This window comes from Eucalyptus grandis, chromosome 5, assembly GCF_016545825.1.
Source record: "Eucalyptus grandis isolate ANBG69807.140 chromosome 5, ASM1654582v1, whole genome shotgun sequence".
In the NCBI taxonomy this organism is placed as follows: Eukaryota; Viridiplantae; Streptophyta; class Magnoliopsida; order Myrtales; family Myrtaceae; genus Eucalyptus; species Eucalyptus grandis.
The window spans coordinates 27830140-27902228 of record NC_052616.1 but is presented as its reverse complement, the minus strand read 5'-3'; the positions used below and the strand labels follow the sequence as shown (position 1 = coordinate 27902228).

The following is a 72089-nucleotide window of genomic DNA, read 5'->3' as shown; positions in this document are numbered from 1 at the left end:
GATGGCCTAAAAGGGTGGCTGTCATTGTCTAACAGGAACCAGCATTGTCTATGTTTTCCGAGATTGATTACAATATCTGTTTATAAAGCGACGTCAGCATCTTGTTTGATGTCTCCACGTGTCCCACGATATAGAATCCTAGAATCCTAACTTAGGGTTTGACGCATGGGGAAATCCACGAATCAACTTGCTGTACCGCCAAGCAAATCATAGCGGCTGAGTAGCCAATAGTGCATTTGCTTGTCAAATCACGTCCTTAATCAACTTCCGTATAGATTGACCAAAACGTATGGCGACCTTTTCCTAAGGTTGTTTGTGGGAAAGTCAATTTGTGTATCATGACATGGGAAATAATTCAGTTGAATCACATGAAGGGCACTATTCCATTGCCCACGTCATGAAGAGGGAGTTCTATTTACTTTAACGTTGATGATCGTTTATTTGGATTTCTTACCCTTTTATGTACTATGAATTCACGTGAACGTGGGAGGTGATCTATCCATTTCAGTATACTATTACCATGTGAGTGCGAGGAGTGAGGAAACCTCGTGACCTTTTTGGTTAATCATTCAATGCTTATATATCATTCCCATTTCTTCTGCCTGTCCAATGTTAGTTCTTCTACTCCTAAGATTGCCTACTTTTTTTATGAGTAATCGCATTATTTTTTGTTTTCATTTCAAGTAAATAAGGATGGATTATCCGAATCTTTGACAAATATAGTCTCTCCGAATGCACGCAAACTACACCATTTGTGCGTATTTAGTAAGACTTCATTCACAAGCCCTAGCGTGGGATTGTTTGTAACATTTGAACCAAATGTTTGACCACTCCGTTAACTCCTTGGAGATTACGTTAGTACTCCAGCACTCATATGAATTTCCGAAGGATGGCTTCTAGGACAGTCGATTCCAATTCTTTTCCAGGTTAAGTACACTTGCTTTATATTTCCACTTATGGATTAAGTACACGTTCAGTCTCAGTCCTCTTATCTTCTTTTCATTCATCTACATGCGAACTCCAATACCTTATATCAGCAATTCGGATGATTATGTTGCCATGATATTACAAATGCTAGGAAAATTGTAATGTGAAACTGATAGGGCACCCGCTTCCGTGATATAAAATAAGCATTAAAATGGAGGAAAGAGAGGAAGGCTGGCACTTGCAAAGGTTAACGAACCTCGCCAGAGGCCAGGCAAGGTCACTCAACCCTTGCATGTTTGTGGCTACTAACCGGACTTAGTTGCGTTTACCTAGAGCTGATGGCAGGGACATGCCACGGTCTAAGGAGGTCCGCTCTGCTCTCACCTTGCCATTGCGAGGGGTAGCAGCCGCGGCCAGGCCAGGCCCTCTTCAGCTATATGCGGGGGCCAGCCTCCCCTCTCTCATGTAAACGTTGTCACATCAGCAAGCGGAGGGCAATGAACGTGTTAGATATCCCTTGATTGAGGAACGAACGGCATGTAACACTTGGTTTCTGTATCCCTTCGTATCCTTCCAAGCTTGTCCTAGTATCAGATGGCGCATTCCAAATATCGAAATGAGGGCATTGAATCACTATGTTTAATTTTACTACATGAAGAGAGGCATGATGTCTTGCATGAAGTCACTCTACCAGTCAATTAGGAGCATACGCATGGCAACCAAGAGTCGTTGTGAGTCAACAATTATAGACAATTAAAGCGTGGGTGAAAAGATTTTATTGACTAAAGTATGCATGGATAAAATGATTTTGTTACCATATCATTAACAGCGTCCCATGTACGCTCATTAATAAGACTCGATTAAAAAACGGCAAAAGCAAGATTTGATACAAAATTTGGTAGATGGAAACAAACGCCGAAGAATATTCCCCTTTACTGTGCCAGGCTAATCTGCACGAGGGGTGGGAGTTAAAGTCCTCGATTGAGCAATAATTTGGGAAGCGGGAATGGGCTTAAGTGTTATTATAGCGGAAAGGCGTGAGAACCCCACGGGAAAGATTCACGAAAGGTCGGACGTAGGAGGACAAACTCGTGGTGGTTGGCCACGGTTGGTTGGTTGTTGAAGTCAAGACAAACCCCCCAGTAATTGTCTGGTTTCACGGACATGATTAACGTGAATAATGTGTTTTGGCAATTTGCGACTCGAGTTGGACTTTGGGAATGGCATATGGCGTTCACACATGGGCACGCATGGTGTGGAAATTCCATTGAGTTGTTGAAAAGGGTCGAGCCAAAGGAGAGAGGACAATGAGCATTTAACCGACCCGGCAAAAAAGATGTCGATGATGCATTCAAAATCTTCACGCCGAATTAAAGAATAGACGTCGATTATGACCCTCCCAATATAGTTATGATACCCTACCAACTGGCCTGGAATATTTAATTATTTTTTCCCTAATAAGCCTATCAAAGTAATTTTTTCTAGAATCTAGCTACCGGGTACCATTTACGCTTCGCTGTTAACAGTACCCCCAACCCGCCCTCCCGATCCGGTCGGAGCGCTGCTCACACTCTGGCCCCTCTCCCTCACTGTGTCACTGTTCCCTGTTACTTTACTATAGTACAAGCATAACCATGCGAGATTGGTGCTTCTTTGGCGTGATGTGAATGATATTTCACTACCAACCAAATAAATGCATTCCTAACACGTACAAAATAGATATTTGAAAAATTGTATGTAATCATTGCCAATTTTACTGTCGGCTTCTGTCACTGTTGATTAAAACCAAAATTTGGTCATTTTTTGGTGTCTAATAGATTGAAATCCCGAATCAAGAAATTCCTTCTATGTTCAAAAATCTCATTTTATCTGGATGGGGATCCTTAATCAGTATTTGATATTTCCCTGATCTACGTTTTTTGTTTATTTTTTTAACTATTTATTGTGGGCTTGATAACAAGCTATATAACATTCTTCTCTATTATTAACCTTAAAAAAAGGCTCCCACTATTGGCACCTAACACCCCTTTTCACGTTGAATTGACTACACAATTTTATACAGGTCCCACTCTTGATTTAACATTATTTCTTATACTTTTTCTTTCTTTCGTTTTACTTCAATTTTACTAAAAGATAAAACTATCAACATTCATTTCAAACACTTTTTTCATCCTGCTTCTTCTGCACCCAGTATATCACAGCATTTCCTTCATGTATGTCTTCTTCTAAAGTTATCTCCATTGCTGCAAAACTGAACAAGCACTAATTGTATATCAAAGTAATGAAATATTAGTTGTCTCTACAAATTATTACTTTATTTCCCTAAATTATCCTCGCGATTGAATAGCGACTTCGTTATTATGGTTGATGTATGCATTATACACAATTTACTCATCTTTTATTGCACTATTTTTGTAGTGCATTTGGAAGACAATATTACTTTTTGCTTACATTTATTTATTGATGATGAAACTGCAAAAGGAAAATAGGAATCAATTGCATCTATAAATTCATTTCAAACTTTACCAAGTAATTTTTTTTAATGCCACGAGATCTTTTGAATAGCGTATGGATGCATTCTCTTGCTCAAGGTTATGTTATCTCTATGAAAACGGTTAAACAAAGTCAAATATGTTCTTTTTTTTTTTTATTGCGATAGGGGAGGTGGTTGTCATGATTGACATAATGTTTCTATTGCAAGTCAGAGGAGAAAGATCGTATTTCATTTGATTGACTATCCTCTTGAAGTTTGTGAAGTTTGTTGCCATAAATAGAAGAATGTATTAGGGCCATTCAAAACATTTAATGCATCGCACAATAAATAATTGAAAATTTGACAAATAGATTCACTTAAATGAAAGTTGAGCAGTTAAAATACACTATCTATAACATAATGACACATGCTAAAGTTATAACAAAATGTGTACTAAAATTGGTAGATGATTCTTTTCACTCTTAATTGTGCTTAGGCTTTTTTTTTTTTTTTTTTTGAATAGTAGTTTCCTTGTTCAAAAAAAAAAAAAAGAAATACACAACTCATTAACAAAATAATTAGCTTTTTTTTGGTCAAATAATTATTAGCTATACACCAAATAATTTTTTGGAAAAACTAAAAAAATAAGAAAAGAAGACAATCAAAAATTTTAAATCAAGAGCGCGTTTGAATAAATGTTGTTTGAGAAAAGTATGGATAATTTCGTCTCTAGAAAGATTGAAACAAAAGGAAAAAACAAGAAACAAAACATAAGAAATAATCTTAAATCAAGAGTGGGGTCCATAATGATAATGTAGTCAATTCAATATGAAAAAGGGTGTTAGGCCATTTGGTTAGATGGAATTTTTACAGCTTCTCCCCTTGAAGTTTTAGAGGGCAAAATTTCAGACTACGTATTTCATCGCCCTAACAACTTTTTTGGACAATATTTCTTTTGATCTTGCTTAACTTTTCAAGAGAAATCTCATGAATTCCATGAAGTTTCTATAGATAGGAGAAATCGAGCTATTATAAGGTGTCTTCCATTATTTGCCCTGTAGCAAGAAATTTGCAAGGGTAAAACTTCCAAAGTGTGTATCTCATTGCTCCCGACAACTTTTTTTTGGGCAATATTTCTTCTGATTTTGCATAATTTTTTTAGAGGAATCTTATTTTTTTGAGAGGAATCTTATGAAAACACAAAATTTCTAAAAAATAGGAAAAATTGAGCCATTAGAGGGTGTCACCCGAATTTGTCCTATAGCAAGAAGTTTGAGAGGACAAATAATGGGAGTAACAGTTTGATTCCTCCTATTTTCTAAAACTTTCATGTTTTCATGAGGATCGTCTCGAAGAGTTATGCATAATCAAAAAAGTGTCACTCAAAATGATCATCATACAGATCAAATACACACTCCGTATACCCTCTCAAACTTCTTGCAACAAAACAATTAATTGGGAGACGTGTTGTATTAGCTTGATTCCTCTTATTTTCTAGAAATTTCATGTTTTCCTTGAGAATCCTTTGAGAAGTTATACAAAGAAATTTCAGCCAAAATTTATGTCGGGTAGAGAGGTGTCGGTATTTTTCTTTTGTGCTAACTTCTGATCTATATCTTGTTTGTCCACTTCATGGATACTAAAAAACAATTCAATTGTTTTTTAACAAAGAACAGGCGGCTTTTTACCAGGTAGAGTCAAGAAGGAAGGAACAGCACAAGCTGGCACTATCCCAGCTGACCACCCGTACATTTGGCCCGAGTGTCCTTATGAAACCACCCCTATTGGGAGGACGGCACAAGTAGATTTTATAAGACAACAGTTTCATGCGATGTACAGAAGAATTCTTCATTGGCAAAAACTCCCACTGCTCACGTAAGTAATTTCGTATAGGATGAAGCTTATAACAAATATATGAACATAGACCTTGCTAAAGATTTCATGACGCAGGACAACAATAATACTCGACAGGTCTCAAACTTTGAACAGACAAATCTGAAGAAAAATGGGTTTTCGTTTACCATTGTTTCGGCTAGCAATCAATTTGCAATTTGAAGGTTGTAGAAAACCTGAAACCTTTTGAAACGTGTAAATGTCACAATGTCAAAGTATTTTTTCTCAATCAGGAATGGCAAAAAACATGGTCCAAGAAAAACATCCACGTTAGATTAAACTAAATAAGTATGTTCATTTTACCTTTCTAGGGTTGGCATTGGGTGAACATGGAAAGAAAAAAATGCGAGGCATGCATTGCACCCGTATTGTTACCGTTGGACAATGTGCTCATCTATTAACGTGTTTCTTGCATGTTTTCTGCTGTTTCGATCGCTTAAGAGTGATAGGGTCTGACACTACTGGTGAATCCCAACCTTTACGGCGACAATTTCACTCATCTCTTCACTCGTTGGGCAGTAAGTCCCTATCTCATGGCAATGTCCTGACCCGATTAGAACTTCAGATACCCTTAGCTTTTGAACTATTTCTCTTTTGGATAAAAGGCCATGATAATTCGGCGTGTCGGCATGTCGACTATTTGTCTAGCACTATTACACATCCACCTTGATACGGCTAAACACTCGAGCTACTCAGGCCTCAGTTAAACCTGGTTGAGCTGAGTTCGAGTTGGCCAGTTGAACTCGAGGATCTCACAGAGTAGCTTGCCTTACTTGCATCTCAAACAAGAGGCTTCCCAGTCATGACATTTTCGAAATAGAAGCCCTAGTATTTCACTTACGTAAATACATTCATGTTTTATTTTCTCAACGTGTATAAACGATTCTAATTTCACAGGGAGCCGGTGGCGAAGCAACGGGATGCTACGACATGGCTTGTCCAAGTTTTGTGCAGATCAGTCCCCACGTTCCCATTGTATCTGTGTTGCGAAATGTCAATGCTTATGGTGTGAGTCTATACGACGTAGTGGCTCATGTTGAACGGGTAAAGCCCTTCCCTGTAGGGGTGAGCATGGTCTAGGTTGGGCCAATCCACCCCCTAACCCTAGGACCAACTCGCACAGTACTGGTTCTCAATTTTTGAGACCGAGGACCGACCCTATTGAGTTTGAGACCGAAGACTGGACCAACCCAATGGGTTTGGTTTGGTTCTAGAGTCAACCGGAACCAATCGATAATTTTTTATTTCATTTTGTGTACTTTTAAAAAAAATGATTGAGAACCGGATTGACCCAATGGGTTCGGTCCGATTTCAAGGTCAACCCACAACTAAACAATAATTTTTTATTTCATTTTTTGTACTTTTTGAAATGATAACCAAAGACCTTATTGACTCAATAGGTTTGATAATGAGCGAGGTCAGCTAAGAAAAACAAGCGGTGAGAGTCAAGTGGGGTGAGCATCGAATAGAATGAGCATCGAATAGAATGAGCATCGAATGTTAAGTGGGGAGCAACAAGCCAAGCAAACATTGAGCGGCGAGCAGCACAAGTGACCCAAAGCGAGCGAGGCGAGTGTCGAGTGGCAAGCGAAAAAGTTGTTTCTTTTGATTTTGGCAAATTGAAGACTAAGAGGACAAATAAAACAAAAGATAATGAATACTAGAGGAGGATATCATAAAGAGTTGTTTATACTTTTTTGGACGCCATGAGGACTTCTCACAAAAATATTTTCCTCTTTCGTAAATTATGACTATTGACGCCGTAAAAAACATTAAAAATTCAAGTTATTAAAAAATAATGTAAAATTACGTGAAACTCCTCACTAAAACAGCTGTTTAATATTGTTGACGCCATTTATTTTAAGATTTTCTATATAAAAATATTATAAATAATATTTGGGTTAATACTGAAAAGCCCCAAACTGGGTACACCCGTAACAAATTTACCCCAAACTATTTTTTTTACCACCAAAAACCCCAAACTGGTATACTTTTAATAAATTTACCTCAAATTGGTACATTTGTGACAAATTTACCCTGTTAGTTTTCATTAAATTTTATTGTCAATTTATTAAGTTAAATGACACGTGATGCTTAACCGGTATATCAATTTGAGATTTTACGCTCTATTTGTCATAGTCTACAATTTTTGTGATTTTTTCTGGTATTAATCCAATTTAGCGGATGGGTATATTTGTCACAAATTTTCCAGTTTTGGGTTTTTTGCGGTCGAATAAATTATTTTAGGGTAAAATTGTCATAAATGTACTAGTTTAGGGTTTTTATGATCAGTTAGAGTAAATTTGTTACAAGTATACCAGTTTGGGGTTTTTCATGGTTAAAAAAATAGTTTTAAGTAAATTTGTCACAAGTGTACCAGGTTTATGGTTTTTAGGGTATTAACCCATAATATTATATATATTCGGGGTTGGTCCAGATTGGACCAACCCGGAACTCTTCAAATCGAGGACCAACTCGCATAGTGTTGGTCCAAAAATTCTAGGACCAATGACCGACCCAGTTTCCTTAATAATCGGACTAGAACCAGTAGGGTTGGGCTAATCAAGGTCGGTCCAGGATTGACCCTGGACTGATGCTCACCCCTACTTCCCTGTAAGCAAGTAATAATCTACGGTCAGATTTCCATTCTCCTTTTTTGTACCTTACCATCAGAAATCCTATGTTGCAGTGATGTGTCATTACCTCATCTACACGACATCCACAGGGAGTATGTCAAATTTTCTAATTACTTCTTCTCAGCTGTTTGATGGTACATAACTTTTTGACCGATGACTTTCGTGACAGGGCCGCAAAGGATCTCGGGTGTTCTATTCTGGAGATAGCAGACAACTGATGGGGCTGCTGGTCTAGACATTTGTTCCAAAATTTTGGCGGCAGCGCATCGAGGATAAGCTTAGGAGGACAAGTAGGGCACGCCACTAACGGCCCGAGCCCTCCGATGGGGAGCAGTCACTTCCCGGACCACGTATTCATCCACTCTAGCTACATCCGACTCATTACCTACATGAACAGCAACAAAAAATTGGTGCCTCCAAGTCCGGACGGCACGTTGACTCGTGGACGTTCTGCTCTGTTACGATGTGCTCGATGAAGGAAATTTGGGAGGCGTTACAAGATGTGCCACGACGTTGGGTGAACCGGGTGGAAATTGCAATTGAATAAGGTATTTAATGTGGCAAAAGAAAAATCAAAGAATCGTCTTTTCATTTATCCGCGATTTTCCGACGAGGTAAATTTCTTTACTTACTCACAGAACCTCGTTCCAAGCTCCACTGTAGCTGTTGAATCTCTTCAAAGGGCAATAATCATAAAGTCAATTAGGCTTCGCAGCTTCACTTCCCTATGGTTTGATCAGAGTAATAAAATAAGTCATAAAAGAAAAAAATGAAAAACTTAGAAAATTTCATTAAAAAAATTTGCAAAAACCATCCACATTAGATAGCTAGTATCCACATCAGTAATTTCCAACCCAAATTGGTCAAGAAAACTACATTAGAAAATCATTAAAAATTAAGATTAAATTGTCAAATTAAAAAATTTAGAACTAAATTCGTTATTATACAATGGGTTTAAGATCTCTTATACAATTTTCTCAACAAAAATTTGTAGGATGTGAGGGGACCATCCTCCTCAATCTCTTTATCCTGTAAAATATTATGTTTATATTTATTTCACCACTTATCGCTTCAAAAGAGAGATGAAGTTCCCTATTCTTATTTTGTGCAAGCATGCAATGGAGATATTATAGACTGCACTGACATATACAAACCATCAGCTTTCGATCATCCTTATCCAAAAAGCCACAAGATGATTCATGTACTTGTCAATAACCGTCTATTTATTGTCGGTGTACCAAATTTCCCATTATCCGTAGATCTTGACAATGTGGTAGCATTTCCACTCATTTTCACATTTGGTGATAAAATTAGTGAGATATATGGGGGACAGTTGTCCGTGGAATGGTCGATAAGTGCACATATTCCCATAAGTCCTTGTCCTCTTCCACTTAGATATTGCTGCCTCCAATATAAGTTGACCTAGTATCTTGCTCGCCATCTGCTAGAAATTTAGGCGGTCCTTCGTTTCATCTCAATGAAACACTTGTTTTGACCAAATAAACCAGCACACACGTCTTATGAAAACCTTTTTCTTTATTGACATAGAATATTATAAACATATGTCATTCTTTCGCCAGCAACTATGAACAAAAATGGGAAAAAATAAAAGTTAATGGAGGAAAAAAAAGAAGTAGGATTTATATTCTGTTTATTTTGCGGTAAATGAATGATTTGAAAAATATTTTCCTAAAAATGATTACTTATATCACTTGAAATAATCAATCACTTAAAAATATTTTCATTATTGACAATAATTTGTATTTAAATATTTTCATGGATAGTAAAAATATTTTTCATTCATACATTTTTATAAGTAATAGAACCGATTTTTTTAGGAAATTTTTTCAGATCATTCATTATTTGTGAAATAAATGGAGTCTAATCTTATCGTAGATTCTAATTTAGATTATTGAGGTTAGGAAAGATGTAATTTATTTTGGAACCTTCAAGAGATTTATGCGTTAATATGACTGTACATACCATTTATGTCTTATGCCAACCATGAACATCATTCAAATTTTTCTTTCCTGGGATTTAAGCTGAATTTTTCTCTATAATTTATATCTGTCATGGGCTTAATTGAGATTGTCTCTACTCGACCCAAATGAAGTGATTCAATTTTTGCATTAGTTTTACTAGGCAAATTCAATCAATTTCGAGCCCAAAAATGAATTGGACCTGGTCCATCTCATGCAAGTCATTCTCATTACGCGGCCCCTAGAGTAAACTTCTTGTGCTTAGATGGCACATTGTTATCTTTTTCCTTCTTTCACTCTCTTTATTATTTCATCTGTTTATTTGTAACTCCCCATTTAGGAAATATTTTTTCCAATTTTTGTGTATGTAAAAATTATACAGAACTAAAATACTTTAAGAAGCAAATGTACTGGAGGTATACCAAACAAAACATACAACATTTCTTGAGAAAACATAAACAATATGAAATATCATCTAATGTCCATACATACATACATACATACATACATACATACATACATACATACATACATATCAGTTTATTCAAATACCACGTGTGGAAAATCTACATTTAAAAATTCAGCTATCCTTTTATTATATTTGGTAGAAAACCGATGAGTAGGCATACGCCTAGTATAATATGAAAATGGAAGCAAAGTGAGTAACTTTAGAGCACTACTCCACTTTGAGGCCATTTGGTTAGATGGCATTGTTATATATCTTCTCTCCTTTGAAGTTTGAGAGGGGAAAACTTCCTAAATGTGTATCTCATTTCTCCGATAATTTTTTTGGGTGATACTTCTTTTGATTCAACATAACTTTTGAGAAAAATCTCATGAAAAATACAAAAAAAAAAAAAAAAAAAAAAGGAGGAATTGAGCTATTACAATGTGTCCTTCGTTATTTGTCGTGTGGCAAGAAATTTGAAACAGTAAAACTTCCAAAGTGCATATCTCATCACTCCAACAACTTTTTTGGGTGATATTTCTTTTAATTTTGCATAACTTTTTGATAGAAATATCATAAAAACAAGAAATTTCTAGAAAATAGGAGGAATCGAGCTATTATAGTGTGTTACCCGATATCTGTCCTATTGCAATTTAAGAGGACAAATAATAGAAGATAAGCGTGTAATAGTTTGACTCCTCCTATTTTCCAGAAATTTCATCTTTTCATGAGGATCCTCTCAAAAAGTTATGCAGAATCAAAAGAAATGTCGCCCGAAAAGAGCATTGAAGCGATCAAATTCACACTCCATAAGTTTTTCTCTATCCAAGTTCTTGCAATAGAATAAATAATGGGAGACGCCTGTGCAATTCCCCTATATTCTAAAAATTTCATATCTTCCATGAAATTACACTTAAAAAGTTACACAAAATCAAAAGCAATGTTGCCATAAAAAAATTGTCGTAGCGATAAGATTCATATTGCGGAAGTTTTGGCCTCTCAAACTTCTTGCAACAAGACAAATAACAGGAGAAACGGTCTGATAGCTTGATTCCTCTTATTTTCTAGAAATGTCGTGTTTTCCATGAAAATTCTCTTGAAAAGTTAGATAAATATCGCCCAGAAATTTTGTCGGGGAGAGAGATGTAAGTATTTTTCTTTTTTGTTAACTTCTAATCTATTTCTTATTTGTCCACTTCATGAATACTATATGACAATTCAAATTTTTAAATAGAGAACACGGGTCTGTCCCAACTGACCGACCATACATTTGGGCCGAGTGTCTTTATGAAACCGTCCCTAATGGGAAGACAGCAAAAGTAGATTTAATAAGACAACAGTTCCATGTGATGTACAAAAGTAGAATTCTTTCATTGGCCACATCTCCCCACTGCTCATGTAAGTAATTTCGTATAGGATGAAGCTTATAACAAATATATGAACATAGACCTTGCTTGCTCTGGATTTCATGATGCAGGACAACAATAATAGGAAACAGATCTCAAACATTGAACGGACAAATCTGAAGAAAAATAGGTTTTCCTTTACCATTGTTTCAGTTAGCAATCAAATTGCAATTTGAACGGTGAAGAAAACCTGAACCTTTTGAAACGTATAAATGTTATAAAAGTTGCTAAGGCAAAGTATTTTTTTTTTAGAAAATTCTGAACAAAATAAAAAAATTCTCAAAAAAGCAACAACAAATGAGTCGAGATGAAGGCATGCCTCAATATTTAAACATTCTAATACTCCCCCCACATGTAGGACTGAATTTGACGTAATGAAAAAAATTGAAAAAAAAAAAAAGAATTAAGGAGGCAAATAAGGAGTCTAAAAACATGTGAGTACGAAACTCATGCTCTCCTGCCACAAAGTATTTTATGGAACTTTTGTCGATTGTTCTAAAAATTATTGACTAATATGTGCATGCATGATTTTATATACAAATGCTCTAACAAATATATATGCATAAATCCGTGTGTGTATGTATATCATTTGTCTTAACTTGCAAAAAAGGAAGAGAAAGTCTTTTCTAATTTGGCGTTAATTTAAAGTCCCCAAATCAAGAATTTCTTTCTATGTTCAATGATCTAAGGTTTGGTTGTTTGAATTTTAAGTCAAAATAGGATTGGATAGGAGACGATAAAAAAATTCAGGGATTCTATTATATCCTATAAATTATTTAATTATTTATAGTAAAAAAACCAAATATTTTCACATCCCATCATGTACATTGTCAAGTTTGAATGACATAGCAGTGTAAAAAGAAAATTTCAAATAAGGTTCTGAAATACCTTCATTTTCTCAAATATGGGCGCTAAATAAACATTATTTCTAATGAGGGCATGAATGGCCCAAATCATTTGAAAGTATGACTTTAGGCCGGCCCGTGACTTTTCAACCATCGAAAAAGAGTATTGTAGTAAAAAAATTCTAAGTAAATTTTAAAAAAAAAATTCCTTTCCTTTTATTTTTATTTTTCCCTCCCTTGACTATCACTGAGCATTCTCGATGGCCGGCAAAGGTCGGCCTCAAGTGAGGGCCACACTCGCCAGTGTAGAGCAAGGGCAACCCTCACCTAAGTACGTCAACCTCTGCCATGGTCAATGAAAGGAAGAGGGAAAAGAAAAAGAAAAAATAGAAAAAGGAAAATATTTTAGAAAGTGAAAGACGAAAATGCCATTCAGCTAGTGAAGTAAGGCGCTTCTTTGAAATTTATATGATCACTTAGACCCTTATTTAAAAGAAGTTCACTTTTGGCCTTTATATGAGAAAACAAAAGCACTTTGGCCCTTATTCATAATAAAGTCAACTTTAAGCCTTCATTTAAGAAAATAAGAGTATTCCGGGCCCTTCTTTGAAATTTATATGGCCACTTGAACAAAGGTGGCAAGGATCTCTCACAACACTCTAGCTTACTTAATTTTTATTTGCTTATTTTTTTATTATTTTTTTATCTTTTTTATATTTTTCTTTTCTATTTCTCTCTTTTTTCCCTTTTCATCATTCTCTAATAAAAATTCATTAAATATAGTAAACTCTACTACTATATGTAAAATACTTTAAATACATAAAATAAGTAAATGCTAAATACATATTTATATATATATTGAATATATATTATATATAGAAAGAAATCGAATATACAAATAAAAACAGTAATGAATAAAAACGAAGCGTTGCTATTTTTTGTTATTTTGATTTTCATATTGGAATTCAAATATTATTTTAGTTTTATTAATTAAGAAATTTTAGATATCTTTCTCTGGAAGGGATAAACGTTAGAAATCTTTCCCTGATCCGTGTCTTTTGTTTCCCATTTTTTAATTTATCGTGGTCTTCATTATAAATTTCCTTCCCTATATCTACAATGGTCCTTTGCTATTATTGACCTTAAATGTCCTTCCATAATCGGCAGCAAAGGTTTAAAAAGGAACGTCTGCTGTTTTTTCGCTTGAAATGAAAGCCTCTTAAAAGTGTGCTTGGACGCTATCATCACATGAACACATCCTCAGGAAATCCAGAGAGGTAGATGATGGAAATGAAAGCAATCGCACTGCTTGCAATTCACTGTCTCACCCTTTTCTACAGCGGCCGCGGACCGAAAAACCTCCCGTTCGGACATTGAAGGTACAAGATTCGCCGTCACGATCAAATGATTGTCGTTAACTTATCTGTTTGTATTGAAAAAATCGCCCAGTATGCATCTTCAGTGATGAACATTTCTCAGTTTGGACATCATGATAGGAGGTCAAAAGAGACTCGCAAAATGATAATTTCAACTGCAAATGTGTAGGATGCGAGAGTAGATTTTCAAAAATGGTGAATGTTTGGATTTCTCTTTATCCTGTATGCTATATTATGTTCGTATTCGCATCACCTCTTATCTCTTCAAAAGAGATGAAATTCTTGGTTCTTATTTGCAGGCATTTAACGGAAGACACCATAGACTGCATCGTCATATACAAGTAAATGGCTTTCGACCATCCTTTGCCTAAATAACGGCACTGTCACTAAATTGGGGGTACTTGGTTGGTCTATCGATTCAGTGACGGTGCCTTTCGATTTAGTGATAGTGCCATAAGGCATGCCAACCAAACAGTGGGCCTTTCACTCATCCTCACCCATTCCAAGCGCGGGAGGTTACTATACATGCTTATCCGGCGGTAGCCAGAACCAAAGTCCTAACATGGTGTCTACTTCATCACCGTGAAGCTCCTTAATTCTATCTATCTTTGTCTTTCCAATAGAAAAGGGAATATGGGGGTAACATTGCGAGGTCTCCCACCCCAAAGCAAATCTCTCGCCCGTTTCTTCCTCTTCAGCCTTTTAAAGATCTGCTCAGGTCCAATTACTTTTGTTTATTGCTCTTTCGAAGTGACAATGCCTGTTGGTTTAGTGACAATGCCGTAATGCATGCCAACCATGCAGTGGGCCTTTCACCCACTCTCACTCATTCCAAACGCGGGAGGTTATTATACCTGCCTACTTGACGATAGCCAGAATCGAATTCCTGACATGGTGTTTACCTTCACCACCATGAGGCTCCTTAATTCCCTATCTATTTGTGTCTTCTCGACAGAGGGAATATGGGAGTGACATAGCGGGTCTCCCACCCCTGGGCGGATCTCCTGCCTATTTCTTCCTCTTGAGCTTTTTAAAGATATGCTCAAGTCCAATCCCTTTTGTTTATTGCTCTTTTGAATCATTAGCAATTAACTTAAGATTTGAGCATCATCTCGCTTTAGTACGTAAATAGGAAATCCTATGAATTTGTTCGATGATTCGCATGTTAACGAATCTTATCGTGGAAGTTAATTGTGACATTTTGGAGAAATTGCTGTTTCCCAGTTCGTGTTCTTGTCCATGAGGGCTACAAACAAGGTCCTCTCTATGGGACGGAAGGAATCATCGATATCTATAATCCGACCGTCAAACCTGGACAATTCTGCACGAGTCAAATGTTTATTACCAACGGTCCGGAGGAACAAACAGCCAGCAGCATCGAAGTTGGATCGATGGTACTCTTCTATCTTTTTCTTTTAATCAAAGTTCATTAATTGATTGTCATCGTGCATTGAAAACAACCATCACAAAACAAAATTGTGCCAAACCCAAAAAGGGCAAAAGAAGAATCATGGCCCAGTTTGCAAAGTCAGAATTAATTTGCTCAAGAGAGAGGATCTCTCTCTCTCTCTCTCTCTCTCTCTCTCGGATTCAAAGCAATTTTGGAGAAATTAGATACTTAACCTAAACTCCTTTTTTTCAAGTTGTCAGGAAAAAAAAAAAAACTCCTTTTTCAAAATACCAACTTCGCGTGTCTCAAAGCTAGTAATTATTCGTTTATTTTCCTTCATCTCCGATTTCCTCCAATCGTTCCTTTTTTTTTCTTGGGAGAACATGAAAGAAAAATAATGCGAGGCATGCATTGCACCCGCATCGTTATCTCTGGACAATGTGCTCATCTGTTTATATGTTTTTTCATGTTTTCTTCTGTTTCGATTGCTTTAAGAGTGGTATGTTCTGACATTACAGGTGAATCCCAATCTCTACGGCGACCATCTCACTCATTTCTTCACCTCTTGGCAATGTCCTACCCCAATTGAAATTCAGGTACCACTAGCTTGAACCAAGTAAACCCTCTCTCTTTTTGGATAGAAGGCCATGATAATTAACTGTGCCGGCGTGTCGACTGTTGTCTAGCACTCTTACACTTAAGCCTCGACGCAGCTAAACACTCGAGCTGCTCGGGCTTCACTCGAACTTGATCAAGTAGCTTGCCTTCGCTTGCACCTCAAACAAGAGGCTTTCCAGTAATTAAATTTTCAAAAATAGAAGCCCTTGTATATCATTACTTACATAAAGATGTTCATTATTTTTTCATTTTTCTCGACGTGTACAAACGATTTTCATTTCACAGGGGGATGGTGGCTTAGAAGTGGGATGCTACGACATGGCTTGTCCAGGTTTCGTGCAGACCAATGCCAAGTCTTGTAGGATTCGCGTTGAAAAATGTTAGTGTTTATGGTCAAGGTCCATAGCTATATGTCCTAAAATAATCATGTAATTATTACATATTAAGGATTTAAAAGAAATTATAATTTATCGTCCCATTTATATAAATGAGTCCACAAGATTAGTTAGGACTGAACTTATTCTTAAGGGATTAAGAATATGTATAATAGGTTTACAATTATATTGAACCTTTAAACGGTTCTTGATCAATAGATCATTGAAAAAATATTAGTGATCATGTTGAAACCAGTATGTTATCAGGCTTCGCCATTGAGAATTGGATACCTCAAAGGATGATAAGTCATAAGTCATTAGATATTGTGATATCTAAGCTAGAACATAGGTACTTGTCTCAAACAAGTTCACTGAATGTGACATACATAGAATGATTTAGCAATATGGAAAACTTTTAGCAGGGTCAATGACTAATCATTCACACTTTGGTCTTGTATAAAATCTTTTAGACTTAAGGCACAATGCTGACTTGTATATTATATGGTTGTGGTTCATAAGTGCGCATATTGACATTTCGTCGAACCATCTCTTTACTTGGTAGTCATAGTTTGTTTACATATTAAGGCATATGAGTACGCAATATGGAATTTGTCTTCTTATTTTATATATATACAAGATGAAAGATTGATGTCCTATACAATATAATCATGACATTATATTAAAATCCTCAACTGAGTTTATAACCGAGAATGAATAATTCATATCTCATAGAAATACATGTCAGTTAAATTTAGCCATATGATTGAATTAGTAACTTGACAATCCTTTTTTGATCGAGACACAGTGAGATAGAAGGATTGAATTATAGGTCACTAAAGCTAATAGCTCATATATTCTTGAAATATTCACATTGTTTGATTAGCCATAACATATTGTTAGATGTCATTCATATTTTGTAAGAATTGGAGATTCATCAGAACAATCAATTATCTTGGTTATGCTAATGTGATAGTACAAGTCCTACTACCAACTCATCGATGAACCTAGAGATGTCACACCCATAACAAATTAAATGACATTTGAACGGGAGAAACAATATTGCAAATGTGTTTACAATTGAGCCGATCAGATTGAGTGTGAAAGGGTTTCAAACTTTACAGCCTAATCATGGATCTGAAGTGGGTTCAGATTTAATGACCAAATTAATAATATGAAATGAGTTTAGAATCAATAGCTAAATTAATTATTTGAAACGGTTTTGAACGTAACGGCTAAATTAAATATCTGAAACGGTTTCAGAATTAACGGTCACATTAATGATCTAAAACGGTTTCAAAATCAATGGGTAGATTAATGATCTAAAACGGTTTTAGATTCAAATGACCAACTAATATTCCGAAGTTTCAGATGTGACGGTCAAATTAAAGTTTTGTAATAATAACAAAGTTAATACTCAAAATAAAGACTTATAATGATTATAAATTAGTACCTAAAATAATGCTTTGTAAGTGTTACAAAATTAATGCCCAAATTAGTATCTCAAACGATCTTAGAACTCATGTCCTTGATCAAAGTAATTCTTTAAAATGGTTTTAGAATATTGAGCAGAATTAAATGTGATCTTGGACTTGTTATAAAAGGCAATTGAGAGATAGGATTATTAGGATGATCAACAATGGTTGAGTGATGATAGTGATCAATCAAATAGTCACACTCAAGAGAAATTGCTAGCAAAATTTTTGTTATGAGCTCTCTCAAGTTTCTCTATACCGTTCGACGTGTGTTGATGGTGTGTTTGAACTATAGGCCCGACATTTGTAAGGCTAGAACTAAAGGACATCAAAACTAGAGCACATCAGAATTTGCGCCATGAGGAGATCAAATGTTTGTGTCGGACTTTGAAAAACGTCAAAACCAACGCTATGAAGATACAAGGCCACTTTGAAAAATTCTCATCACAAATTAGAATCAATCATCAAATCATATAAATAACATGAAGCAATCAACAATTAAAAGCACTAAAATGTGTAAGGATTGACTTTGATATTGCTATTGAGATTTTGTTTCGAAAACAAGAACATGTGCATAGGTAAAAATGAATCAAAACAATTCACAACAAGAGTAAAAATGCCCATACACATATTTTTAAAGCATTGTTCGTGCATTTTAATAAAAGCATTAAGAAATGGGGAGGCCTAATCACATTACCCATAGTCCTTACTCAAAAGTTTGGTTCTAATGTTCTTCAGATTCTTACCACAAATGTTAAATGTCCTCACAACATTGGTTTTGACATTTTTCATATTCTAACTACAAACATTTGGTCTTTTCGTAACGTTGGACATTCTTATGATAAGTTTGGATCCATATTACAAACACCCAGTATTTTTATAATGTTCGTTCAAACGTTCTTCAGATCCTAACTACAGACGTTTGATCTCCTCATGATACAAGTTCTAACGTACTCCAGTTCTAGTGCTTCAATTTCAGCCTCACAAATGTCAAGCGTCTAATTCAAACACACCACCAACTTGCGTCGAATAGTAGAGAGAAACTTCAGAAAGCTCACTATGACAATTATGCTAGCAATTGCTCTCATGTATGACTATTTGATTTATCACTATAATCACTTGACTATTGTTGATCATAATCCAATCTTCTCTCTCAATTGTCTTTTTTATAACTAGTCCCAAATCATATTTAATTCAACTTATTAACTCCAAAAATGCTTCAGAGAATTAATTGGACCTTAAGTTGAAACTCCCTTCAAATGTTGAATCTAGACGTAAGTCTTGAAACCGTTTTATTCACTAATTTTGGCATTAATTCATGTAACTTTTACAGAGCATTTTACAAGTATTAATTTATAACCATTACAAGTCTTTATAGGGCATTATCTTTCTAACCGTTACAAAACTTTAATTCAACCATTACATCTAAAACCATTTCAGAACATTAGTTAGTTGTTTGAATCTGAAACTATATTAGATTATAAATTTGCCCATTGATTCTGAAACCGTTTTAGATCACTATGTGACCGTTAAATCTACAACCGTTTCAGATTATTAATTTAACCTTTAAGTCCTAAACTATTTCAAATTATTAATTTTTTTTATTGATTTCATACTCACTTCAAATCATTAATGATGTTATTGATTTTGAACTCACTTCAAATTATTAATGCAGCTATAATTTTGAACTCACTTCGAATTATTAATTTGGTCGTTGAATTTAAACCTGCTTCAAATCTTTGATTTAGCTATAAAGTCTAAAACCCCTTTCAAATCTTTTATTTTCAGCCCACTCGATCCAATTGCCTCCTCAATTGCAAACACATTTGCAATATTGTCTCTCCCGTTCAAATGTTATTCTGATTAGTTATGATATGTAACATCCCTAAATTCATATATTTGATTCTATCGTAAAGTCTAAAACCCCTTTCAAATCTTTTATTTTCAGCCCAACTCAATTTGATTGCCTTAATTGCAAATACATTTGCAATATTGTCTCTCCCATTCAAACGTTATTATGATTAGTTATAATGTGTTACATCCCTAAGTTCATCACTAAATTGGCAGTAGGACTTATACTAACACATTAGCACAACTAAATAGTTGATTGTCTCAATCAATCTTCAATTCCTACAAATCATAAATGACATCTAGCAATATGTCATGATTACTCAGATAGAGTGAATATTTTAAGAACAATATGAACTTGTCAGTTATAGTAACCGGGTAATTCAATCCTTCTGTCTCACTACATCCCGATCGCACAAAGACCATTGAATTGTTTGTCAAGCCATCAATTCAAGTATAAGCCCAGATCTAATTGAGATGTATATTCTTCGAAACATGAACTATGCATTCTCGATTATAACTCCGGTTGAGGATTTTAATACAATGTCACGATTAGACTACATAGGACATCAATCTTTTATCTTGTATATATATAACAAGAAGACGGATTTCATGTTGCGCAAGCATGTGCCATCGTATATGAACAAATTATGACCATCGAGTACATAGACGGTTTGAAGAAGCGTCTATATGCACACTTGTGAACCACCAATTTATAAGTTAGCACCGTAACACAGATCTAAGGATCTTACACAAGAACAAAGCACAAATGATTAGTCATTGATCCGGTTAAAAGCTTCCACATTTTCAATCGTTCTATGCATGTCATGTTCAATAAACTTATCCAAGATAAGCACATGTGTTCTAGCTCAGATATCACAATACCCAATGACTTGTGACTCATTATCTTTTCAGGTATCCAATACTGAATGGTACAACTTAAAAACACATCGGTCTCAACTTAAAAACACATCAGTTTCAATAGGATCATTAATATCCTATCAATGATTCATTGACCAAGAATTATTTCAAGATTCAGTATTACTGTAAACTTGTCATACATATTCTTAACACTTTAAAAATAGGTCTAGTCATAATTGATCTTATGAATTCATTCATATAAATGGGATGATGAATGAATGAATTTTTTTCTGCCGTTAAATAAATAATGCAACTTAAATCCCTAACATATAGCAATTATATAGTGCTTTGGGGAATATAGTTAACATGGCGACCCATGTGGACATCCCGCTCTGTTAAAACATGACCAATGAAGGGGATTTGGGAGGCGTTACAGGGTAAACCACAACGTTTAGTGGACTGGGTGAAAATTGCTATTGAATGATGTTTTTTATGTGGCGGATAAGAAAAAATAAAAGATCCATCTTTTATTTGTGGACAAGTTTTCGACGAAGAGGGTTATAATATGTGCTACATGAGTCGCGTTGGCATGATAATAGGATAGAAAATGATAAATGTTAGTAATAAGAACTTCAGGCAGATGCACATAGCAATCACCAGCAGCAAAACCGCAAGGAATTGGCAAAAGACATTCTCTAGCTTGAGCCGCTTCGGCAAATTTCGTGCATTTCACCTCCAAACTCTTTAACTCATCCTGACCGGCCACTGGCAGTCTCTAAAAGCTGCCGCAGCTACCACCTCGCCAGACGGAAGTGTCAAGCTCCATAGTCGTCAATGTCAAACTCCAGAGCCGCCAGCACCGATGGCTCTCAGCCACCAAAGGCCATCGTGCCTAGTCTTCCCTCACTCTGTCTTTTTCTTCAATCAAAAGAAGATCATGCCCCTGTAGCGCAGAGGGTTGATCTTCTTTTTTCAATGACTAGGTAGCCCAACAGGAAAAGCCCGCCCCTCTCTCTCCCTAAAAGGTTTTTATTTTTATTTTTGTTTTGAGTCAGTCTCTCTCTCTCTCTCTCTCTCTCTAAAAGGTTGAACACAATAGATATCATAGAACTTACATCCTAATTGCAATTGAATCTCAAAACTTCCAATTTATGCGGAAGTAATTCCGTCACTTCTATTTATTTAGGTGATGGGGTGATTCTATGAGGTTTTTCTTACCCTTTTTTTTCTCTTTACATGGCTGTTAGTCATACTAGGTTTCAAAAGCGTCAAAACGGCGTACGCACGAAAGAAAGAGGCAACGTCATCTAAACAAATGACACGAGAGTTGGGCGAGGCAACGCAGGAGGCAACTATTGCGGAGGACATGGCGGCCCCATTCTCCTCCGTCAACGTCAGCACGAGCAAAGGCACAGCATCTCCTCTCACGAGTTGCAAAGCCGTGGAATGACCAAGTTAGGCGATGCTTAGGTTCCTAAGGTAACGATGAATTGATATTAGAAAAAGGTTAAGGTCTTGCGCTGCCAATTCGCACATGATTGCTCAGGTTATATCACATCTAGATGCATGATGGATGCGTGCCCTGTGGCCGACGTTGTTGCTCTAGTACAAGGAAAAAATTCCCAGCGCTTATGGGCTCTATCTAACTCAAGGGTCAAAGACCAAAGCGAACTATTTTTACCCAAATGAGTTTAAGGGATGCATGGAACATCAGATGAAAATTTAAAGACTGGTGTAGTTAATCACCCCTATACCTATAATATTAGGCAGGGGTACATTTGTAAACGACATGTTCGTTCAAGTTGCTAAGGTAAAAGCCCTTCTTCCCTGTAGTCATGCAATAACCTGCGATCAGATTTCCATTCTTCGATTTTGCACCTTGGCATCAGAAATCCTATGTTGCAATGATGCGTAATTAGCTTATCTACACGACTTCCATAGGGTCGCCAACAATCTTGGTGGCTGTACTATGGAGATCTCAGATAGGAAGTTGGCTTCTGGCCTAGAAATTTGCTCCAAAATTTCAATGGCGGCGCGTCCAGGATAAGTTTCGGAGGACAAATAGGCCACGCCCCTAATGGCCCGAGCCCTCCGGGATGCGGTCACTTCCCGGTCCACATATTCATCCGCCCCGCCTACGTCCAATTAAATTCGCTACGTGGACAGTGAAAGGCGATCGCAAGACCCGACTCCGGACGGCATGGCGATCCATGTGGGGACGTCCTGCTCTGTTACAACATGACCAATGAAGGGGATTTGGGAGGCTTTACAGGGTACGCCACGACGTTCGGAGGACCGGGTGGAAATTGCGATTAAATGAAATGTTTTTTATGTGGCGGACAAGAAAAAGTAAAAGAACCATCTCTTTTTAATTTGTGGACAGCTTTCCGATGAAGAGGGTTATGAAAGTGCTCTCTCTCTCTCCAACCCCCCCCTTCACTGGCCACAAGGTCGCAGCTACCACCCCACCACCGCGACAGGAGTGTCAAACTCCGTGGCCACCAGCGCCCATGGCTCTCAACCACCAAAGGCCATCATGTCTAGTTTCCCTTGCTCTGTCTCTCTCTTCAATCAAAACTATATCGTGGCCCGGTCGCACGGAGGGTTGATCTTCTGTCAGAGAATAGGTAGCCCAAAGGCCCGACAGGAAAAGCCTGCCCAACTCCCCTCTCTCTCTAAAAGTTACGTGCAATAGAAATTATAAATCTTACACCCTAAATGCAATAGACTCCCAAAACTTTCAGTTAATGCGTAAGTAATCCCGTCACTTCAATCTATTTAGGCAACGGATGATTCTATGTTTTTTTGTCCCACCCTTTTTCTCCTTACGTGGCTAATTAGATCATAATTGGCTTCAAATGTTTCAAAAGGGAGCATGCACGAAAGAAAGACGCAATAACGTCTAAACAAATGACAGGAGAGTTGGGAGAGGCAAAGCAGGAGGGAACTCCCGCGGGGGACATGGCTGCTCTATTCTCCTCCTTCACCGTTGGCACGAGCAAAGGCATCATCGCCTCCCATGAAAACCTAGTCAGGCGAGGTCTTTGCAAGGCCGTGGAATGACCAAGATGGAGGATGCTTGGGGTTTCTAAGGGAAGGATGAATTGATAATAGGAAAAGGTTAAAGGGTCATGCGCTGCCAATTTGCACATGATTGCTTAGGTTACATCACATATAGATACATGATGTATGTCTGCCCTGGGGCCAACGTTGTTGCCCTAGTACAAGGAAAAAATTCCCAAGCGTTTATGGGCTATATCTAACGCAAGGGTCAAAGACCAAAGCGAACCATTTTTTTACCCCAAATAGGTTTGGGGGATGCATGGAACATCAGATGAAAATTCAAAGACTGGAGTAGTTAATCACCCCTTCAGGTAACATATAAGGCAGAGGCACGTTTGCAAACAAAGTTATAACTAATTAAAAACAATTCTTGAATAATTGCAATCACATGGGTTACACCAAACATGCAAACCAAGCCAATATCGTGCAGAAGCTCAGTGATAGACAAGACTGCATCTGGATAAATGCTGGAAACTTCCTTGTCTGAAAATGATAGGACAGAGACATATACACAGGACTCTTCACCACATTGCTGAAAGGACAAAACACAACAAGCCCGTGACGATCGGAAGCATGGATAGATAAGTTAGCGCAATATCTTACCAAGTGAATGGACAGATGAAGAAAGAATGCTTTTTAGCTTAAAATATATCTTCCCCCCCTAAACTTGCTAGATATTAATTAACAAATAACGAATGGCGTCACTGGCTTTATCTTTTTTTCTCTGCCACATACGGTGGAGGAAGTGTCCCAAAGACTCTGTCCCACAGCGTTGAAGTGATCCCGAAGCCTTTGTCTTGTACACGGAAATGATGGTTCAGGTGATACTTCTGCATAAGAAATGCCAATTACATAGCTTTGGTTAACTGAGAGAAGAATTGCCCAAAACATAAGGATTTACCACAAGAGAATTTAGCACGTGCTACGTGAGTTTTCAAATTCAATCACATCCGAAAGAATCAGATCCTGAATAACCCAAAACCAAGATTGCCTCTACCAACTTTCAAAAGAAAAAAATGGAAAAGAAATGAAAGCCAGGCCATAAAATAGAGGGAAGAAAATAGAGAAATCAATGCATTAAGGAGTGAAGCAAAAGAGCTGCATATGTGCAAGTATTACCTTAAGATTTCGTGGCACGTCAGTGGCTGGCTGTCCATGATGCAAGTAGTAATGGGTGCAGTCATATATCACATAACCCAGCAAACCACCCGCAAACAATGCTGGAGTGGTAGTAGGCGTAGAAATGAGCTTGACCAAGTTCCAGAACTGGCAAGAACAAATATCGGAAGTCACAAAATCAGCAGATTTAGCGTTTAAGAAAAAAAAAAAAAGGACAAAGCTGAAGCAGTGCCCCTTTTAACTGAAGCAGCTGCGACATCACTCCAAAACACCCAACAAAATTTCTTGAAACTACCATTGAAGCTGAATAATCCACATTATATTCACTCATTATGCGAAACAAGTCAAGGAATAGTCATAATGCATTACAGTACTGCAAATTTATACTCCATCAAGCAACACACGACAAAGATAAAGTATGTCCAATGGCCGGGAGATGTTAAATCTTCACTGTGCTGTCATTAAGTCCTGATTTTGATTATGACTTCATACCCTGTGAGAGCCATCACTGATTGCAGACTCAACTTGAAATCCCCTAATTGTAACTTGCAGCAAAACACCGACCCCAGCCTATGAATTTTATTTCCAATCATCCTCACTATCCAGCTAATCTAAGTTTTCACATGGATTTTCATCCTATTTCATGACATCCATGGCATATTCTGTAGTTCTCTACTAATGAATGTTGAAAGATCAGACTTTAAATTTGCTGGCTAAAGTAATTGATAAACATGTAAGTCTAGCTTCAAAAGTTATTTACTTAATTGCAAGTCAAATAATTGACCAGAATAAAACATCGATGAATATTTGAGCAGACGTGCAGAATGTTTTAATCGTGCTCCATCCTCAATAATTTTTAGCTATGCTCCGTGAGTACTCAGTCCAATAAAAAGTTCATATGCTGTCTCCTGAGAGTAATTAGGATAAACTTCACTATATGCTAAGAACCCTAGGCAGAACCCAATTAGCTGAAAACATAAAGCAAGGTAACAACACTGGATGGTGGTAAGGACAAAGGAAATACTCATACAGGAATGCAAAGAACAGCTGTTCCTGCTGGCGGAAAGACAAGCCGCAGGCCATCCATAGGATGTTTGTGATGGCATCCATGAATAAGATAGTGTATGGTGTTCCACCTAAATCAATCTCAGAGATGTCAAAAACTTTGTGTGGTTGAAGAGAAAAAAAAAAGTCAGAAAAGACGTCCAAAAACATTCAGAAAAAGATAATTCCTACATTAGAGAGAGAGAGAGATAGCACTCACCAATAACTGTTTGTGTTTATATGGAAAACGAAACGGTGCAAAGAGTACTCAGAAAAGTCCAGACAAAGATGCCCATAATCACCAGTAAACCGATCTCAAGAGCTGTGTGGCCCATACGCACAGACATAGAGATGCAATAGCATACTACAGGAAGCCAAATGCTAGGAACTGCATACCATCGAGTACGGGTCAAGAACTGTTTCAAAGAAGGCAAAGATTTGTTAGTAGCTGTAATAGCACTTAACAGATTGTTTTTTTAAGATAAGCCATCTGCTATTCACGGAGTACCTCCCAAAAGTCACTTTCAAAGAATCTAGGCCCTGTCTTGCTCACAATGGGTTGATGGACCCATTCCTGATAAGATTCACCTAAATGACCAACCTGTTGAAAAAACCATATGTATATATCAATATAAAGAGAATACAGTGGCTGGGGAGTCTCACAATGGTAAGAAACAAATTTCTAAACCCTGGAAAAAGAGAAGAAAGGGAGAGAATCAAGGTGGAACCGGACATTTACGATAATTAGAGCTCAATGGTCTGTCAAGCGCTATATATCCAAGAATATGACACTACAGTTAATAGTAATTCAGTCACGCTACTGCATGCCTACAGGACAGACCTAACTGATTTAAAATGTATGGACAGCGAAGCTCAATATCTTTTCTGAAATCCAAGAGAAAAAGATCAGAAGAAAGTTGGGTATGCTAATGGGTACAAATAACATTTACCTGGAAGACGAGGGGTTTATTCAGATCAACGGTGAACTCCTGAGCAACCATCTTGGATAACTTGCAAGAAAGCTGCAGATTAATGGAAGGATCAGATCAAGCTAAAGCAAAAGGCAGCCTAAGAATTTCTCTAAACATAATAGCATCCTCACTTTCTTTGGTACCATATGTTTCACAAGTGAAGCCATCATAAGGTGAACTACACCATACACAATAAACCAAGGCAAAAGACAACAGGAAGCAGCAGCAAGAAATCTGAAAACAACCCATTGGATTTATTTTATAAACACTGCGCAGAACTACTTCAGAAAATAGTCTATTTGGCAGGGTATTATATTACAGATTACTCAGCAAAGGTCTTTACTGATCAATCTCTCAATACAGCTTTGCTAATCATTCCCAATTCCCCTTAAGCTTAGCAGTATCAAAAACATAAGAATTGGACAATTTCCCGATGCTTCAACGTGAAGAAAGCCACGCCGCCAATATCACACTGCGATTGGAGAATGCGTAAAATCTCGCTACTAAACAAAGGGTGACATAGAGTTATGAAGGGATACTCTGAACTCGGCAACAGATCTGTTATCCGACCGGAAAGGAATCGAACGAGGTCGCAACAAAGGAATACTAGCAAGCCTGTTTCTGATAAATCATTCGCCACCTTTTATCAAAAACTTGTCAAAGGCTGAACCACCAAGAACATCTTGTGGGCGAAGGAACCCACTATTCATGAAAAATCTTCACGTATGGACATTAGCTTGACACATCAAAATCCGATTCTTGGACGGGCCTCATCAAATCCACCCCAAAAAGCAACGGAATAAATATCATATTCCCCTGCAGCTGGACCCCACACTGAAAAGGCGATTCGCCCAGCCGCAAATTTTTTTAAAAAATGCGAAAAGGAAATGCACCTTTTCCCCAAGATTTCAAATCCCACACTCACACTTCACCCCGGAGAAAAAGTCAGCATCGCGACGTAAGAAGCCTTAGTTGCTACGGAAATGAAGATCAGTCTCGGTTCGTTCGAATACAAAATAAAAACGAGAGAACCCAGATGAGCTAAGCCTTTCCCCTTTCGTGTCGGCAAACGCCCGAACGTCATCACGTCGGATCTGAACGAAAACGAAGGAATTCGAAGAAAACGGAATGCGCCACCGCCGGACACCGCCGAGAGCAAGAATCCCAAGCAGGCACTCACGAATTCCACGGTTTCGGCCAAGAAACTCGAATTCAGACCAAACCCAGATCTACAAACCCCACAATGCCGCAAAAGAAGAGACGGAACGAACGAACGGACGGACGGACCCGAACACTCACCCGACGAGACGAGGGTCGGATCTAAAACCCGCAACGCGCCGCCGCAGCGACCGCTGTCGAGAAAGCAGCCCGCACGCACGGCCGTCGCCCTCGCCGCCCCGCTTCTCCTTTCCTCCTCGTCGCCGCGCTTGCTGCTGCGATGATGATGACGACGGCTCCCCCTGGCGTGGGTTTTTCTCCCCTGCGTGCCTCTCACTTGCAGGCTGGAGGAAGTTACGAACGGATGGACGACGCGGAGGGATCGGGGCGAGATCTTCGGGCGATATTTAAGGGCGGGGGCGGGGCGGGGGGAGATCTGGGCCGTCCGTTCCGGGGGGTGGGCCAGGTGGGCGCCAGGGATGGGATCGGATCGGGGAGATACCGTTGGATTCTTTTTCTTTTTTGCCCCCATTTCTGTTTTATTTTTTCAAATCGGCCCCCTCGTCTTTCGTTTCGAAATTGGAAAAAACGGACGGCCAGGCTGGCGAGGTTGCCCCACAAGTTACAACTCGGGCACAGCTCAGGCGCTCGAGAAAAGAACGGCGGAAAAATGCCGATGCGGTGTGCGCTCGGGGATTTTGATTGGACGGGAGAAATTGGAAGATGTCTCGGGATGTAAAGGTGTCTGGATGGCGATTGGTCGCGCAGGCGAGCGGGGCCCGCGTTTGCTCCCTCCGTCCGTTTCGCACTAAATTTTATCTTTTGCACGAAGTCAATTTTTTAAGAAAATAATAATATTTTGCGGTATTCAATTGAAATTTTATGATCTAGTCATTCGATATGACACATGAGATTTGACTTTCTTCTGTATAGTCGCTTAAATAATTTTTTTATTTTTTCCTCCTCCTTTGGTCGGTCGGCAATAGCCAACGACTAGCCGAAAAAAAAAGAAAGTGAAAAGAAATAAAAATAATAAAAAATTCGAATTTTAAATGAAAACGAAAAAGAAAGAAGTGGGGGCAAATAGGGATGTGAGATAACAGAGATTGAGAGAGGAAAATATTTTCGTTTATTCGAAAAGTGAAAAACAATTTATCCTATTTCAGAAAACTTTTTCTTCATGGAAAATGTTTCCATAATCAATTCATTTTCGAGAAAGAATGCTGAAAAATATGGAAAAATTGAAAAAACGTTTTCTTGAAAAGTGTTTTTCAAAAAATGAGCGGAGCCTAAATCCGGAATTTATTGATCCAAAACAATAAATGACCTTTACTCGAGCAAAGTTCTCATACTAGAGTTACAGGATAGAAGGGTACGATGGATCCGATCCATGTGGGTCTCAGGAAAAACTTGTTCGGGATAGATATTTTATACATTTAATTGTCTTGGGCAATTTTATTTTGTTTCGCCTGTTTTTATACTTATGTTTGTGGTTGATAACCATTGAAAGTAATGTTATTGAGTCTCGCCTGATAGCTCTAACGCGTATTAAGCAATTAAATGAAGAAGATTTGTTATTTTCAATGCATTGATTTTTCGTGTTAAAAATGCTCTGGAAATTGAGAAACTACTTCTTTTGTAGTTGAAATGAAATAATATTTGTTGTGGTACGTTTCAAAACTACTATATGTGCACTTGTCAACGAGATGCTAACGTATGTGTTACATAAGATAGTGATGTTTGATTTTCTATGATCAATCAGAAAATATATGCTAAATGAGCGTACCAACGGGGTTAAAAACAAGTGACTTCACACGCTACAAGCAAATGCTTACTATCTTCGTAAGCAAGTATGAATTATAATTTAGTGATAGTCTATCACACAGTTGTAGCGTGTCAAAATTGGCATCGGTTTTATTATAATCAGATACTCATATTGCATTTGCAACTCCTAGTCACCGATCCATCATTCGTGGTCCTTCCAAGGTAATTGTAAATATCTCTGTCGTGTTCCGGGCTCTACAATTTGATGGCCCGACCATCGTGTCCATCTCTTTCCGATTTCCCTCAAATAACAACATATGTTCGGTCGACACTTGCCACTAGGAAAAAAAAATAAGGGGGTAATATGATGTATAATGCAGACTAAAAACCAAAAGAAAAAAATCAGGGTTTTGAGATTTGGAAGCAGAACCAGGTTCGAGGACCAGTAATATATATGGGCAATTGGGCATTAAATAAAACAGGGCATGGGATCGTTCAAATGAAACGGCACCAACGAGTCAACGCCAACGGTTATGCCTAAACTGCCTTTCTCCAAGCCAGGGAGACTGCCAACTACTTCTGTTCGGACAGCCCTTTGTTTATGTGCATTAGAGTTTCTTTGCTTTTGTCGGGTTTTACGTGTGTTGGAGTCCGCTAAATCACGTGGAGGATGGCTGGCTTGAGGAAGATGGAAATTGGAGTCTGAAGAATAAGCAATCGATCTTTGTGCTAGCCTGGCTTTTACTGGACTTCTCACACACGGTTCCATCTCTCTCCTTACTTGTACCAGAAGAAAGGAGGAAATTTGAGCTCCCAAAGCCACTCAGATTTGCTATAGCGTTGCTTGCAGAAAGAGAGCGTAAGTGTCTGGGTAAACATTGTGACTTAATCCTTTCTGTGCAATATCGCCATCGAATAGTTGACAAAACAAAGAGCAACGCATAGAGGGAGATGTTCACTATCATAAATCTCGAATAAACACTAATGTATGTGACAAAGGCGACTGATTGGCTTGATACTTATGATGTGCATCAATAGACATATATACAATGGCGCAACGCATAGGACTGATCTGTCTTGCAAGCATGAAGAGGAAGAATTCCAAATCCAATCCCGAATCTATTGTATAGATTTGAATTCAATCTTAAACCTTTGAATTGAACAAATATGTAGTTCTAAACTTATAAGTGGAAAGGCAATCAAAATCCTTGTGGTCAAGTGTCATTTCAAAATTCTAACATGATGATTGTTGGGATATAATACGGATGCGCATTGATTCGCAATTTACGTTAACGCGAAATCACTAGATAAATAAACGAGAAAAAATAAAGACACCAGAAACTTACATGGTTCGATCCGAGTATCGATACTTACGTCCACGGGGAGAGCCAACAACAAATAATCCACTAAAATCGAAGAATCAGAGTTTATAATCACTCAAAAATTTCGAAGTGTTTCACACTTTGCTGGAGTTTTCCCGAAATCCCAAAGTGTTTATAAATAAACAATTCCAAGAGTATAAACTCATGGCATAAAATTACCGCGTTCAAGTCGTACGCCAAAAGAAAAAGAAAAATCTCCAGCTTAGCTCTCCCTCTCGGCGGCGTGCGGCTTCTCACAGCTCGGCGGACGTGCAGTTCCTTTCTTCATAGGTCTTTGGCATGCGACTTTCGGAAGAAAGAGAAACCTGCAAAATTCTGCTTTTCTACACTTGGGCCCCACCTTTCCTTTTTGTCGTGCAGGGTCTTCACGCCAAACCGAAAGAATTCGGCAACGCAACAGGAGACCTGGACCCACTTTTTGTTTTCATGGGTTCTACGATACAGCTTCCTTCATTGGCCTTTTTTCTTCCTTTTATTTTATCTTCATTGGCTAAAACAAGAAAGCCCATGCCATGGGATTCAAACACTTGCAGATCAGAAGAAGAAATAAAAACTTTCCTTTTTTTTTCTTTTGTCACCTAAATTGAACGTGTGATCGTATGTCCACCATCGAAGATCAGCTCAAACAATTAGCGCCTTTATGCGGCTGATAACGACTCAAATCTAGTCTCTTATAGTGAATTCGACTCCTGTACCCACTCTTCTCGAAATAATTATCCCGGAGCAAAAAAACAACGCTCAAATGTGTGACGATGACATGCCTGAGCTAGAAGATGACCCACCGTTGATTACCGCTGAAAAGACAAAACCTGACATCGTCCCCAAGGTAGAGCAAGATGAACGCTTTGCGAAACTCGAGGAAAAAGTGAAGCAATTGTAAGAGTCGGAGAGTTCACTTCCTTTCGACTTGTCTATGTATGAAAGGTTAAGGTGCCCAAAAAGTTTAAAATGCTGGAGTTCGAGAAATATGATGGTACTTCCTGCCTAAAAGCATATTTGCAAATGTACCACGTACGCATAGCCCAATATGTCAAGAACGAGCCCCTCATGATTCAATCATTCAATGCAAGTCTGACTGGCCCGCCTATTGTTTACGCGTATTATATTCCAACAATGATTAATGTTGCAAGACGACCGCGGACATCAAAGGAAAAACAAAAGGTCGAGAAGAAGTTTTCACCATCTCTTTCTCCCAAGAAGATGAAGACTAAGGGGAGGACGGGCCATCTGTTAATATTGACAAGGTCAGATTCTATTGGCTTAAGTGACCGAATCATTGGAGCTAAAAGAAAAAGTAGGCAATTTCCAGCAATTATCCCTTTTTTATATCTATTGCATGTGTTTTTTTCCGTTTAGTTGCAACTATGAAGGAACACCATGATCTATCCATGAAATATGTTGTTTCCTCTATTATATAAATTTGGTGATGAAAAAGAGGAGGAGAAGGTTCGCCGTCTTTCATTGCAAATATTTGTAACAGATGAAATTGATAGACTTTGGTGTTATTAATAAGACACCTCAACATATTTTGAAGATGATAAAAACACTTCTTCTACTACTAATGCATTAGTTTACTAATACAACAATAGCTTTTTTCCCATATAAGCACAACGCGTTGAGAAGTTATCCAGAACGGGAATTTCTTTGAGCAGATGTTCTACGGTTCTACCAAGACTGTTCAACTTCGTGTAACTCACAAAATGTCGGAAGATCTTGCCTCAGGAGGACAGGCCTCAGGTCTGTAGAAGCTTAGAGGTATCAGAAGAAGATCAACGCACTCAAAATAGTCAATGATCTGGAATTCGAGGGATACCAAGTGGTAGAGAGAATGCAGGTGGAAGCAAGAGTTATCGTCACAGGTCTAGAAGAACCGACCGTGAACCAATAGAAGTTTCTTGCTCTAACGGAGTAGAAATTGCCCTGCAATGTTCTACATGCTTGGTGTGGAGATCCTGCCTCATTACCAAGTTGGATTCTAAATCAAAATGGTGTTTTGCGGCCCCTAAAAAGACGTTGCAATCCATCGGAGCCAGCTCTGGAGAAGATCAAACCAGTTTTTGCCATTATTTAGGTTCTTCTTCTAGGACCGAACGGGCAAGAACCTACGACGACTCCCTCTGAAGGGCTAAAGACTCAAATGGGACTTAAAAGCTCTTAAATACAAATCAAAGGCGTGGTTGGGAGGTTGGCATTTTGGACGAATAGAGAAAACTTTTCTCTAGTATCTGTCGTGCTTTGCTTGTAATTCTCATTTGAGGTGTTCATCCGATTCTATTGTTGTTTCTATCTGTAGAAGTAAATAGCTATGGGTAGAAGAAAGCACACGGAAGTGATCAAACTTATCGGAATTGTGTTAAATTTACAAGAGTGGAGTAGTCACAATCTTGACTATTCTTCTGTCTCTTTCTCTCTCTTATCTTATAGCAGAAGAATCAACTTGTTTAGTCACGCAACTACTAAACATAGGAATAGTGTCCACGCAAAAAGCTTTCAAAGGTTTCAATCAACAATCAATTCGCTCCCTCTTAGTTATTCTGGCAAGTCCATATCAAATACATCGTAGATCTCATTATTTTCTATCTTTTCCTCTTGCTAATATTATCACTGAATATGATTAATGGCTTCTATCGCTTGCTTCTTAGCCTTCAAGTTCTTGCATGTTATCAAATAAGACAATTTGCTCCTCATTTGTAGCCTTTGAAAAACTATCTGTTCCATGGTTCAAGATATACATATCAACTGTTGTTTGCATAAGCGTCTGGTTTTGTACTATCTATACCACTATATAAAGACAAGAGGGCCCGACTTTTTCGGCATTTTATTCCCTTTTGTCTTCCTTAAATACTCTAGTTGTATATAATTTGAGGACAAAATTGTTTATTTCAAACTTTTAGTTGGTTTTACTACTTTATTATTTAGTTCATTTCTCTCATTATCATGCTTTCCCTAATATATTCACATTTTATATTACTTCGTTTAGATCTTCAGGAACAATTTAGGATGTAAACACGCAATTTAGCGTGTGCAGAATTCTAGTCTGATGAATTGTGTTGATAATCTACTCCTATACACAATATGAAAAGTTGGTTACAAATTCCATAGGCTGCTAATGTACCAAGACAAACATACACATCAATCATGACATGACACTTCTCCAATCACTTAAGTTAGGCTTATCATATCAATCACCTCAAAATGTGACATAATCAAATCAAGTTTAATCCATACGATGCCAATCTCGAGCTTGAGCTAAACCGTGTTGCACGCTCGGCATTAGATTCTTGGCTCGAGCTAACCAAGTAAAAGTTTTCATGCTCGAACTCAGCTCGGCATACAATTGAGTCCTCCATTATTACTCTCGGCCAAATTTCATTTATTAGGAAACAAATACGAAAGTAAAGTGAAAATATTGAGCGAAAATCTACCTCAGTTCCAGCTGAGAGGGAGAGGGAGGGAGGCGTAATTGCGTGAGAGTGATGATGGTGGGGTGTATAGGAAGAAGTTTCCCCTTCTCTTCGGACATCATGACTTCCACCACTCCAAATCTTCGGATGAAGTTTCTTTTTCTACATGAAGTGCTGATAGTAATGGTCCAGGGATGTTCTTTCACTTGTGACACACAAGACGTGATTTTGTATTAAGTATTGGAAAATTATCAAAAAAATCTTAAAATTATTATAACTGTGCTAATTTGATCATAAATTTTTTTATTTCCTTATTGAGTTTAAACCTTTTACATTTATACAAATTCAATCAATCCAACCTATTTTGATAGAAAATCATTGACATAAATATCGATCGCCCTTAACGCCTAGGTTTGACAACTGGCTAGAAGCGAGGGCTAGCAAGGTCGAGCCTCACCATGGGCGAACGAGACTTCCCCTCACCTATTCTTCTCGTCTTGCGATGAGAGAGAGAGAGAGAGAGAGAGAGAGAGAGAGAGAGAGTGAAAAAGAATAAATAAATAAATTGCAAAGTATTAAAAAATATTACTAAAATTTATCCATGCTAGAATCGGTCAGGCCACGTAGGACGAGCAGCACTCATGTTAAAGATTTCCGGTTAAAATTGACAAGACTAATTGAATTGGTACAAATGCAAAAGATTCATGACTCAATTGGGAAAAAAAATGAACTGAAATGATACAATTATAATAGTTTGGGGATTTTTTGATAATTTTTCTTGTTAAGAACCGAGCTGGAATTCCATCAAGGATGTTTGGATTCATTTGACAAGAAGTTTTCACCATCTCTTTCTCCCAAGAAGATGAAGACTAAGGGGGAGGCCGGGCCATCAAACAGCAATATCGAGTATCGACAAAGACTCAAGTGACCAAACCACTTGCAGAGCCGAAGAAAGAAGTAGGCACATTTGTTTAAATATCCCTTTTTATATATCTATTGCATGTGTTTTTTTCCTTTTGGTTGCACCTATGAAGGAAAACCATGATCTATCCATGAAATATGTCGTTTCCTCTACTACATAAATTTAGTGATGAAAAAGACAAGGAGAAGGTTCACCGTCTGTCATTGCAAATATTTGTAATTGATGACATTCATAGATTTCACTGTTAATAATAAAACACCCCAACATATTTTGGAGATGATTAAAAACACTTCTACTACAAATGCATTAGTTTTTCTAATACAGTAATAGCTTTTTTTTTTCTCTTATAAGCGATGCGTGTTGAGAAGTTAATAAGAACGGGATTTTCTATGAGTACATGTTCTACAGTTCTAACAAGGCCGTTCTATCAAGGCCGTTCAAGCTTAGAGGTACAAGAATAAGATCAACACACTCAGAAAGGTCGATGATCAAAATGGAATTCGAGGATACCAAGTGATAGAGAGTGAGCAGAAGGAATCAACATTGTCGCTAGTCTAGAAGAACCAACCGCAAACCAATAGAAGTTTCCCGCTCTAATGAAGTAGAAATTGCCCCCACAATGTTCTATATGCTTGGTTTGAATATCCTGCCTCATTACCAAGTTGGATTTTAAATCGACCTAAAAAGACGTTGCAATACATCGGAGAGCTCTGGAGAAGATCAGTGCAGTTTTTGCCACCATTTAGGCTCTTTTTCTAGGACCAAACAGGCAAAGAACCAACCGCTACTCACTCTGAAGGGTAAAGACGCAAACGGGACTTAAAAGCTCTTAAATACAAATCAAAGATGTGGTTGGGAGGTTGGACGAATTGAGAGCAGTTTTCTCTTGTATTCGTCATGCTTTGCTTATAATTCTCATTTAAGGTGTCATCTGATTCTATTTTTGTTTCTATCTATAGAAGTTAATAGCTACAAGTAGAAGAAAGCATGCTCAAGCGATCAAACTTCTCGAAATTGTGTTAAGTTAGAAGAGTGAAATAGGCAAGTGGATAGGTTGAACCACTGATGTGTCATTTTCTTGACTATTCTTCTTTCTCCTTCTCGCTCTAACTCTATAGTAGAAGAATCAACTTGTTCATTCACGCAACTACTAAACATAGGTATGATGTCCACGCAGAAAACTTTCAAACGTTTCAATCAACAATCAATCCGCGCAACTCTTAATTATTTCGGTAAGTTCATATCAAATAAATTGCAGAATTCAATATATTCTATCTTTTCCCTCTCACTAGTTTCATCATTGAATTGATTAATGGCTTCTACTGCTTGCTTCCTAATCTTCAAGTTCTTGAATGTTATCAAACAACCAATTTGCTCCTCATTTTAACCTTTTGAAAAACTATTTTTTCCATAGTTCAAGATATACATATCAACTGTTGTTTGCATTAGCATATGGTTTTGTACTATCTATACTATAACATAAAGAGAAGAGAGGCCCCCACTTTTTAGGCAATTTATTCTTCCTTATATATCCTTGATATCTTACTATAGTTATATATAATTTGAGGACAAAAATGTAAATTTCAAACTTATAGTTGATTATTCTACTTTATCCCTGTGTTCATTTTTCTCATCATCATTTCTTAAAATATCCACATTTTATGTTACTTGGTTTAGACCTTCACGGACAACTGAGGTTGCAAGCATGCAATTTAGCGTGTGCAGGAAATGTAATCCGATGAATTGCGTAGAAAATCTACTACAGCACACGATATGAAAGTTGGTCATGTATTCTAGTGGTTGAGTGATGTAACAAGACCCACATTCACAACAATAATGATGTGACGCTTCTCCATTCACCTCAAGTTATGTTTATTATATTAGTCACATCAAATTTGAATCGAGTTGAATTCATACCGTGTCGATCTTGAGCTCGACCTCAATCGTGCTGCATGCCCTGACACTAGAAACTTGATTTTATGCTCGAACTCAGTTCGACGTACAGTGAGTCCTCCGTTTATGCTCGACCTCTTGGCCACATTTCATTTATCAGAAAGCTAGTGCGAAAGTAAAGTGAAAATATTGAGCGAAAATCTACGCCAGTTCCCGCTGAGAGAGAGAGAGAGAGAGAGAGAGAGGTGTAATTTATTTATTTATTTTTAACAAAAGAGAGAGGTGTAATTGGGTGAGAGTAAACCACTGGGGTTCGCCCAGTGGCCACCCTTCCAACATGGAAGGGGGGAGGTGAGGTTCAAATCCCCACCTCCTCGAGGATGCAGGGTAGGGATGCGTAAGTTTCGAGAGTGGGTTGCGACTCCATGCCCCGAAGGTAGAAGACAAGTCAAGTGAGTGTAAGAGTAGGATTAGAGTACAGAGTACGACTGAAAAAAAAAAAAAATTGGGTGAGAGTAATAATGGTGAGATGGGTGTACAGAAAGACTTTTCCCTTTCTCTTCGCACGTCATAAGTCCCACCAGTCCAAACCTCCGGATGAAGTTTCTTTTTCTACATAAAGTGCTGACAGTAATGGCCCAGGGATGTATCTTTACTCGTGATACAAAGGACATGATGTTGTATTAAGAATTTGGAAAATTACCAAAAAAAAAATTAAAACTATTAAATTGTGCTTATTTTATAACATCTTTTTTGTTTTCTTATTGAGTTCTAATTTTTTTTTTATTTGTATCAGTTCAACCCATTTAATTAATTTTAATAAAAAATCATTGACACAAATATTGACCGTCCTAAATTGGCTAAAATCAAGGGTTGGCAAGGTGGAGATCTGCAAGGGGTGGATGAGGCTTCCCCTCACCTAGTGATGGCGAGGTTGGCCTTGCCATGGATACGTGAGGTCTCGTCTTTGCCATCCCCTATGGCTAGTGAGGTTGATCTCGCTAACCTCATCTCGGGGCGGTTGCTAAGGTCCGATAACTAGTTAGAGGACGAAGGGAATAAAGAGAGAAAAAAAAAAAGAATAAGTACATAAATTGAAAAAATTATTAAAAATTGTTCGTGTCAGCATTTACTGCATCATGTAAGATGATTAGATAGAATTTAGGATTCGATTAGCCAAAAAAAAAGTTTTGAATTGAATTGACACGATTACAATAAGTTGATGACTTTTTGCTATTTCTCCTTATTAAGCATCGAGATGAAATTCCATCAAGGATTATTATTGTTGGCTTACCAATAGGTCATATGGGATTTTCTTGAACAAGCTTTGTACGACATGAGGCTTAAAACGAAAATGGATCGATTGGGTTATTATGTCCTGCACATTTTCTGAGCCATATGGGCTTTAGTTATTACAGGGAAAGAAGCTGGTTTTGTACACCTAGCGAGGGACCAATGCAAGAGGATCCTCTATTCACTCTTTTTGTTCACTATTTGTTCACTATTATGCTTTCTATGGTGATAAGTGAATCCATCAGAGATGGGGGAATCAAATGGCATTTCACCTTTTTCTCTCCACGACTTTTTTCATCATTCTCAGCTACAGACAAGGCTGCTCATGAATTGGAGACAATGATTACGATTTGTTGGGATTCATTTGGTTCAATTAGAGAATTGCTAATGTAATTATTGATGGCTTGAGTGTCAGAATTCGTGGATGGGGATCTTGGTATTGGGGACTTCGATGCAATTAAGGATAACATCCCAGTTAAAGTAAAAAGAAGAAGAGACAATTTTGTGTGGTCTCAGGTGAAAAATTGTGACCTAAGCTTATAGTGAAATCGGCTTTATCGTTTATTGAAAGAGCTCGGAGGAAAGGCATAGGGAAATTTCCCAAAAAAAATGTTAAATCTATAATATGATGATGAATTAAACTCTAACTTTTTTAATTTGGGCAATTTACTCATAAACATCTTGACAATTTGTCAATTCAGTTATAAACCATTTAATTGTGCAAATTTAGTTTAAACCTTTTAATGAATTGCCAATAAAGTCTTTTTGACTAATTTTAGCCAGAAATCATTGATGCGACAATTCAGTCTATATTGAAGACCCTCACACAAGGCCAGTGAGGGTTGCCTACCCTTACCTTGGCTAGCAGTCGGTGGTTCCCACCGATCCTTTGAACCTAAAAGAAAAAAAAAAATAAAAAGAAAGAAATTAAATTTTAAAAATTAAATTTTTTATAAAGAATAGAAATGATTTTTAAAAAAATAAAAAATTGTCAACGTCAGTGCGGCTATACCACGTAGGACGGCTGATTGGATTATCAAGTAAGTGATTTTTGGCCAAAATTAGTAGGAATAATTACATTAGCAATTTGTTAAAAAGTTTTAGACTTAATTGGCAAATCTTAAAAAGGTTTAGGACTAAATTAGTACAATCGAAAAGTTTATAACTAAATTGACTACCATTCAATATGTTTAAGATTTTTGGATAATTTTTTTGAAATTCATTCACCATGAAGAAGAACCTGTCTAAAAGGGAAAGATGAGACACCGAGAAGTGCCTCTATTCTAATGAGAAAGAGACAATTGAACATATGTATTTGCTAAGATGAATAGCTTAGAGAATCAAAGTTAAAAAGAGGACATATGGTTGTTGGATAACCACCACCACCACCACCACCATGGCTGGGGACGATCGGAATCAGCCACACCTACTCCAAGTTTCGAGCAGACCACCACTACAACCACCCTCATCTTATTGATCACAATGCGAGTGCACAAAGAGCCACCATCCCTCTATACATCTCTTCCCAATCTCACATTTGGAATTGCGGATACAAAATCCGTGTGACCTTAAATGAGCAAGGAGGAGCAAGGAAGTCGAGCAATGGCGACAGAACCGGTGGTGGCGATAGCAAGGGGCGACAACAAAGGGCAGCAATGGGTGATCGGAGATGAAGAGCAGAAAAGAATAAAAAAAAGTCAGGATAATAAATAATGGTGTGGCGGTACACATCGTTGTTTTGTCCTAGTTACCGGTCACATGGCATCATGTGACTATGACATGATGCATGATTGAGCAAAATGAGAAAAGTTCATATAGTTAACTGAACTAAAAAAAGGTTTTAATACCTTATTGAAGAAAATCAAAAGAAGTTTACATACTTGTCGTGTCATTATTTCACAAAAAGTTCCAAACCGTTACATAAATATTCAGTTTCGGCCTTAGTAACATGGATTTGGAGATCATCAATTGGGAGGATACTCTAGCGGTCAATGCAGATGGGCCATTGGGCGATGATCACGCCTCACCGATGCAATGTTCCCTTATTAAAATAAATCCTCTAGATCAAAGAAAAGGCATTGCAACCAATCATCCTCACACGGACCCTCCATTTCCCTAAAGGCCTTTGAAGCCCCTTGGAGGTGTAATTGCTTTTTCCCAAAATCCTCAAAATATTAAACCAAACATCACATGCATTTGGCCAAATCCCTTTAGAGTCCCAAAGCCTTTTCAATACTGAATCAAATGGGCCATCACCACTCCGAGGACTAAATTGAAAAAACCCCACAACAAGCACGGGACCAAATGCGCAAATTCAGCCAAGAGCAAGGGCGTTCTAGTAACTTTCGCACCAGGCTCCATCACCAACCAATAATCACACCCCCGCCTCTCCACTCTTAACTCTCGCCCCTCCATTCCCAACAGCCTCTCGCCTTCTCCGCCCCCTACATTATTTTCCCCCTCCATTTTCCAGCACTTTCCCGGGAAAACTCCAGCCAGAAAAACCGCCACCCACCACCTCCGCCGCCGCCACCACCGCCGCAGCCACCGCCGGAGAGCGAGAGCGCGAGAGAGACACAGAGGTTAGCGAAGATGAGGGAGATCCTGCACATCCAGGGCGGCCAGTGCGGCAACCAGATCGGGGCCAAGTTCTGGGAGGTGATCTGCGACGAGCACGGCATCGACGCCACCGGAAAGTACAACGGCGACTCCGAGCTCCAGCTCCGAGCGCATCAATGTCTACTACAACGAGGCCAGCGGGGGCGCTACGTCCCGCGCGCCGTCCTCATGGATCTCGAGCCCGGCACCATGGACTCCGTCAGATCCGGGCCCCTTCGGCCAGATCTTCAGGCCCGACAACTTCGTCTTCGGCCAGTCCGGCGCCGGCAACAACTGGGCAAAGGGACACTACACCGAGGGCGCCGAGCTGATCGACGCCGTCCTCGACGTCGTGAGGAAGGAGGCTGAGAACTGCGATTGCCTGCAGGGTGACGATCCCCCTTCCCCCTTTCTAATCGAATTTCCCAGATCTTTGTTTTCTTTGATTGCTTGTGGAGCTGTTTGCGCTTTTTTTTACGGCTGGTGGTCATTGTTTGTGAATTGGGTTTTGCGTTTGATGTTGCGTGTGCTGGAGTTTAGAAGATGGATTTTGGCTCTTGTTTGTTGATTGGAGTCGCCTGCCGCGAAAATGTGGGTAGATCTCATCGGTACGAGATGAAAATGATCGTCGTGAGATGCGCTGTGAGCGAGCCGTCCTCTACACGAAAAATCGAGGGTCGGATGTTGTTCATATGTTGTCGTTGTCGCCATTTCATGTTAAATTATGTAATTTCATTGATGGCTGGTTGACCCTTAAGTTACGTACCTGGAAAAATGAAAAGGGGAACATTTTTCGTGTTTTATGTTGAATCAGAAATGCAAAATCGTGAGTTGTGCAGGTGAAAATTAGTGCCATTTCTCTATTTCTGTGCCCGCCGTGCATTGTTTGATTGTTTACATCTAATTCTTAACATTGCTATGTTTTTTCATGGAGGAGCAATGTGTATGATTATAACTTGGACTTATTCTTTCTTTAAGGAGAACTTCATTGATGAAATCTCTTAAACTGCTGTGAAAGCCCTTCCTGGTAGCTGATCTCTCCCTGTGTCCTTGATCTTTTTGTCATTCCTGCGATGAATTCTCTCCTTGATTAAGAACTTATATAGAACTAATGATTGCTCATTTTGTTGTGAAATTGTGATTTGTGTGAAATTGTGATATTTTTGGCAACCTTGTTATTCGTGAGCAACAATTCATGAAATACGCTGTCAGTTTAACTTTTTGTAATATTTATATCATCAGATTATCTCATTGCATGGTTAAATGTCCTGTCATCTATCAGGATTTCAAGTTTGCCATTCTCTCGGTGGAGGAACTGGCTCTGGCATGGGAACACTCCTTATTTCCAAGATCAGGGAGGAGTATCCAGATCGAATGATGCTTACATTCTCAGTCTTTCCTTCTCCCAAGGTGTCCGATACGGTGGTTGAGCCTTACAATGCAACTCTTTCTGTGCATCAGCTTGTTGAGAATGCTGATGAATGTATGGTGCTCGACAATGAAGCTCTCTACGACATCTGCTTCCGTACTCTCAAGCTTGCCACCCCTACCTGTAAGTTCAACATTTAATGGCTTATTATAGACCACTAGATACGGTTTGTTTTGGCTAAATTAACAAACTATTTGTTAATGTAATATTTGTGATTTCTCACCAAAGCATGCTTCTTAAGTTCTTATTCCTTTGTCACTATGAAATCTATAAATAGTAAAATTAATAAAATGATTGATCTGCTAGTATCTTTCACTGTATTCCAGTGACATGCATTTGACCCTGTTATACTTTGTTGCTTCCAGTTGGTGATCTTAATCATCTCATCTCTGCTACCATGAGTGGTGTGACATGTTGTCTTCGGTTCCCTGGTCAACTTAACTCTGACCTTCGGAAGCTTGCTGTCAACCTTATCCCTTTCCCACGGCTCCACTTTTTTTATGGTTGGATTTGCACCACTCACATCGAGGGGATCTCAGCAATATCGTGCGTTGACCGTTCCGGAATTGACCCAACAGATGTGGGATGCTAAGAACATGATGTGTGCGGCTGACCCACGTCATGGCCGTTACTTGACTGCCTCTGCCATGTTCCGTGGAAAGATGAGCACCAAGGAAGTTGATGAGCAGATGATAAATGTTCAGAACAAGAACTCGTCATACTTCGTTGAGTGGATTCCTAACAATGTGAAGTCTAGTGTATGTGACATCCCGCCCAAGGGTTTGAAGATGGCATCGACCTTCATCGGCAATTCAACCTCAATCCAGGAGATGTTCAGGCGAGTGAGCTTGAGCAGTTTACTGCTATGTTTAGGCGCAAGGCTTTCTTGCACTGGTACACAGGTGAGGGAATGGATGAGATGGAATTCACCGAGGCTGAAAGCAACATGAACGATTTGGTGGCGAGTACCAGCAATACCAGGATGCTACTGCTGATGATGAGGAGGAGTACGAGGAGGATGAGGAGGAGGATTTGGTGGAGGTTCATGCTTGAGGTGTGGTTTTTTCTGTCCTGGTACTTGTCGCCTGCTCTGAACAGAGTTTATGTGATGTTGTGAAATTATCATTTAGATTGCTTTCCCATCTGTAATTCGTGGTTCATTATTGTTTTGCAATCCGGTGACTTGATCTTCTGCTGTTGTGGAATCATCATGGTTGTTCCTATTAAGTAAATGAAGGTATTGTTGGAAGCTAGAGACACTTTTATGCTTTATATATGATTGATGCTGGGCATTATTATAGAGTTATTTGGCTTGTGGAGAATAATGGGGCTTCCTATCCATTAGTTCCAGCTGTTTAGGTTTAGACTGCACTTTTTGTGCTCCTATGTTTCTGCTCAGACAGGACAAGATGTAGTTACACAACTCTTGCTTGTCGTACAAGATCTAGCAACATTGTCTTACCTCTGAGTTGGTCTTGTGATGGAGTCAAACCTTTGCATAGATCTGATCTGCAATCAACCCCATGGAGGCATTTGTAACAGTAGTTCTTCACAAGAGCCGACTTTCTAAACCCTCTTAAGCGATGAAAACATCGGCTAACATTTATTCCGGCTGATGAAAATGGTGGCTGTAAAGGCGGATGCCACTGTACAGAGAACATGGACAGATCTCACATGAACATTGTTCTGTGAGCTGTCATTGAATTTGTTCATTTGCATCATCAGCCAGAAGGATAGGATATGTGGGTGCTCTCTGTCACATCACGTGAAACCTATGGCACACCGCGCTGCCTGTTGATGGGTCACGCCACTGAAAAGCTCCTCTGCATCCACCTCCCTTTCATGTGGTCCTTGATGACGAAACTGCGCCTTTTTTGGAGGGTGAGTCGAGAGTTTCCAGGAGGCATTTTGCACTGTTCGATCGAAATGCAAACCGTCCAAGTCGAGATCAGCTGAGCAGTTGAGATCTATTGCATTTCAATCCACCATAAAAGATTATAGAATCATCCCACATTTTAATAATACAACTGTTCTCATACATTGGCATAGCAATAGAAAAATATCCCTAAATTTGATCCAATCATAAACATGGATGGAGGTAAGGCATAGACAAAAGGAGGGTCAGCCTTTTGATGCTCATAAAGTAAATGTCGGATCTTGAGAATTGATGTGTAATGTTATGTTTGCTGGGAGTGAGCTGTTTGTATGCAGGTGCCTCCCGGACAAGCCAATTAAATAATTGACGCATGTGGTGGGCTCGGTGTCTGTCCTCAGGTACATGTTCTGCAACTTGCAAACTCGGACTGGCAAGTGCCACCAGATCTGAATCCTGATCTTCGATAATCGATTAGATGACGTCGCGAAAGATGACTTGCGACAATTCTTCCTAAAGCTAAATTGTTAATTCAATAATGAGTTATTATAATAAAAAAAAATCCTAAATTAATAAACCCGTAATAAATTTATCTCCAAATTAATTTTGTTATTATTAAAAGTTCTAAATTGGTTTATTTGTGAAAATTTCACCCTCTATTAGTTCCCTTTAAATTTTACTATTAAATTACTAAGTTGAAATATGATTGTTGATAGGGAAACCCTCCATTTTTCATAAATGTACCGATTTTGTGATTTTTTTGTAGTATTAATCCAATTTAATGGAAGCTAAGGAGGTAATTTTATTACAAATGTATTAGTTTAGATTTTTTTATAATAAAAAAAATTAGTTTTTGGTAAATTTATTACATGCGTACAAATTTGATGTGTTTATGATAAAAAATTAATGTGAGGTAAATTTATCATAATTATGTTAATTTAAGGTTTTTCATAATATTAACTCTTAAATAATTAACTCGTATTTCATGAATTCAGAGTTTATCTTTACAAAAGAAGATTCTCGTCTTGTGAAATCAGGTCGAATGGATGTTAGGCTGGGCATATGGAGCAACAGCTACTTCTCAACGGTACGGTTGTGAGGAGCAATTGGTGCAGAAGGAGTTTCTGCTCAAATCTAGGTGGATTGGGATTCATTTATTAATGTTTGTCATTTTTACTCAATAAAATCATTTAACTAATTTATCTTCCCATTAGATGTATTTTTTAAGTAGGAATAGCATTTGAATATGCCAAATAATAAATATTCATTTAACAACTCAACCAGTCTAAATGCTTGTTATATACTTGTTGAATATGTTGCTCCCTAAAATAGAGCCATCGACTGAACGAAATCAAGGCCGACTGTGAGTACTTGAGACCGGGTAATAGAACATGCTGCGCATCAACATGGGATGAAGTAAATGCTATGTTGACTAACACGTGTGATCTGGTATTGATTGTAAACATAGTAGACAATCAAACACTAGCGCTTATTGCAAAGACACGAGTATAATCAAGTCGACCAAGCGGGAATAGTTTTCCCTTATCGATTAATAATCAAGTAGAGATTAGTCAAGTCAATATCAATCGGGTGAAAGCTATTAACATCGACTCACGGAGTTTGATTGAAATCAAATTGACTTGAACAAAAAAGGAAGGGAAAAGTTATGGCACTCAAACCCTTAGGTGAGAATAGTTTGAAGGTGTTGATTGACTGGTGCAGCCAAGCAACTATTGCAATCGAGCTCTTGAGGAGGGCATCTGAAGAGGAAAAGACACGCACATACATCCAAAAGTGCAGTATTTAATTTCGCCATGCACTTTTCTTCCTTGCAATAAATGTCAGGTCTGTTTCTAAGCAATTTATCTTTAGTCATTCCAGTTCTTCGATTGCATATCATCAATCAAGCACTTGCTCTTGCTCTTTTGGATGGATTTGTGTGGTTATTAGCGGTTTCGTATAATCAATTTTAGAATCCAATCATGAAGTTCTTGTTCCTTTCTGGTTAACAATCATCTATCAATTTATAGTACAAGGACTGCAACGTTCGACTAGGATTGTTGATCGTCGAAGCGTGCGATACTTCTTATTGTCGAGTTAGTGATTTGAAGAGCGCAGTTTTCAAGTGAACAAATCCACATTACTTTGAGATGGTATTTGAGGATCGGATTAGTGGAAGAATCAAATAAATAGAGTTTCAAGACACATTACCAACAAATTTTCTCAAAATCAACCCATCTAACAGTGAATAATTTTTTGCTTGAAAAGAAAAAGGTTTGGATAGTATAAGGACCTGCTTCACCTACCTTTGAAAAGTTTGATTTAAGGTACCAACGAAACACCAACTGCCTATTAGGCAAACCCGTCATTGCAATCTTTGTTGGTAATTTGTTTATAAAACAAATGAAAAGATGCCTTGTCCTATATCAAAAGATGTGAGTGTGCATGTGGATGGGATTTGACACTAACCGACGATCGTTTTTTTTTTTTTTTTTGGTAAGGTAAGAAAAACGATCGCTATTTTTATTTATTGAAAATTCGGTTTATTTTATAAAAATTAGCCACTGTGTCCTTTTGAAATAGTGGATTGTTACGATTACTGATTATTTATTATTTATTATTTAATTCCGAATTTTATTATTTCTTCGAAGAGTTATCTCAAAGTTCATACCTATTTAGACATAATTTCTTAATCCTTAAAGGTTGTGTTTGTTTGGATATGACCTTTTATTTTTCTTATAAATTACTGAATGTGTATATTCAATTATAACTTTCTTCTTTTATTTTAATTTTTTTGTTTTCTTTTGAAAGAATATACAGTCATTGTTTCTAATTGTTTTCCATGAGAGACCCTAGAGAAATATTAAAATTACTATCTAGTATTCTCATTTGAGATTTTGTTGTATCCTAGAGGATATTTGTCGGTGACTATTAGTAACTTTGTGGGGCAAATAAATCTGTGATATCACCTCCAGTCAACTTGATTCTCTAAAGATCGACTTTATTGTTTTACCCGATTCAAGTCATATTTTCCCAACAGTCTTGTCATAATACGGGTAGGAAGCTAGAACCAGTGATATGCATAAGCCCATATACATCATCCATAGGCTAACCAAGGTTTCCTGATATAGATGATAGGTTGCGGAATCAAACCTCCCAACTTTGCCATTGCCAACTCTTCAGGGAAGTGGGAATAAAAGCAATGCGCGTATGAACGCTCGGTTGGACAATGACCTGCTCAATCTGTCTCCGCCGTCAATCATCACCCATGGCGTTGACTTAGGATGAGTTGACTTTCTTGGGCTGCAAGAGTTTTGCTTGGGGGCTAAGTAGAATGGCTTGTAACAACAAACAATTTCTCTCCTTTAAAAGAGGGGAATACTTGGTCCCGACTGCAGTTCCCTCTAAGCGTCACTCTCATTTTGGAAATGCTGAAACAAAAGAACATGGAGTCCCAAGAACGCGACCTCGAGGGCGACCACGACAGCGTCGGTGCTGTAAATTACTCACTCGCACATGATTATCTTGTCGGAAAGGAGAGACGAGGTGAAGCAGTTGACGAGCGAGCGGGAAGCGCGATCGACAAAGGCGATAATGCCGGCGGAAAGGTCCATCAATTTTACTTCGTGAAACATCATCCATTCGAGAACCCAAGCTTGGTCGCGACTGAAAAGATTGTTCAGCATCGGTTCATCATCGAGCAAAAGAGGAAAGAAAAGCTGGTGAGAACTTCTCGTCAACAAGTATATTTCTCATTTGCGTAGGTGTAGAAAGAAATTCGTATCTAAGGAAGACAAGTATGATGTGCAATCACGAACCAATGTTTGCAACTAGAATATAATTACTGAACTTAGTGAAATCGATATAACTGCTAATGATAGTCCTATACTGAAAAAACGAGTATTCCCTGGATTAGTTCAGGAGCAATAGATGGTGTTGATTACCCGTATATCCTCTCCCCAAACCGCAAATGTATATCTGGTGTCAATCCTAACGTTTGATTATGCTATGATACATATGTCTGGTTCTCAGATGGATCGAGACGGATTATACTTCTCGTTGCGCTATCGGAGATACTGGGACCAGCAATGGGGAAGAGAGGACTTGAAGTTGCTGAAATTATCTACGGACAAGCTATGCTTCGCAAACAAAGTGAGCCTCTGCAAGGCCATCAAACCGAGCTCTTCAGTGGATGAGATAGATAACCTGGTTAGTAAGAACAAGTTATTGTTAAAAGGTTTTTCCTGCAGTAATTTAAAATGATTGTGTGAGCAAGGCTTTGATTACAGCCGATATGATACTGTACTTTGGCTGATAAAATGGTGTAGAGCTTGCATTTTGGAATGCTTCATGGAGGCAACAACCTGGCTGACGAAAGGCGGATCTTAAAAAAGATAAGCGAAGCCCAAAGGAAGGCAGATCCATGCATGTCCATGCAAGAATTCGATCAAAAGGTATGATTTGACACTCGACCTGGTGCGTTACAGACTTTGTTTTGACCTGATTTCTTTTGGTTTCCCAACCTTTGCGCTCGGGAAAATACAGATCAGGAGGTTGCATGATACAAATCCATGGCAGAGACCTGATTCGAATGAGGAGAGGAAGACTAGGGATGAGATCAAAAGGCTTGAATTGGCAAGAGAGGAGGCCATGACAAGTGCTGCTTGCAAGGGGAAGATGTGGGATTCTTTGGGCTCAAAGCTAACCATAAGAAAGCAAGTTCAAGTAAAGAAAATCAGACAAATTACATGTTCAAACTCTTGGCCAAACTAATTTTGTTTCTCTTCTTGCTAGCTAATGATTTGCTTATGTATTTTAGCTCATAGAAGAGGGACTAGATAAAACTAGACAGCAGCACTTGGCTTTCAATGCTGAATTGGCTTTTGTCAAGAAAGAATTGGCATCGGTCAAAAACGAATTGAAATCAGTGGAGAAGGAACTGTTGTACATTGAACGAATGAAGGGCGATGCCTACAAATTCATCCTCGAATGGAAAAAGAGCATCAAGTAGCGGTAGGATGATACATATATCCTCTTGCTTTCGCTAGCTGCGTTTTTCCTAGTTACTTATGGCTTTCTTGATTCATTTTCAGAATGCCTGCTACAACAAACACGTTTCGCTCATGAAAGCTGCAAGACACCTCGCTGAGAAGAAAGACATTGAAGCACTTCAAGATTTGTCTACCCAAGAGGTTCTTTCATCTCTCTCTCTCTCTCTCTCCATCACGTATTGCTGTTACAATTGCCATACCAACGTTTGTTAGTCCTTTTTCTCGGTATTAATTAGGTAGAAAAGTTTATGCATCAATGGAATGGCGACTGACACGCGAGGCAGGATTACGAGAGGAGGATTCTAGCTTCGCTGAATGCGCGGGGGCTGAATAGGGACGGAAGGAGAAGGAATCACGATGAGAACCCGATAGTAATTGAGGGTCCGACGATGGTGAAGATACCCAGAAGGCTCAGGAAAGCCATTCAAGCAACGGCGAAAGGAGGATCTTCGAGCAGAAAACCCATGTTGATGTAGAATCAGAGTCATGATAAAAATCAGTTCCAAAATGTCCATCACTGTCCTCTATGAGAAACTATGTTTTGTCAACAATTATTAAGAATTTTCTGAATGTGGCCACAGAATTATATACAGAAACTGCGCAAGGGGTCAGTATTCTTGAGACAGACATGAACTTACTTAGAAAAACCCGAACATAACACGACATGACAAAATTTACTCGAAACTTAGACAAGTTGCAAGTAAGGACATGAATAACAAATGCAAGTATGGTGAAATGGAAATGAAGGAAAGCCGGTGTGAAATAGAGTTAATGTTGTCTCACCAACAAATGTTGTCGAAATCCGCTCCTCTTACACGCGAATCCTGTTTTGCTTGAAAAGAAAAAGGCTTGGACTGTATTAGGACCCGTCTCACTCACTTTTGGAAAGTTTGGTTTAAGGGGCGAACGAAGCACTAATTGCTCACTGGGCAAGCCTCTCACTACAATGTCATCATAATACGAGCGGGAAGCCCAGAACCAGCTGTCTTTCTAGCGATATACCTAAGCCCATGTATGTCATCCATAGACTAATCAAGGTTTCTTGATATAGATGATGGACCGCATAATCAAAACTCCGAACTTTGACTTGCAAACCAAGTCTTGAAACATTTTAATCTCACCGCTTGTTGAAATTAGATCGGCTCACGCGCACGCCACTGCTCAATAGAGCTGGAAAATGGGTCATAAATCTATATTATAACTTATTTCTAGTTAAATGAGTCATATATGAATCGAGTGAAAGTTAAATATGGGTTACAAATGGGTCTTAGAAAGTAAAGCAAGAAAAGAAATGGGCTTGAATAGGGATGAGCATGGTCCGAGTTGGTCCGGGCCACCCCCTAATCCTAGGACCAACCCGTACTGGTGTCGGTTCTCATTTTTTTTAAGGCGAGGACCGACCCTATTGAGTCTAGGACCAAGGACCGAACCGACCCAATGGGTTCGGTCCGGTTCCGAGGTCAACCAGGGACCGTCGATAATTTTTCGTCTTATTTTTATACTCCCTAAAAAAGCAAACCTACAAATTCAAATTACACATCCATCGACAATGCGGCATTGTGCAACTAAACTATAAATACCAATACATATTTAGCAAATTTAAGATGACACAATAATAGAAATTTCGTACTTGCTAACCGCTCATCGAGATATGGGACAAGATGGAAAGTTATTGTAATCATCTATCTTTAATATTTATAACATCATATGCAAAAGTGTTTTCTTGCATTTGATCACGTAGAGTCCACTCAACCAAAAAATGAGCTTCACACCACTTGACTAGCATTTGATCATGTAGAGTCCACTCAACCAAAAATGAGCTTTACACCACTTGGTAGCAAATCACCGTAGCAATTGCAGTACTACTCTACTCTTCAAAAACTTCTACCATTTGACACAAATTGAAAAGCAAAGTGCAGCTGAAATTCATTAGTAAAATACAATTAAACCATAAAAAGTTCAAAATACTTAATATAAATCATGAATATATAACTTCACATCTTGTTAATTCACTTGAATTTCTATACATCTGAAAACAAAACAAACGACACATAATTAATGCTCAACAAAAGTTTTAAATTGAAATTACTATTAGTGTTATCGATAGAACATCTCAATATAATATAATATAGCAGACATTTTACTTAGGTTTGAATATATAAAAGAATTATAATATAATATAATATAATATAATATAATATAATATAATATAATATAATATAATATACGGGGTTGGTCCAGGTTGGACCGACCCAAAACTCTTAGGACCGAAGACCAACCCGCACAGTGTTGGTCGGGAATATCAGGACCAAGGACCGACCCAGTCCCCTTAAGAACCGGACTAGGACCGGCGGGGTTGGGCGGTCGGGGTCGGTCCCGGGGGTCGACCCTAGACCCTTTGCTCACCCCTAGGCTTGAATAGGTTATTAGGAAACCCATTTTGAACCCATGAAATTAGCGCAAAAATCGAATACGACAAAAAACACAGATGGACCATGAATCAGAAAGAATGTAGCGAAGTAATATTTCTCTCATCACCTGATAAGATTTTATCATCACTCACGATATTACTCTCATCATGTTCATGGAATCCAATGGAAAAGCCGTGAAACTCGCGAGCGCAATGGGGGAAATCGTCAAAACCCACGAAAAATCTCGAGAGCAAGTTCTTGGTTTTCTTGGGTTCATGAAGCAAAACGGGGACAAGGAAAGTACCGGTATCGCAGGCGGGCTTGAGGGTAGAGTCCCACTCGAATCGGCGACTCAAGAATTTGATGTAGAAGTTCAAAAAGAGAAGAAGACGGAAGACGAATTCGACAAGACGCGACGTTCACAATAAAAATTGGAGCTTCGACATGACTCGGGGTGCGTTTGGAATCAACTTTGCAAAGGGCTTTAGGCTTCTAAAGATACTTGGGCTAAAGGCGGGGTGTTTGGGAACAACTTTAAAATTCCCATTAGGCCAAAGCTGGCCTTCTCAAGGTTGAAAGCCCAAGGCAGGTGTGAGGGTGCCTTGGGCTTTTAGCTTTCTTGGCATATAAGTGGCACTGTTCACTTTTTCTTTTCTTCCAAAACTATCCTCACTTACTCTCGATTTTTCGATTTTGCCTTGTCATTGTACTATTCATCTTCTTCTCCGTTGAAGGCCGACGACGTGTTGCTCGAAGCTGTGAGCGGCCGCCAATGGCTCGGCATGGTCGTAGTGGCCGGGCGACCGTCACCGGGGAGTAGTGCAACCGCCCCCCTGTCTGGGTTGCGGCAATCGCCGTGGGTCACGTCGAGGTTTGGGTCGCTGACCTTGCTACGACCTAGATCCGAGGGCGGCGAGGTCCTCCTGCGACCTCGCCACCCCAGATTTTGGTCGCGACGGTTGCCGAGGTCGCGCGACCTCGTTGTGACCCAGATTTGGGGGCAGCGAGGTCGCGTGACCTCGCCACGACCTAGATCTGGGGCAGCGAGGTCGCGGGGACCTCACCACCCCAGATCTGGGTCATGGCGGGGTTGCCCGACGTTCGGCGACCCTCGCCGATGGTCTTCAGTGGTCACCCGACGTCTAGCGACCCTCGCCGATGGTCTTCAGTGGTCGCTTGACGTCTGGCGACCCTCGCCGGTGGTCTTCAGTGGTCGCTCGACGTCCGGCGACCCTCGTCGGTGGTCTTCAGTGACGTCCGGTGGCCACTTGCCTTCTTTGGTCTATTTTTTTTTCTTTTGATAATTTTTTTTTATTACCAAAGCCCTTTGTAAATGTAATTCCCTAAACACCATTTTGCTCAAAGGTAATTCAAATGGGCTTTCAAACTACAATTTACCAAACACACTTTGCATTTTCGAAAATACCTTTAACTCAAAGGTATTTGCATTTTCCTAAAAACTTTTTCCAAAAGACTTCCCAAACGCACCCTCAGCGCGATAGAGAGAGAGAGAGAGAGAGAGAATGTGGAGCTCCCCTGTGGCTATGGAAACTGGAAGTGGAGCATCGGTTTTATAGGATGGTATAGGGTTGATGTTCTGTTAGGGTCGAGAGAGCCCAAAGGCCCAAAGGCCCAAAAGCAGAAAAGCCCATGAGGTGCATAACCACGCGAGGCCTAATGCGTTTATATTCAAGGGACGATAGAATTTATATTATCGGTTAATATCATTTAAAATTTTAAATTAGTATTAGAGGTGGAAAATGAGTGGGTCGGGTCGGGTATGGATTGAGTTGAAAATTGGTTGATCCATATTGGACCCATTTTACCCGTTTTGACTCATATTTTTGTAGTGTAAATCAAATAACCCATACTTGACCCGACCTGTACCCGATCCATACTTGACCCGACCCGTATTACTAAAACATATTAATATTCTAGGAAAACCCGCTTCTACCATATGCTAATTGGATTAAAACTTCAAATTAAATTAAAAATGGTAAATAAAATAAAATAAAAAAGTTTAAAAAAACCTATAAATTGGAATATTTATAAAAAACATTAAATTATGCACATGCTTCTTTTATTTGAAGTGAATAAACCCTTGAATAACTAAAAATTGTAACATGAAATTTTTAACTAAACCTAAAAAACTCCCTTTTATGATTTTTTTTTTATAAAAAAAAGTATTGTTAAAACATTTTTATGCAATACAAACTTTTTAATAATCTTTATGCAATAAAAATTTAATGCAAAATTATTATAATTTTTTTTAAATCGAAAATTTAATTTTTTAAATATAACTTTTATTTATTTTTATATTTTAAAATATAATTTTCATTTTTTAATAATTATTTTTTCTTTTTCTCTTTTCTTTTTCCTTCTTCTTCGACTAGTCAGCCACGACGACGCCCAGCGACCAGCCATAAGCGAGATCGAGCTCCTTGCGTCGGGCGGGGCTCGATCTTGCCGATCCAGCAAAGGCCGAGACCTCGCCCGACGCCGGCGAGCTCGAGCCTCGCCATTCGTTGGCGAGGCTCGAGCTCGCCGGCGTCAGTGGGGCCTTGACCTCCTCGGATCGGCAAGATCGAGCCTCGCCTCGATGCCGGCAAGCTCAAGTCTCGCTAGATCCATCGAGGCTTGAGCCTCGCCGGTCATCGGCAGGGCCAAGCCTCACTAGATCCGGCGAGACTCGAGCTCGTCGGCGTCGGGCGGGGCCTCGGCCTCATTGGATTGGCGAGATCGAGCCTCGCCCGACGTCGGCGAGCTCAAGTTTCGCTAGATCCGGCGAGGCTCGAGCCTTGCCGGTCGCCGGCGAGGCCAAGCCTCGTTGGATCCGGCGAGACTCAAGCTTGCCAATGTCGGGCGAGGCTCGATCTCGTCGAACTAGCGAGGCCGAGGCCTCACTCGACGCCGATGAGCTTGAGCCTCGCTCGATCTCGGCGAGGCTCGAGCCTCACTGGCTTGTCGCCGGCCGGCGGCCGGTTGTCGCCGCCCAGGCCGCCGGCTAAGGAAAGAGGAAAAAAAAAGAAAAAAAGAAAAAAGAATTAAATATGAAAAATAATTATAATTTAGATTTTTATTAATTTTTCTATAATGTTAAAAAAACCATGGGTTTAAAGTAGTTTTCTTAATAGCCCATTTAGACCTAATTCTATTTAGACCTTTTTTTTTTTTTGTGTTTTACTTTCTCAAACCATTTATAACCCACATTTAATTTTTACTTAACTCATTTATGACTCACATTTAACTTTCATTTGACCCATCTAACTAAAAATGGATCATAATATGGGTTTATGACCCATTTTTCTAGGTATAATTAGTATATATGTGACAAATTTACTAAAAAAAAATTCTTTTACTATTAAAAACTCCAAACTAGTATATATGTGATAAATTTACTTTAGATTGAATTTTTTACAATCCAAAACCCAAAAATGATATATTTGTGGTAAATTTACACTATTTATTTCCGTTAAACTAGATTAATACAAAAAAAAAATCACTAACTAGTACATCTATGACAATTGGAGAGAAAAACCCTAAATTGGTATACCCGTCAATTGTTACATATAATTGAATTCAGTAATTTGGTGATAAAATCTAATAAACAAGTGTACCAATTTGAGATTTTTTGTTGTCAAAATATTAATTTCCTGATATAGATGATAGATTGCGGAATCAAACCTCCCAACTTTGCCATTGCCAACTCCTCAGGAAAGTGGGATTAAAAGCAATGCGTGTATGAACGCTCGGTTGGACAATGAGCTGCTCAATCTGTCGCCCCCGTCTATCATCACACATGGTGTTGACTTAGGATGAGTTGACTTTCTTGGGCTGCAAGAGTTTTGCTTGGGGGCTAAGTAGAATGGCTTGTAACAATAAACAATTTCTCTCCTTTAAAAGAGGGGAATACTTGGTCTCGACTGCAGTTCCCTCTAAGCGTCATTCTCATTTTGGAAATTCTGAAACAAAAGAACATGAAGTCCCAAGAATGTGACTTCGAGGGTGACCACGACGGCGTTGGTGCTGTTGGTTACTCTCACACACGTGATAATCTTGTTGAAAAGGAGAGACAAGGCAAAGCAATTGATGAGCGAGCTGAAAGTGCGATCGGCGAAAGAGAGAATGCTGGCGGAAAGGTCCATCAGTTCTACTTTGTGAAACAACATCCATTCGAGAACCCGAACTTGGTCGCGACTGACAAGATTGTTCAGCATCGGTCTGTGATCGAGCGAAAGAGGATAATGAAGAAGGTATGTCCGAACATTTTTTGCATCCTAGATAATTCCAGTTGAGAACTTCTCATCAGCAAAGAAGATAAGCTGGTTACCTTTGGTGACTCGGCATACCGATAACAGAAAATGTATATTGTGTGTCAATCCTAATGTTTCAGTATGCTCTGATATACATGTTTGGTTCTCAGATTGAGCGAGACCGATTATACTTCTCGTTGCCCAATTTGAGATACCAGGCCCAAATAGTGGGAAACGAGGACTTGAAGTTGCTGAAATTATCTATGGACAAGCTATGCTTCGCCAACAAAGTGAGCATCTGTAAAGCCATCAAACCGGGCTCTTCAGTAGGCGAGATCGATAATCTGGTTAGTAAGAGCAAGATATGGTTAAAAGTTTTTCCTGCAGTACTAGAAAAGTGATTATATAAGCAAGGCTCTGATTGCAGCTAATATGGTACTGTATGTTGGCTAATAAAATGGTGTAGAGCTTGCATTTTGGAATGCTTCATGGAGGCAACAACCTAGCTGATGAAAGGCGGATCTTAAGAAAGACGAAGGAAGCCGAAAGGGAGGCAGATCCAGGCGTGTCCATGCAACAATTGGACCAAAAGGTACGATTCGATGCACGACCTAGTGTATTATGAACTAAGTACTCGCATTTAAAAACAGGACTTGGATTTGACCCAACTTCTTTGGGTTTCCCCATATTTACGTTTGCGAAAATGCAGGTTCGGTGGTTGCGTTATAAGAAGCGTTGGGGAAGTCTCAGTTCAGATGAGGAAAGGGAGGTCAGGGAAGAGATCAAAGAACTTGAATTGGCAAGGGAGGAGGCCATAACAAGTGCTGCTTGCAAGGGGAAGATGTGGGAATCTATGGGCTCAAAGCAAACCATCAAAAAGGAAGTTCAAGTATAGACAATCAGAGAATAACATGTTCAAACTTATGGCCTAATTAATCCTTTTTTCTTCTTGCTAGCTAATGATTTTGTTTATGCATCTTAGCTCACTAGAGGAAGGCACTCGTCGTTCAATGCCAAATTCGCCTTCGTCAAAAAAGAGTTGAAATTGGTCGAAAATGACTTGAGTTCTTTGGAGAAGGAACTGATGTCCATAGAACAAATAAAGGGCGACGCCGACAAATTCATCCTCGAATGGAGGAGAGAGCAACAAGAAGCAGTACAACAACACGTAAATCCTCTCGATTTCACAAGCCGCCCTTTTTTCTAGTTACTTATGATTTTCCACTTATGATTGATTTTCAGAATGTCTGCTACAACCAACATGTTCAACTCATGGAAGCAGCAAGAGAACTTGCTGAGAAAAAAGACATTGAAGCACTTCACGTTTTGTCTACTCAAGAGGTCCTTTCATCTCTCTCTCTCTCTCTCTCTCTGCATCATCTACATCATGTATTGGTGTTCCATATTGCCATGCCAACGTTCTTTGGTCTTCTTTTGGGTATTAATTAGGTAGAGAAGTTCATGCTTCGATGGAACGGTGACGGACGATTGAGGCGGGACTACGAGAGGAGGATTCTAGCTTCGCTGAACGAGCGAGGGCTGAGCAGGGACGGAAGGAGAAGGATTCGCAACGAGAGCCCGATAGATACCCAGGAGGCTCAGGAAAGCTATACAAGCGCGGCGAAAGGAGGATCTTCGAGCAGAAAACCAGCATTGAAGTAGAATCAAAGTCGTGATAAAACTCAGTTCCAAAATGGTCATCACCGTCCTCTATCGGAAACTATGTTTTGGCAACAATTTCCGGATGCGGCGACAGAATAATATACAGGGTCCGTATACTTGAGACAGACATAAATTTACTTTCAAAAACCCGAAATAACAAGACACAACAGACTCGAAACTGACATGAATATGAAAAAGAGGTTGATGAAAGCATATCCTCGAGCTTCTTTGTTCCACAAATCCATTTTGAAAACTTCAAATGTTCACGTTGCAGTTCTAGCAAACATTGAGGGGATTAGGGCCTTACATGTCAAATTAATCAGATTAAACCAACTTTTTAAAAATGAAACCAATATAATTAGTGCAATTTCCATTCTGATCCAATTCAAATGAGAAATTTTTAATTCAGAGTTACTGGAAAAAATCAAGAAAAATTGGAACGAAATTAGAGCAAGAATCGAATACGACAAAAAACACAGATGGACCATGAATCAGAAAGAACGTAGCGAAGTAATATTTTTCTCATCACCTGATAAGATTTTATCATCACTCGCGATATTACTCTCATCATGTTCATGGAATCCAACGGAAAAGCCGCGAAACTCGCGAGCGCGACGGGGGGAATCGTCAAAACCCACGAAAAATCTCGAGAGCAAGTTCTCGTTGTTCTTGGGTTCAGGAGGCAAAACGGGGACCAAGAAAGTACCCGGTCTCGCAGGGCAGGCTCGAGGGTAGAGTCCCACTCGAATCGGCGACTCAAGAATTCGACGCAGAGCAGAAGATGCAGAAAATTCAAAAAGAGAAGAAGGCGGAAGACGAATTCGACAAGACGTTCACAAGAAAAAATCGGAGCTTCGACATACGATTCAACAAGAGAGAGAGAGAGAGAGAGAGAGAGATTGTGGAGCTCCCCAGCGGCTGTGGAAACTGGAAGGGGAGCATCGGTTTTATAGGATGGTATAGGGTTGATGTTCTGTCATGGTCGAGAGAGCCCAAAGGCCCATAAGGCCCAAAAGGCCCATAAGGCCCAAAGGCCCAAAAGCAGAAAAGCCCGCTCTCTCTCTCTCTCTCTCTCTCTCCAGAAGTATTCTTGCAGTGGTTGCATCGTCTCACAGTGATGCGGGGTGCAAACCGACCCATAAAAAATGAGGTGCATAACCACGCGAGGCCAGATACGTTTAGATTCAAGGGATGACAGAATTTATATAATGGGTTAATATCATTCAAAACTCTAGATTAATATATACATAACAAATCTATGAAAACTAATCTTTTTATTATTAAAAACTCCAAATTATTATATCCGTGACAAATTTATTTCAGACTGATTTTTAAATCACCAAAACCCCAAAATGATATATTTATAGTAAATTTATACTATTTGTTTCCGTTAAATTATATTAATACAAAGAAAAATCACAAGCTAAAAAACCCTAAATTAGTGTATCCGTCAATTAACATGTGTCATTAAACTTAGCATTTTGATGAAAAAATAATAAAAATTAATGGAGGGTAAATTTGTCACAAGTGTACAAATTTGAGGTTTTAATTGTCAAAATATTAGTTTGTGGCAAATATATTACAAATGTATTAATTTAAGGTTTTTCATGATATTAATCATAATATAATTGATTGGTTGCTCTGTGTTATTATTGTTACGTTGTGTATCTGTTACATAAGATACTTTCTCATTGCTGCCTCCTTCCTTTCCTTTTTTTCTGAATTATCCAAACTAATCATCCCATTAGAAGTGTGATTATTGAGCATGCCTTTTTATCGTCCATGTATATCCAAGCTTATCAGACATCAAAAGTGCGACTATAATGCATCAATATAAATTACTATTTTATTTTAGTTCTAACCTTAGTGTAAAAATGTATACTTACACATTCGCCGTAAGATGGATGACGACATATGTGTTTGAAGTCGGCTATTGTCAACCAACCAATATTGAGTATGATTTTCTCGCTTATTATGGACAATTATAATCTACATCTACGTACCTTAACTGATAAACTTCACAAAAGACATAGATTGATGAGAGACCGCGCCGATATACTAAAATTAATCATTAAGAGACTTTGGAAGCAAAATTCATCTGCTCTTTCATCATCTTGTATGCTACTTGGAGTAATTTTTTTTTCTGTTTAATTCAAGTGAAACGGACCGCGTCATTATAACAACAACATAATTTCGATTATGAAAAAAAAAATTATATAGTCCTTAGCTCCATGCAGCAAAAACCAAAAAGCCAAATAACAGACCGGTAGAACCATGGACTCGGTCAAGCAGCATCGTCGCTGATTGGTTCTTCACGCGTCTAAAATGCCGTCGCGCTCTATCCATCCGCACTCGTCCAACTTTGCATTCGGCCACACGTCGATTCTCCCATGCCGGATCGTGGACGGCCGGCCAATCTTGATGGCCCTTTCGCAGAAACTTGCGACCTTCTCTCTTAATATAGTATCAACTCTCATCAGATACTTCACTCCCTCTGCGCGCTGCATGTCTATAAATACTGGCCATCTGCTGACAGCACATTTCATCCACAACCCAACTTTCAAGAACCCTAGTTTGGTCACGGCTTAGAAGTCCCACTTTCAAGTTGAAACCTTAGCTACTTCGTTTCAGACAGCGAGCAACCTTGGTGAAGATCTCTCTGATATTTGGAGATGGCAAATGGTGTGGCTTTGGCTTGTTTCTTGGGTCTGTTTCTCGCATTCGCAGCGGCAGATCATAGCCCGCTGCAGGATTTCTGTGTCGCTCAAGCTGGCGGTTCGGGTAAGAAATATGCACCGAAAAGAAGGAGATGTGTTGGGGAGATGTGTTTTGATATATATTTTGTCTTCTTTTTCCATATGTTGAGTCTGAAAATGCGTTTTGTGCTTCCCATGGCAGTGTTTGTGAATGGCATGGCTTGCAAGGATCCCAAAACAGTTAAGGCAAATGACTTCTCCTTCAGCGGGCTCCATCTTCCGGGCAACATGTCGAACCCTGTCGGCTCGAGGGTCACGCCGGTGACTGTGGCTCAGCTACCTGGACTCAACACCCTCGGCATCTCCGCAGCGCGCATCGACATTGCACCGTGGGGAATCAACCCGCCCCACATTCACCCCCGCGCCACCGAGATTTTGCTAGTCTTGGAAGGGACCCTTGAAGTTGGATTCATCACTTCCAACCCCGACAATCGTCTCATCTCCAAGGTCTTGCAGAAGGGCGATGTGTTCGTCTTCCCTCAAGGCCTTGTCCATTTCCAGAGAAATACTGGTTTTGGGAATGCGGTCGCCATCGCAGCTCTCGGTAGCCAAAATCCTGGTGTCATTACAATTGCTAATGCCGTGTTTGGGTCGACGCCTGATATTTCTGGAGACATTCTTGCCAAGGCATTTCAAGTTGATAAAATTGTAGTTGGACAAATTCAATCGAAATTTTAGACAAGAAATTAGTGCGGAGCATTTGAGATAGGGTTGTCTAGAAGCAAAGTCCATCGATTCATTTGTTTAACCTCGTGTCTGGCCATTACTTTTGTATTTATTTATTTTCACTGTATCCCCATTGACTGATATGTAATTTAAAGTTGCGAGCCGATTTTTTTTTTTTTTGTTAACTTTTCTTATATTTTATTAGATTTAATTTATCATTTTTACTAATGTCTAAAATTTCCCTACTCATCACGAATTTATCAATCTTTAGTTGAATGGCTGACCGCTTTTTTTTTTTTCAATTAAATCACCAATTGATTTTAGATTATTAGGTGTAATTAATTGAGTTCTTTACTGGTGTCATGAATTTTCAACTTTTATTTGTGTGACTAGTCAGTTTTCTCTCATTAGGTTACTAATAGTTTTGATTTATCAAGTACCATTTGATTTGCTTCCCAGTATTTATTATTTTATTTACCTATCTTTCTATTGAGTTAGTAACTTTTATTTGACTTACTTACCAATAGGCTAAATTTACCAACTCTTTTAAAAATATATTATCTTTAATTAGCACAATTACCAACTTTTACCCTTTTTTTGTTCATAAACTTTTACACCCGGTTAAGTTACCAATAGGTTTTGTATAAGCCACACTTTTTGAGTTAACAACCGACATTTATTTGATTTTTTTAAATTACCAACTTATTTTTCACTACTTTACAAATGATTTGTTTCTTACCATAATCTTAAATTTACCATTTATTATATGAAATTACTTAATTTTGTTTGAGTAGGTTATTACTTTTCTCCAATTAAGTTTCCAACTAAGTTTGAATTGTCAACTCTTATTTGAGTTGCTTATCGAAGCTCGTTTATCTTCTTACTAAAAATATAACAACTTCTCTATTAAATTACCACAGTTTATTTTTCAACTTGCCTCTTTCTCAATTCTTATTTTAGAAATTACCAACTTCAAAAAGAGTGACTACCAATTTTTCTCCGACTGCATTACCAACTCCTATTTGAGTTAGTTACCATTGTTTGTTTTGTTTTTAAGAAAAATCTTTTAACCTTTACCTATCATGCCCCGAACCCCGGGTACACAACAATCCCTTCCTTGGTCGATAGAAAACGATGTTGGTCGATAGAAAGCGATGTCCCAGGACTCATCGTTGACCCTTTCATTTTTAATCTTTCATTATGTGCAAGTGGAAAACTAACCATCTCCCCATCAATAGATAATCAAGCAACAAACAGGGATAGTGAGATGAATAGCAGAAACACAACCTCTACTCATATATACACATTTTTACATTTTCATATTTGATTAACCTACGGGAGATCGTTTCCAATTTACAAGCCCAACAGATGAGGCCAATCCATCCTCTAAGCCAGACCAAAAAGAGACTAGTCTAGGTTAACCCAACTGTACACCAAAAAGAACCCTCGGGCTCGGCACTGCCGTCACTCGAATCCAGTGGACTCAGGCTCCATCGATTCAGAGTTAGAGCCGTACGGGTCTGTCGCTGGTGAAGCGGGGCCATGATTCTCCACTACATCATCATGAGGGTCTAGCTCCATGGGATCCCAGTCATCGTCCTTAGGGCCCCTACCATGCGGCCTGTCAAAACCTCTTAGAGGACCGATCAGCATGTTGCCATTCCGGATGAACCATGCTAGGAACCTATGGGGTATCCATTGCCCCGATCTCTCATCCACCCAGATGGTGGTGAGATACTTTCCGTACAGGTGCACCCGACCCGGGAAGCGGTAGTGCGTCACGACGATATCCTAGTCCTTAAGGATACCGAACCTCATTAGCGGAAGTGTCATCCTAAGGACCTGAAAGTGGTTATACAATAACCAATGAGATATAAATCTCAATGAGTCCTCCCCTAATCCCCTGGTTAGGACACTAACTCAACTCAGGGTATCTCTTCAGAACCACCCCACAAACAAACAATGACCCACAACTAATAACCAACAATCAATAGTCGGTTCGCATGCAACCTTACCCAGTATGCCATACCCTGCACATTGAATCTCAGCATAATATACGCAATGCACATGGCCATTAGATGATGTAGTTCATCAATTACATACAAGTTGCGTCATAAGCGATCTCACTTGGCCATTGCCACACCCTACATGTTATCGATTCATGCGTGTGTATCATAATTAACGTGCTCAACTCATGCACAGTCAAAACCAAAGATGCCATGATTCACACATGCTCTTGCACTTTTGTGCGCCACCTATCATGCATCACTCGATCACACAAGTCCCAATTATAAGGTAAAATCGTTATGACACGTCCCATACCGTGCCACACAATTTTACCTCATAATAAGGCCCAACCATCTCAACTTTCACGCGTGTTCCAGTTACTAATGACCTACCGACCATAGCTAACTTTCCAATTAGTGTTCATCCACCTCAATACTCATGTGTGCTCCAAATAATAATGACCTCTCGGCCATGGTTAACTTTCCAGTCAGCGCTCATCCGACTCTCGCTGGGCTACCGATAAAAAGATCAAGCTTCGTCCTGCCCCGTCGGGCACGGCTACGTCTCGAACTCCCGTTCAGACAATTTCCCAAAAAGGGACATCAATCAAGAATCTACAACGACCGACTTCTGACTCCCGTCGGGTATCGTCCCCAAACTCTCGTTGGGTGACGGTCCAACATTCGATCACACAAACATACCTCCTCAATTCCTTCTCTCATAAAAACGATCCATTTCTAATGTCCCTTGGACAATCCATATTTCCATTCTTGTGAAAATTACTCAATTCATGTGGATGCCCATGCATTTACACACTCATTCACTTCATAGGATTAAAAAGTTCTTCTTAGATACAAGGAAATGATTCAGTTCCAGAGACAAAGATCGTAGTTCTCGAACAAGCAATCAAAAAGATTCTAGAGCATCTTAAGGTTTAGGTATTGTATACATGAATTTAGAATACTTTTCATTCTCGAGTGAACAGTGTCGTGAACAGTAAAATTCCATAATTTAATAATTAATAAATTAAATCCAACAATCATTAAAACAACAATTAAATTAACCAACCAATCAATTAAAGCTAAACATGTTTAATTAATCACATAAGCCACACTAAGCGAGTAAAGCAAGATTAAACTAAACTAATCGTAGCCACTAATCTAACCACCTATCTTAGACTAACATAGCTTAATTAAATCTCCTAAGCTAGAATCAACACTAATTAAAGCAATCCTAAGCAAGTTTATACAATAATCAAGGGATTATGAGCTAAACTCATTCGTTAAATGGGCCGAAGACACGCACGCGGCGGCAACGACGGAGGCGACGCACCGGGACCTTAACCACGATGATCCAAGGTGGTCCTAAGGCTGAAACAGCAGCCACAAGCTCGAACTAGCTTTGTAATTCCAAGAAACCGAATGGCAGAGGAGGAAAATGAGTAAAATGGCTTCGCTGGAGCTTCGGCGAGGGGTTGGCTGGCAACCGGTGGCACTAGGGGGTCAAGGGAGAGTGGTTGGTGGCTGGGTCGGGCGGAGGAAGGATCAAAATGAGAGAAAAAAGGAGAAAATTGCAAAATAGGCGGACTCAAGCGGAATCTGGCAACTGGTTCCTTCTTGCCGGCGGATCGTTTCGGCGAGCGGCAGGGTGCTCCAATACGGTCTAGATGTGCTAATCACGATGGTGGGTGGAGCATGAGCTAATTCACACGGGAATGTAACTTTTAACTCGAATTTTTGGAGAAAGGTCAGCTAGAGCAGAACAAGACTAGATAATCGAACTAGCACTAGCTTTTGGCTAGCCAATGGGTCAAATGGCGGCTTCGACCGGCGAGCGGTCAACTCCAGGTGGACATTCTAGATGTCTTTGACACGGTGGTGGGTGGCATGGGAGTTGATTCGTTCGGGAAGCCGACAATCAACTTAAATCTTTGGAGGAAGGTTTGTTGGAATAGAAGTAAGAAAAAAATGAGGAACAACGGGAGAGAAGAGCTTGATGGTTTGGGCTGAAGGAGGAGGAGAGAAAGAGGATTGAATTGCTGTAAAACCTCATCAAAGCCCCAAATCCCTATGCACATCATCTCATCTTTCTCTCTCTTGCTTTGCCTTTATCCATTTGCTTTTAGGGGCAAAATGGTAATTTCCCCTTGCACAAATTCCCAATCTGCCCTTGGGCAAAATTTGATGGGCGGGCCTAAGAAATGGGCTTGGAAATGAATAGTAATGGGCTCGGGAATTGGTTGGGCTCAAACGGGCTTAAGGTTTAGTAATAGGCTTGGAAGAAGGAATAGTAGTTTTAGGCCCAATGGCCTCAATATCTTGTCTTGGGCCTTCCATGGTGGCTGTCCCACCTTGGGCCTAAGGCCCACATTGGCTTTGCTCGGCCCACGTTCTCATGGGCTTGCCTTCTTGGTCTTTAAGTCCTTTTTCCCCACACTCGGCTTGCTCGACATCGTTGATTGTCGAAGTTGCATCATTTAAAGTCCGTCTTGGACATTCCCAATAATTTGAAGTCCAATCTTGGGTTTTCATGCCACGTCAATTTTGCCCAAATGCCATTTTTGGTACAACTCAGGCTGACATGTGCGACTTTGAGAATTCACGCCTAATCAACTCGTGCCTTACCACGTTCAAGACATCTCAACACATGGACGTCATTGACTACATGAATTTGCGGAGGATATATTCTTATTTCAAAGTACACGATTATTGAGGATCGACCTAGGGTCGTTTGCGGGCTCAATAACAGCAAACAAAATCACTCGTCGTTCCATTATGTTCTGTCCGTGAATTGACTTCTAGTCGTCCTTAAAATCGGTCTGTCTATCTATAGGATCGTCCTCACGCAAGTCTTACTGTCAAGTTGTTTTCCTAGGTCAAGTCCTTTAGTCGTATGAGTTTTGTCCTCATTAGCATTTCCCTTCAAGATCATAATCTCATGAGTGATCAATTGGGTGAGATCAACTAACAATACATTGGCAAAATTCACGTTCATTTATCCCACAAAGAGCTCGAATTTCAGAGTGTCACATTACCAACTTTCTTCACATTGTTTATAAAAAAGTTTGACTTTACCAATACTATGCAAAATTACCAATCTTCATTTTTGTGACTTACAAAAGCTTCTTCGATTAAATTATGAACTATTTTTGGATTATCTATTCCCATTAAATTTTTTACTAAATTTAATTTTAATTTCAGTAATAATATGCAAGAACATTCCATATTGTTAGTAAGATATAAAAGGCTTAGCGATGTAAAATATCATATTATTCAAGAAACCCTAGTAGCTATCAGAGTGAATGACCGTCAACAAACAAAGGCATTATAGGGCATTGTAGTTCTTATCAATGACTTCTATCATTTCATTGATATCAAGTGAATTGCTAGAAACATGTGAATTGTGTGGCTAACCCAATACATAATTTCGTAAGCGGATTGCGGTGGGTTATGATGAGTAAAAGATCTTCTTTCTAGTGACATTCAATTCATAACGATTTCATTTTCAAGGTCTAATGTTGAAATAATTTCAGTGATTTTCTTGACTTTGTGCATGTTAACAAACAGTTTGCAATGTCTCGACTTTTAAAAAACGTTAGAGTCAAATAGTAATTGAATCGAAGAACTTTTTATTTTTACGTCATTTCAGAAACCTAATGACTTGGTCATATAATTATGTAAAATGAAGGTTTCAATCTTCGCAAGAGAAGGAAATAAACAAATACTCAATTACCAGAGTAAACAGAAATTTATGCTCAATCTCATGGATACATATCAAAAGCCACATTAAGTCATAGGTATGGCTTGGAGGGAGATCTTTCTTTCACATCTTTCAAGACCACCATAACTATGATGTCAAAAAAGCGAAAATAAACGATTTTAGCCCTTACAAAAAGAAAAACTAAATCTTAAGTTTTTCTCATGCTCATGTCATGTTGAGATTCCAGAAGAAAAAGTTACAAAGTCCAATCCATTTTGTCGTAATCAATTAGTTAACATATTGGTTAACTATATTCTAAAATACATAAACAAATCATTGTATTGTCAAATTATCTAGGGAAAATTCCAAAATAAGAGTCTGAAGTACCTCTAGTTTATGAAATAAGGGTTTAAAGTAAAATTTGTTTCAAATAAAAGTCCAAGGTGATTAATTTGTATTAAATAAAGGTCTGAAGTGGCCATTATCAATTTCAAAAAAGGGGCCTAACCTCTTAGATTGAAGGGTATTTTTGTCGTTTATTTAATTTTTTATCTCTCTCTCTCTCTCTCTCTCTCTCTCTCTCTCTCTCTCTCTCTCTCTCTCTCTCTCTCTCTCTCTCTCTCTCTCTCTCTCTCTCTCTCTCTCTCTCTCTCTCTCTCTCTCTCTTCTTTTTATTTCTTTTTCCCCTTCCCTACGCCAACCATGGTGGAGGTCGTTGGACATAGGCAAGGGCAGGTCTCACCAGTGTTGAGTGAGGTTAGCCCTTGCCTTGCACAACCTTGGCTAGACAACCGTCACCCAACGTTGGTGAGGGTTGCCCTTGCCGAATCACCCTCACCCAATGTTGCCAAGGGTGGCCCTCACTTGAATTGGGTGATCTCCTTTGGCCATTGATGGCGATGGTTGGGGAGGGAAGAGGAACAAGGAAAAAAAGGAAAGAAAAAGAATTCCTTCGTAAATTATGACTATTAACGCCATAAAAGACATTAAAAATTTAAAGGTCTGATTGTTTATTTCTATTTCTATTCCCTAGAACACAAATGTCTAATCTTTTGTTCCGGGGAACAAAAAAATAACAGAAATGCGTTTGTTTACACTTTTTCCCCGAGAACAAATTTGAAACTGAAACAAGAAGTAAAAAAATTTGTTTCTTGTTCTCGGGAACAATTCTGAGGAACACTTCTTTTTTTCTTTCCTTCTTCTTCCTTTTGGCCGGACCTCGCCGAAGCGTCGCTGACCCTCGATGAGGCCGAGCTCGCCCAACCACCACTAGGTTGACGTCACCCAATAGTGGCCTGGCGAGGTCGAGCCTCATCGTGGCTGGGCGAGCTTGGCCTCGCTAGATTTGGGCGAGCTCGAGCTCGCCCAGCCAAGGCGAGGCTGACCTCACGCCGCCTAAGTGAGGCCAAGCCTCACTGGTGGCCTCGGTGGCTAGGCAAGGTCACCAGCGAGGCTTGACCTCGCCCAAGCGGCGCGAGGTTAGCCTCACCTTGGCTTGGCAAGGTTGAGCCTCACACCGGCCAACGAGGCTTGGCGTTGTCTTGGCTGGGCGAGCTTGAGCTCGCCAAGCCACTGGTGAGGCTAGGTCTCGTTGGGCCACTGTTGGGCGATGTCGACCTAATGGTGGCCCGGCGAGGTAGAGCCTCGGGCCCGCATCCCTCATCAGCCGGTCGGCGGCCCAAAGGAAGAAAGAAGAAAAAAAAAAAAAAAAAAAAAAAGTAAAAAAAAAAAAAAAATAGTAAAAATATTGAAAAATTAAAAGAAATAAAAGAATTAAACAAGTTTACCAAATGTATTTCTATTCGGAGTAGAAATTTTTTGCAGATTACCAAGCGTGTTCTTATACTCAAAAATTGTTCCTTGGAATAGAAACAAAAAAAACTATTTCTGTTAAAAAATTGTTCTCCGGAACAGAAATGTTACCAAACGTGCTCTAAGTTATTAAAGAACAATGTAAAGTTACTTAAACTCCTAATTAAAAAGCTGTTTAATGTTGTTGACGTCATTTATTTTAAGATTTTATCTATATAAAAAACTTATAAATAATATATATTGTCGGGTCGGTCCGGGTTGGACCAACCTTGAACTCCTAGGACTGAAAATTAACTCGCACAGTGATGGTCTAGGAATCTTAGGACCAATGACCAATCCAGTTTTTCTGAGAACTAGACCAAGACTGGCAGGGTTGGGCCGATCCAGGGTTGGTCTAGGGTTGACCCTGGATCGATGCTCACCCCTATCCAAAACCTGTTTCTTGAATTGGTTGACACAAGTGTGCTTGTTTGTCTACGAAACACTCACCAAGTCTCCATGTTACTCACATGCCACGCGAAATCCATGCCAACGACCCTATTGAATCAGAGCTTCCTCATTGATTCAGGAAGTCAATATATGGAGCCACCCATTCTTTAGAGGCAAAAAATTTAAGGATAAAAATTGTTAAAAATTGAAGCCCAAGTTGGGTTAGGTATATGTGGTCTAAATTGGGTCGGGTATGAGTAACTTAAATTGTGTTGCATAAAAATGGATCAATATAGTTAAATAAGTCAATTAGGTCAAACCAAATTTCTATTTATTCCAAGCCCGACTTGACCCCTCCCCACTCATTTGACAGCTAGGTACGATGATATTTATAAATTGTTGAAAAATGGCCTAAAATTCATGCCTGAAGAAACTATGTGATAGTATTTTGAACTTAAATATCACAGAACTGTGTCTCACAATTATTCAATCGATGAAAACCAAAGCACATTGCTAGAGTTGTATTCACGAAATTATCAATAGGTAAGATTAGTACAATAACATAAATTTTAAACGCAAACGAAAGTATCTCGTTCTTAATGTATATATATGAAGTGCAACAATAAGCCAAAATATGGCTATTATGAATAGATCAATCATTCCATTAAAGCCTCCCCATTCTCATACCATAATGCATTAGCTACCAAGAAAAGATTTAAAAAAAAAAGAAGAAGAATTTTATCAGGCGTCATTTTCCTATATCAGCACAAAGTAAGAAACAAAATTCTTGCAGCACGTTAATCGAGCTTGCGTTTTCTTATATGTGTTAATGGAACAAAAGCCGAATGGTTAAAAAAGAGAACCTATTTTTGGTTACGTGCCGTGTACTTGGTCAAGGGACAACTTCGTTGATGAATTCTTCTTACGCGTGAAATCGCCTTCTCTCTCAATAAATCCACACACTATAATCTCTATTATGCAAGAGAGAATTGCCTTCATTTTGCATTTGGCAACACAGGGACTCTCATAGAAAGGGACGGCCAAAAACCAAGAGGAGACTCTTTCTTTGGAAAGCATTTTCCTCTTTACATTTATCTGAACCTTTGTTTTCTTCTGCTCTTGCACGCATATAAATACTGGCGACCTCCTCGTAGCATTTCATCCACAGCAACAAACAAAAGCCATCTTGATTACTCACGGAGAGAGAGAGAGAAACGTCACGATTGAAAGTTAAACTCGATCTCTTCATATTGCGGAGGTTTTTGCTTTCGGAGATGGCGAAAAGTGTGCTTTTGATTTGTTTCTTGGGTCTGGTGTTTGCTTTTGCGGCTGCTGATAATAGCCCTCTCCAGGATTTCTGTGTCGCTGAAGCTGGCAGTTCAGGTAATCAATGCATGCTCGTGACTGAGTGAAGAGTTTTGATGGTGCTACTTTTATCCCTAGTAGAACTTTGGCTTCTGCGTAGTTATTTCGAAGAATGAATCCGTCATGTAATCTGAGTGCGGCTTTCATTTGACTAGATAAAGCCCTGATAGCATGCTTTGATGTAATTCATAGGACAGGACGTTTCCTGGCAAAATAATGAGCAAACTACTACTAGAGAAGGCTTATAGTCCATCTGGTGCTTCACTGATTCAATTTTTATTGCTCACAATACAGTTCTCGTGAATGGCCAAGCATGCAAGGACCCCGAAACAGTTCAGGCAAATGACTTCTCCTTCAGTGGGCTCCATCTTCCAGGCAACACGTCGAACCCTGTTGGCTCCAAGGTCACCCCGGTGACCGTGGCCCAGCTCCCAGGGCTAAACACTCTCGGAATCTCCATGGCGCGCATCGACATCGCACCATGGGGAATCAACCCACCCCACACTCACCCACGAGCCAGCGAGATTTTGCTAGTCTTGGAAGGAACCCTCGAAGTAGGGTTCATCACTTTCAACCCCGACAACCGCCTCATTTCCAAGATCTTGCAAAAGGGTGATGTGTTTGTCTTCCCTCAAGGCCTTATCCATTACCAGAGAAATACTGGTTATGGGAATGCAGTTGCCATTGCAGGTCTTGGTAGCGAAAACCCTGGTGTCATTACAATCGCTAATGTCGTGTTTGGGTCGATGCCTGATATTTCTGTAGACATTCTGGCCAAGGCATTCAAAGTTGATAAAACTGTTGTTGGCCAACTTCAGTCAAAATTCTAGAGAAGAATTAGTGGGGAGCTTGTGAGATAATGTCGTTTGAGAGCAAAGTCCGTCAATTCGTTTGTTTAAACTTGTGTTTGGCCATGTATCTTTGAAAATTCAACTTTCTGTTCTAGTGATTGTGAGAGCAAAGTCCGTCAATTAGGCTGGTGTTTTGCTTCCCTTGTATTAATTAATGTTTATAGTATCGTCATTGACGGATTTGTAATTTACAGTTGTGATCCGATTTATTAGTTACTTTTACTCGAGAAAATATTGTGTAGATCTGATTTTCCATGTTAACAATAGAACAGTCCATTAATTTATTGACATGTGGCAAGGTAGATCCCACTTATCAAATTACTCCATCTCTTCTCTCTCACCGTTACTTTCTCTCAACGTAACAGACTCCCTCTTCTCTCTCTCTCTACTTCTCTTTTCTTCTTGTTCAGAGAAAAGAGACTCACCTCCAAGGTCTTGCCGGCCGACAGTGAAGGCGGCCTTGCCCGCAATGGTCTGGGTGAGGCCAGCCCCATCGAATGTGGGCGAGGCGATTCTCGCCAGCTGGGCCGGGCCGCCTTTACCTGCAGCCATGCACTAACCAATTGTTGACAATCATGAAGGCGTAGTGAAGCTCCCTTCCGTGGAATCTGAGCTTTGTACTATTATATTCGTATTGATCAAGAGTTATGTTCTTTTGATATATGAAT

General features: G+C 39.1%; 5 protein-coding genes, 2 non-coding genes and 1 pseudogene across 7 annotated transcripts; 5 read left to right on the top strand and 3 right to left on the bottom strand.

Annotated features, from left to right (window-relative positions):
* Positions 1-24047: 24047 nt before the first annotated feature.
* On the bottom strand, positions 24048-27432 carry LOC120293137 (dihydroceramide fatty acyl 2-hydroxylase FAH1-like). The gene is given in 8 exon segments (XM_039311952.1): positions 24048-24439; positions 24729-24875; positions 25759-25864; positions 25993-26044; positions 26047-26188; positions 26281-26373; positions 26723-26794; positions 27283-27432. Coding segments are annotated over 7 exon segments (711 nt in total). The 5' UTR covers positions 26774-26794; positions 27283-27432; the 3' UTR covers positions 24048-24319.
* Positions 27433-40948: 13516 nt separating this feature from the next.
* On the top strand, positions 40949-43908 carry LOC120285843 (annotated as a pseudogene).
* A 3997-nt stretch (positions 43909-47905) lies between these two features.
* On the top strand, positions 47906-49566 carry LOC104443073. The gene is made up of 5 exons (XM_039313554.1): positions 47906-48181; positions 48492-48668; positions 48788-48913; positions 49005-49184; positions 49279-49566. Exons 1-5 carry the CDS (start codon positions 47906-47908, stop codon positions 49468-49470), a joined length of 951 nt encoding a protein of 316 aa, XP_039169488.1. The 3' UTR covers positions 49471-49566.
* Positions 49567-52003: 2437 nt separating this feature from the next.
* Positions 52004-52098, bottom strand: LOC120294200. Its single transcript, XR_005551691.1, has one exon. It is a non-coding gene; the product is annotated as a small nucleolar RNA R32/R81/Z41 (small nucleolar RNA).
* A 3800-nt stretch (positions 52099-55898) lies between these two features.
* LOC120293798 (proton pump-interactor 1-like) lies at positions 55899-57836 on the top strand. Its single transcript, XM_039313553.1, has 7 exons — positions 55899-56174; positions 56345-56521; positions 56641-56766; positions 56884-57063; positions 57157-57330; positions 57417-57515; positions 57624-57836. Exons 1-7 carry the CDS (start codon positions 55899-55901, stop codon positions 57834-57836), a joined length of 1245 nt encoding a protein of 414 aa, XP_039169487.1.
* A 484-nt stretch (positions 57837-58320) lies between these two features.
* On the bottom strand, positions 58321-58415 carry LOC120294198. Its single transcript, XR_005551689.1, has one exon. It is a non-coding gene; the product is annotated as a small nucleolar RNA R32/R81/Z41 (small nucleolar RNA).
* A 2093-nt stretch (positions 58416-60508) lies between these two features.
* Positions 60509-61270, top strand: LOC104443072 (putative germin-like protein 2-1). The gene is made up of 2 exons (XM_010056435.2): positions 60509-60617; positions 60735-61270. Exons 1-2 carry the CDS (start codon positions 60509-60511, stop codon positions 61268-61270), a joined length of 645 nt encoding a protein of 214 aa, XP_010054737.2.
* Positions 61271-70479: 9209 nt separating this feature from the next.
* On the top strand, positions 70480-71400 carry LOC104441566 (putative germin-like protein 2-3). The gene is made up of 2 exons (XM_010054712.2): positions 70480-70588; positions 70865-71400. Exons 1-2 carry the CDS (start codon positions 70480-70482, stop codon positions 71398-71400), a joined length of 645 nt encoding a protein of 214 aa, XP_010053014.2.
* The last annotated feature ends 689 nt before the right edge of the window (positions 71401-72089 follow it).

Coding starts and splice junctions, on each gene's coding strand:
- LOC104443073 (XM_039313554.1), top strand. CDS start 47,906: ATGGAGTCCCAAGAACGCGACCTCGAGGGCGACCACGACAGCGTCGGT. Junction 48,669..48,787: donor TGGATGAGATAGATAACCTG/GTTAGTAAGAAC, acceptor AAAATGGTGTAG/AGCTTGCATTTTGGAATGCT. Junction 49,185..49,278: donor CCATAAGAAAGCAAGTTCAA/GTAAAGAAAATC, acceptor TATGTATTTTAG/CTCATAGAAGAGGGACTAGA.
- LOC120293798 (XM_039313553.1), top strand. CDS start 55,899: ATGAAGTCCCAAGAATGTGACTTCGAGGGTGACCACGACGGCGTTGGT. Junction 57,064..57,156: donor CCATCAAAAAGGAAGTTCAA/GTATAGACAATC, acceptor TATGCATCTTAG/CTCACTAGAGGAAGGCACTC. Junction 57,516..57,623: donor ACGTTTTGTCTACTCAAGAG/GTCCTTTCATCT, acceptor GGTATTAATTAG/GTAGAGAAGTTCATGCTTCG.
- LOC104443072 (XM_010056435.2), top strand. CDS start 60,509: ATGGCAAATGGTGTGGCTTTGGCTTGTTTCTTGGGTCTGTTTCTCGCA. Junction 60,618..60,734: donor CGCTCAAGCTGGCGGTTCGG/GTAAGAAATATG, acceptor TTCCCATGGCAG/TGTTTGTGAATGGCATGGCT.
- LOC104441566 (XM_010054712.2), top strand. CDS start 70,480: ATGGCGAAAAGTGTGCTTTTGATTTGTTTCTTGGGTCTGGTGTTTGCT. Junction 70,589..70,864: donor CGCTGAAGCTGGCAGTTCAG/GTAATCAATGCA, acceptor CTCACAATACAG/TTCTCGTGAATGGCCAAGCA.